The following is a 72,089-nucleotide window of genomic DNA, read 5'->3' on the forward strand; positions in this document are numbered from 1 at the left end:
TTGTGTGTTTTTTTCAATGTTTTAATTTTTGTGTTCTTTTATATTTTTCATTTTTATTTATTTATATATTTATTTATTATTTTGTTTTATTTTATTTTTTTCTACAGGGTCTATGTCAATCCTCGACTAGTAACCCAATCTCATTATATCTCAATTTCATTGTTGATTTTAAAGTTTTCGTTATAATGGATCGAGTCCACCCTCACAATATGTCAATTTCATGGTTGGTATTTAAGTTTTCATTACAATGGGTCGAGTTTGTTTACACTGTGTGTAAATTTGATGGTTGAATTTTAAATTTTTGTTGCAATATGTCAAGTTGTCTTAGGCTAAGATTTTAAAGTCGTCATATTTTTAGCATTTAAAAAAGAAATTACTCCTCGTATAATGATTCTTTCATTCAGGTGTTCATTTTTAAAGATTTTTTAGTCATAAATTTTTTCCATAATGTCATGGTTGAAAAAGTTGTCAAAAGTTTAAAATTTTCAGGCATTCCAGTATTCCAGCATCAACATTTTTCTTTTTTAGGTTGTTTTTCATGTTTTTTTGGGGTTTTTTTTCTAGAGTTCTTGTTTTTAGTCTACAATTCTTGTTTCAAAGTTTACATTGTTATAATGTTAATGTGATTAATTACCCAAGATGGGAGTGAGTGGGGAGGTTCCTTGTTGATGTCTTACCCTACAATCATGGGATGGCACGTAGTAGGGCACTCCCCAAGTGTATTAATTGCTCCACCCCTTGTCTTGATGGTATAATCTGACTGCTCGCCATCATTCGATGGCATTTTTCTAGTACATGGTACACAGGTATTGCATCAACGTTGTTAGAAATCTGTAAAATCCATGGTTTGTACTCATGTATAATTCTAGTCGTTGGCTGGCCATGTCCTAGCCACCCTCTCCATGCTTGATTATCATTCCACAAGGCTCTCAAATTCAATTTAGTATAATGGATTTAGTCAATGCGCAAGTTGCAAAGTTTTGCTCGCTCAAGGCACACTCAAAATTGAATTATGGAAATGCATGGAGATAGCTAACTTTGTTTGAGAAGCTTATGGACAAGTATTCTATTGGAACTACTATTTATTCCCACTCATATTGGATTGTTCTATCTTTGGTTATCCTAACCTCTTGACCTCTCCATGGAAGTTTTCTTTTCTTATTCGTTTCCTCCTCTTTGGGTTGTAATTTCTTCAACATTTTATTCCCTTCGTCTTGATTACCCTCTTTTCCCTCTTTTAGCTCCATAGTTCTTTCATTGTATACTTGGAGCTTCTCTTCCTCTTGTGCGAATCATAGCCTGTGGTTCTCATTTTTCCTTATCTTCTTAATCTCTCACTCTCAATTTGGTCCCTCATTGACCCTCTCCTTAAGTTTCTTTCAGTCATAGCTCCTTATTTGTGGTTTTACTTTCTCATTGAGCTAACCATGCCTTGCCAACAAACCTATGTTTTTCATGGCACCACTTATCCATGTGATCTTGATGGCTCCCAATATCAGGTGAGAGTAGTGAACTCTACCCAATGCTAGAAACACTATACAGCTCAACCCATCGAAGCATACACAGAACAAGTTCAGTGTGATATTATCAGGGAATGGTATTGTTTGTCTGATGCAATGATCTTAAATGATGTGGGTTATTAAGTACCTAACACGGGTCATAACCTTGGTAGATACAACTAATATGTGTAGATTATTGATATTTCTTTACATTTTAAGTTTCTAATGGGTGGAGTTTTATTGGACTACAATGAGGCAAAAGAAGAAATCGTATTGAAGCTAGACAAAATGAATCTGACCATGCAGTCACTAGATCGTAGACGTGGATGTGTTGAAGAACAACTAGGCATATTTCCATACGCGTTGCTCATGTGAGAGTAGTAAAGAGTCTATTGCAGTGGAGGCCTTGGAATCTCATCACTCTATTTTTTAATTTTCTAGTTTAGTATATTGTTTTTCAATTAGATTATGGTCTTTATGGCCCAGTTATACAAGCTAGTTTCTTTCACAAATTATTGGACATTAGTAATTTGCTTAAATGGTTTCTTATTAGTCTTCGTTTTTGCATATAGTATGGTTTCCTTATTGATAAGCGAGAATATACATTTTCATATTATATAAATTCTTTTTGAAATTGAAAATAGAAAAATTTACCCTAAAAAGCATATCATTAGTTAAAAATAAATAAATTTTATTAATATTTACTGGCCTAGATCTGTCTTAACTCTAGATCTACCAAGTGTTAAGAGGGATCAAATCTCTTTTCACTCTAAAAGAGGTTTGCATCTCAAGAGATTTGATCCCTCTTTGCACTTGGTAGATCCACAGTTAAGATGGATCTAGGTTGGTTTAATTTCACCCTTTAAAGAGGATATATTCCATATGAATATCATGGATCGATACCATGGGTGAATACCATGAAGTTATTTTTATTTTAACATTATTTTCTTATTATTTTTATTTTATTTTGATCGGGTAAAACAGTTTTCACGTAAGGTTAATTTTTATTTTTAGGGTAAACAAGACATTATAGGACATTACACTACAACATCTCTACAATACTGAGTTGGAGGGCACCTCTCGGCACAATAAATAGTAACCATAAAATAAAACATAAAACATAAAGATTAGTATATTTACTAATTAATGTGAGATTAGTTCGAAAAACAAAATTTCCAACTTATCAAAAATATCTCAACATTTTAGTAAATAATTAAAAATAATAATAGAAATAATATATTGATTTAAATAAATAGTAAATAATTAAAAAATAATAGAAATAATTTATTTCAAAAATCATGAAAACATAACTAATCATTTAAAAAGAAATATAATATTTTAAAAATAACATTAATTTTATAATATTTATCTAGAAAATTAAAATGTAAAAGAAGATTAAATGTTTTAATTAATAAAATTATATTTTATTAATATCCACTTTAAAAGGCCCATGTGATCTGAGAGGATCTTGGAAAGGCCAAAAATTCAAAGTTCTCAAAACTTAATAGAAACAGTTCCATGTTGAACAACTTGACAAGATGATTCCATCGCAACTTGAATCACGACAAACAAAGTCTGTATGAAGAAGTTAGGACGTTCTAAAGATTTTGGCCAATAGGAAAAAGTCAAACTTACCAAAACACGTGGCAGCCCCTCGATGTGACCCCTCAATTGGCCAAGTTGTTCTACCAAATATGTTTATGGTTGTAACGGCCAAGGGTCAAACCCCAACCTTGTAAAAAACAAGCCAATTGAATGTCATTGTGTTACAATGGATGGTCAACAAATAAAGTGGGCGAGTAATGTATAGTAATCAACTCCACATCAAACAACTAAAAGGGGAGGCCCACGAGTTTGACCCTGGGACCTCTCCCCAACAAAACGACCTAAACTTAACCCACTATTCAGTCCACCAACAGGACACTTTGTGATGTTTTCATAGAACTTTGTATTTAAACCAATGTTTACACATCCGTGGGGGGAGAGGGGCCCATACCCCTAGCCACGAGTATGAATTCCAAGGCAAAAAAAAGCATGCCAATTCTTGGGCATGAAGTTCGAGGCAACCTACATTAATTGTAGAGATGTACATCGGCATGGCATGAAGTCTGAGGCAAAGAAGCTTAGAGGGGTCCAGAAGTGACGATCACAAACACTTATGGTGTTTATAGCCACTCCTTCACGATTTTTCGAGATGAGTCCACTCTATGTAAAAATAATTTGGATTTGATCAGTAGTGTAGCTGAGATCTCATGGTTAAAAGCCCATATGTTTCATTCATGCTTGGCATGAGTTTCAAGACAAAGATGCAATTTTTAGAAGTTAGTCGTGCTTACAATTTAAAGTTGTAAAATGATGATATATGCATGTTTTTGTTGAGTTTATTGAGTTTTAAGCATCTGATTGAGATTTTTGGCACAAAAAGTAATGTAAGTCTCATTTATTATTGATTTTCCCGTTTTCGAGATTTGTAAGAGGGAGAATATGTACTTACATATTCTATGTGATCTTTATATGTTGCAGTAAGGCAACACAATATGAATTATTGCAGATAATTCTTTTCTTGATCCTATGCACACAAATTGAGATGGTGTGGTACTGAAAATGTGATTCCCACCTGAAGTGAGAGTTCAGTCCTTCTGTATTGTCAAAGAAGAATGTCTCTTTGAAGGAGAGACATTGCCACTTGAAGTGAGAGTCCAATAATTTTGTATTGTCAAAGGAAAATTCCTCTTTGAAGGAGAGACATTGCCACTTGAAGTGTGAGTTCAGTCATTTGTCTCGTAAAAGGAGAACGTCTCTTTGAAGGAGAGACATTGCCACTTGAAGTGAGAGTTTAACCCTTTTTTATTGTCAAAGGAGAACGTCTCTTTGAAGAAGATACATTACCACTTGAAGTGAGAGTTCATTCCTTTTGTATTGACAGAAGAGCATCTCTATTGAAGAGCAGTTAATGAAGCAGAGTCCAGAGACGTAGCCCACACTAGATGAACTATATTACCAACTTGGTGATCTCTTCTCTTATGTGATTGATCTCTTATCTCATGTTTTCTTATGCATGTTATTTCCATAATTATGATCATTAAATGCATTAAGCAATGAATTAGGAGACTATCAACACATTCACAAGTTTAATTGGATTCAATCTTGTTAATGCAATCAAGTTAGAAGATCATTATTAAGAATCGAGTATTGTTAAGGGGATTTCAACTAAACCAAGTTTGGGATTAGTTTCCCATCGAATCCAGATCAATATTGATATCAGATCAGGCCTGATAGGGATTGTAGATATTGAATCAGAGATGGGAAAATCATTAAAGAATACATGGCTCAAAAAACTCGAGGAAATCAACTAGAGAATTCAAGTAGAGAATGTTGAGTTGAGAAGATTGCTACAAGAAAAAGAAGAGGAGAAGAAGAGATTGCAACTTCATTTATAATCCATAGAACAAGCCTTGATAAATTTGTAGTGTAATAAATTCTTACCATAGCCATCTTCACACTATCCAGAATCAAAAACTGAGATAAACAGTGTTAGTACTTCTTCAATTTCATGTTCTTCCCATTATGATGAAGATTTTGGTGTTTTTGAAAAGCACACTGCAGGCATTGGCTTGAAGGTAATGAAAAAAATGGGATATGAAGGAAAATACCTTGAAGTTAATGGCTAAGGAATTTTGAATCCTATCCAAGTGGTAGAACTACCTCGATATGCCGGACTAGGATATGGAAAAAGACAAAGCATTCTCTAAGACCACTAATGAAAGAAAATCCAAAGCCACAAAAGAAAGAGATTCTTCAAGTAATGAGTCTGAATCAATGCAAGCTGAGATCACATAATACCATTCCAGTGATTGTGATTGCAAGGCATCTCCAAATGGAGGTGATCATTTCAGAGGATGAGCTAAGTAATGTTCTCCTCACTAGATATGCATCAAAGACAACCATTCAAGGTATAACTATTCCAACGTTCCCTTTGATTATAAGAAAATTAGTAATGTAAAGCAAAGTTTATGGCATAGAACACCATGTACATTTTGTGGTTTAAATAAAAATGTTGTTTCCAAGTGTTAGAAAAGAATGGCTTTGTATAAGAGGAAAGTTATGTTGACTAGGAAGGAGATACGACATAAATACCCCTCTCCACATCAAGAGAAAAAGAAGGGTGAGAAAGTTTGGATGTTGAAAAATAAATGCACCTATTGCAACAAGAGTGGGAGCTAGAGAGATACATGTTGGAAGCTCCATCTAAATATATGTCCAAAGAAGGACCAAAAGTATATGAAAACACCTGTGAAGAAAGCAACCCTTGTGCAAGAACCAACAGATGAGAAAGTAGAGAAAAATTGGAGTCACTCAGGAAGAAAGACAACTACGAGACGATAACCCATTAGCCTGGTTGTGTAAGAGATGGGTAGCCTTTTTAAGTAGTTGAGTGTGGCTACTATTATAAATCATATGTTTATTCTGAAGACCCCATAGATAGGTGAATTTTTTTGTGAAATTGTATGACATCGCTTAAGAATGAAACATAGTGATATTTTAGGCATTTTGTTGTGTAGAAAAGGGTATGTATTATGTTGTAAAATAGAGAAAACATGTATGATACTTCTATGTAAACTTTTCGGGTCACATTTTCCTTCAATCAGGTGGAATGATCTAGGAGGATCTTGGGAAAGAAAAATATTCAGAGTTCCCAAAATTTAATGGAAATAGTTCCATGTTGAAAATATTGATGAGATGATTCCAACAAAATTTGAATCACAACGAATGGAGTCCATATGAAGAAGTTGTGATGTTATGAATATTTTAACCATTAGGCAAAATTAAAACTTGTCAGGGCATGTGGCAACACCTAGATTTGACACACGACAATACAGACAGGGTGACTTGGTAGATGTAGGAAGTTGTCACACCATGTGGATATGACACATGGAACTGAGTTAGAAGTTACATGGTAGAAGTAATGATGTGGTAGAGGATTTAAGTGCTGATGTGGCTAGCTGAATAGGTGTCATGTGGCAAGGTCATTGGCTAACATGTGGAAAAGGAAATGATGTGGCGAATGACTTAGGTGTTGATGTGGAAAAATGGACAAGAGACACATGGTTGACTCTGAATGGATGAGGTGGACCATTCAAGGAGTGACACGTGGCACCCTACATACACATCCACATGGCATATCACTGATAGTGACATGGACCAATCATTGGGTGTCATGTGGCACCCTATAGTTGGCCAAGTTAGTCTAGAAAAAATTTGTATGGTTGTAACAGTCGTAGGTTGAACCCTGACCTTGGCAGAAATGGGCCAATGGAACGTCGTTGCATCACAACATAAGGTCAATGACTAAATCGGGAAAGTAATGTATATTAATCAACTCCATGTCAAATAACTAAAAGGGGAGGCATGCGGATTTGACCTCAGAACCTCTTCCCAGCGGAATGATCTAAACTTAACATGCCAACTAGTCCGCCAATGGGTTGCTTTGTGATGTCCACCTACAACTTTGTATTTAAACCAATGTTTCTTCATTCGTTGAGGGATAGGGACTCGTGCCCCTAGCCATGGGCACAAATACCAAGGAGGAGAAAAGCACTCCCATTCTTAGGCATGGAGTTCAAGGATGCTTGAATTAATTACAGAGAGGTACGTTTGTGTGGCATGAAGTCTGAGGCAAAGAAGCCTAGGACTAAAAGCGATGGTCACAGAAACCTATGGTGTTTATAGTCATCCTTAATAATTATTTGAGATGAGTCCATAGGTGTAGACATAATTTGGATTTTAGCATTGGAGTTGAGGGCTCATGGTTAAAATCCCATATGTGTCATTAATTCTCAACATGAGTTTCGAGACAAAGATTCACTTTTCAAATTTATTCATGTTTATGGTTAAAGGTTGGATATTGTTGAGATGGACCTGTTGGTGTTGTATTTTCTAAGTTTTGAGCATCTGATTGAGCATTTTGGCATGAAAACCAATATAAGTCTCATTTATTGTTGATTTTCCCCTTTTCAAGGTTTGTAAGAGGGAGAATATATACTTGTAGATTCTGTAATAGTAGAAGTGTCCTCAAACACACAAATTTTATTAATAAGAAAAATAAAATTACATAAAATCTGCAAGAGCTTACACATGATCACTCAACACTCTTGCAAGTGGAGAGAAACAAGATTTAAATAAGCTTGTGTCCTAAACTAATTTTGTTATGGATCACTTATTTCATTTACAAGTGTCCATTTACATTTAATGCACTTATAACAACACTCCTAACTATTTTCCTAAATTAGTTCCTAAGAAATGACACCTTTCTAGATGTCATATCTCTTATAACAAATAGATATTCTAAGAAGACTCTAAATAATTAAATAAATATTCTAACAAAACTCTAAATAATTAAATATTAATTTATGTACTTTGGATCATATATCTAACATTCCCCCCTTTTATCCAAAGGTACATTACAACATATACCAAGCTCATCCCTGAACTTAGTAAATTTGATCCTGCCAAGTGGTTTTGTGAAAATATCTTAGATATGATCTTCTGAAGGACAATATATCAGCTTGATGATGTCCTTTGCGATGAGTGTTTTGATGTAATGATACTTTGTTTCCACATGCTTTGTTTTGGAATGGAAAACTGGATTTTTGGAAAGCTTTATGGCTGACTGGTTGTCGATGAATAAAGATGTGGCTTCTTCTTGAGGAACGCCTAAATCCTACAAAACTCTTCGCAACCAAACAATTTCACATGTTGCTTCCCATGCTCATATATATTCTTCTTCTACCGAAGAAGTGGTCATTGTAGCTTGCTTCTTGCAACTCCAATAAATTGTAGATGACCCCATGTTCATCAAATAACCTGATGTTGATGCTTGATCATCAATACTTCCAACAAAATCTACATCTGAATATCCACCAAGTACAAAGTTCTTAGTCCTTTTGTAAAGAAGAAAAAAAAAATCGTCCCTTGGATATAACTAAGGACCCTTTTTGTTGCATTCCAGTGGATTTTCCTTGGTTCATGCATAAAGTGCGATAGAATACTAACTACATAATATATGTTTGGACGAGTGGTTGTCAGATAGATCAAGCTGCCAACCAGGTGTCTATAAGTAGTATCGTTCACCAATTCCCCCCCTTCAATTTTTGAAAGTTTTAATTTTTGTTCCATTGGGATGAGAACAAGCTTACAATCTTGCATTCCAAATCTTTGAAGAAGTTCATAAGCATACTTGCTTTGACAAATGAAAATATTTTTTGGATGTTGGAATACTTCCACTCCAAGATAGTAGTGAAGTAATCCCAAACCAGTCATCTTAAATCCATCCTACAACTCCTTCTTTACCTGCAAAATATGATCATTATTGTTCACAATAATGATCAAGTCATCCAGATACATAACTAGAATTACCATATTTTTACCATGTTGGTGCACATATAAATTATCATTAAATTCACTTCGCTTAAAGCCAACCTTGCGAAGGTACTCGTCTATTTTTACATACGAAGCTCGTGGAGCTTGTTTCAATCCATATAAAACCTTGATCAATTTGCATACTTCATTTTCTTGCCCTTCAATCTCAAAATCTAGAGGTTGATTCATATATACTTCTTCTTTCAAGTCTCCATTGAGGAAGGCACTTTTAACATCCATCTAATGTACTTTCCATCCTTTTTGAGCTACTAATGCAAGTGCTAATATGATGGTGTTCCATTTTTCTGTAGGTGCAAATGTTTCCTCATAGTCAATTCCTTCTTGTTGTTCAAAACCTTTGGCAATAAGTCTTTCCTTGTACTTTTCAATGTCTCCATCTAGCTCATACTTAATTCTGTAAACCCATTTGCATCTGATGGGTTTCACTTTTTTAGGACAGTCAACAAGTTTCCAAGTGTTGTTTTCCATCACTGCCTTGTATTCTTCAACCACTGCCTTTTGCCATTCTATATGTTTTACTGCCTCTTTGTATGTGGAGGGATTAGTAAAATCATTTGTTATTAAGGAAAAAAATTATTCATTTCTTTGTGAACTTCGAGTTCCTATTTTTTTTTTCATCTTGCCTGACATCTTTCAAAAGCTGAACGACCCATTTTGGAAGTTGGTGTTCACTTGTTTGTGGATCTGAATAATCACCATCATTATAAAGTGGATTGATATAAACAATTGTTCTTTGATCATCTGAAGGTTCAGGGAGTGGAGAGTCATTGTCAAATGAGCTACTGCTAGGAGATTTAGATGAACTTCCAGAATATCCAAATGGTCTAGATGAAATAGATGAGCTGGATGAACCATTTTTTGATGAAGGCAATTCAATCTCATACCAATATTGTGTACTTGGTTGATTTTGCATTTTTCTTTTCTTTTTGTCTCCCTTAGTTTCCAATTTTTGTATAAGACTTTCTATCTATGTGGAACTCTTTCTTTCTGTTTCATCAAATATAACATCCCTGCTGACAACAAAATTTCCATTGGATAAAAGACGATATCCCTTATTTTCATTGGAATACCCAATCAATATACACTTCAAACTTCGTGAATCAAGCTTAATTCTCTTTTCTTTTGAAACTAAGGCATAACACATTGAACCAAAAACTCTAAGATGTTTGACTCGAGGTTTGAAACCAAACCATGCTTCATATGGTGTAATTCCATCCAAAGAAGTATTAGGAGACTTGATTCTCTTTTCTTTTGAAACTAAGGCATAACACATTGAACCAAAAACTCTAAGATGTTTGACTCGAGGTTTGAAACCAAACCATGCTTCATATGGTGTAATACCATCTCTTCTGTTGATTTAAGTTGTCCTTCTGTTGATTTAAGTTGTACTTTCTCTTTTGTCCTTCGTCCTTCTGTTGATTTAAGTTGTACTTTCTCTTTTGTCCTTCGTCCTTCTGTTGATTTAAGTCAACCTTCTGTGGCTTTAGCATGAACCTTTTTTCACTACCCTAAAGGGTGTGGACATGTGGGGATAACTTTTTTAAAGAAGTATTAGGAGACTTGTTCCTTAACTAGAATGATGCATGTATTGCCTCTACCCAATATAAAGGATTTAAATTTTTGAAATTTAGCGTGGATCTTGCCATTCCTAACAAAGTGTGATTCATTCTCTCTGTTACTTGAATTTTTTGTGGAGTGTAGACATTTGTAAGTTGTCTTTTGGTACCATTTTCCCTTCAATAAGTTTGGAATTCATTGGAAGTGAATTCCTCTCCATTGTTTGTCCCGATAGTGCCAATTTTCTCTTTGACTTCGTTCTCAACGAGTTGGCGAAAAGTCTTAAACTTTTCGAATGTTTATGACTTTTGTTTCAAAAAACAAACCCAAGTCATTCTACTAAAATCATCAATGAAGAGTAAAAAGTATCTAAAACCTCCTAGAGAAGTCTCTAGACATCCACAACTGTCACTGTGAACCAATTGCAAGAACATGTTTGCACGCCATGAACTTTTGGAAAATTCTCTCAACTTTGTTTCCCATAAATGCAAGCTTCGCATCTTGTGTTTTCTTTCTTAAAAGTTGGAAGTCCTTTTAACCATTCCCTGTTTTTGAAGTTGAGAGATACTTTCAAAGTTTAAATGCCCATATCTAACATGCCACAACCTTATTGGTGAAATATATGCACCTGTTGCTCCTACAAAATTAGAGTTCTATGGAATGATTGTTCCTTTTATCCTTAAAAGTTTTCCATCTTCATATCTTTTCATGACTTTCTTCATATTTTGTTTGATGGAGTTGATTTTTATTAAGCCATTCTCCACAACAACCTGATGTCCTACTTGTCGAATCGTGACTAATGACAACAAATTCTTCTTGAAAGTGGGTACATACCAAACATTTGAAATTAGTTTTTTCCAATGCCACAAAGAGAAAAATTTTGTACACTTTTTCCACAAGAATTCTGTCTTGTATCATCTGCAAGAAATATTGAATTGAGATGGCTTTGTTGAAAGTCCAATACAAGTCACGTCCAAAGGTCATATGTTGTTTTACCCCTGTATCTAAAATCAAAACATCTTCATAATCACTTTTAAGATATGTGGAGACCTGTAGCATTGTTGATTCTAAACTTTGAAGTTTAGTAAAGACATATTCTGAGCCATCATCTTCTTGATCATTCTTCCATGTGTTGTTGAAACTTTGGAATTTTTTCAATAGAAGTTTAATAATCTTCAACATAATGACCAACTTTGCTACATCTTCTACAAACAACTTGATTGAAATCTTTGCCTTTACCTTGACTCTTTTGTCTGCCTTTTCTTTTTCCTCTACCTTGATTTTGTCCTCTCCCTTGACTTTGTCCTCTTCCTTGATTGTTTCCCCTACCATGATTGTTTCCTTTGCCTTGAATGTTGCCTCTTCCTTGAATATTGCCTCTCTTGAAGTTTTTCCCTCTACCTTGTCCTCTATATGCTCCTTGATTTTGATTTGTGTTCCCTCTTCCTCTACCTCCAGAACTTTCAATTGAAGATTTACTAGTGTTAGCTTCTGTAAAGAAGACATCTTCTCCAACCTGTTTCTTCTTTCCAAAAGTTTTGTCATGTTGAGCTATAATTTCACTTAATTCATCAAATTTTAACTTCTCTAGCTTTCTAGTTACCTGTAAAGTTTTCAAGAAATGTGTATATGAAGAAGGGAAACCATTAATCAAAATAGTAGTCATGAAACTATCATCCACTGGTTGAAATCCAACCTTTATTATTTCCTGCTTAATGTTCTTAATTATGGAAATGTACTCAAGTACATCTCCCCCTTCTATCATTTTTTGTTGAAGCAAATTCAATTGAAGATCGAGTATCTTTGATTCTAGTTGTGTATCAAATAAATATTTAAATTTTCTCTAGGAAGACCATGCATCAGAAGCATTTTCAATGTGAACATACATTTCATCATTAACTAAAGATTTAATTAATGCTAATGCTTTGGCATTTTTGATCTCCCATTTAGCTAGTGAGTCTGCATCTGTAGGTTTGTTTGGTTTAACATCACCATCACATACATCTTTCCAAAGTTCATTGTAAATCAAAGTGCTTTCTATGTGTCTTTTCCATGTCTTGTAATTCTTTGAGCCTTCAAGTTTGTCAGACTCAGGAAAATAAATTTACCATCTTGGACATTGTAAAAGTAAATTTATGCACCAAGATGGACCATTCACCACAAAAAGAAGATGGACAACACAACACCACAACAAAAAATGATCTATCGAGGCTTGGCCTTGGCCCTTGTATAGTCGTTTGAGGAGAAAAGTGACTGAGATTTGCACTTGGATCTAGTCAAATTCTCTAAAATTTTACAATAAAGCTTTCAAATTTTGACTTTAGCCCACCCTCAAAGTAAAAATTACTTTGAGTTACAATTTGTTTCCCTAAAAAAAATCAAAGATTACACCTTATTGCTCTTACAAATTACAAAATTATACCTTATCACTCCAAAATTAGAAATTTCAATCACACCTTATCACTCCAAAAAATTCAAAAATTACACCTTATTACACAAAAAAAAATTACAAATTTCAAAATGAAAATAACTCTAAAATATTTTAAGTACCATATAATTTTGCAACACACGAGGTTTTCCACACAAGTCTTCCAATGCATATATTTTCACACTGCACAGTCCTCCAACTAGGTCCACGACCTAGCTACTCGTTGGCTCAATGTTGGTCCTACAACACAGGTGACGTCTTCAAGCTTCACACAGGTGGTTTCATGCAGGCGGGTAGAAGCATGAATTTGGATTCGCGTTGGAAATTTGAATGGATTCTCTTGTTGACTAACAAATCCTCCTAAACGCTGGTCCTTCCATGCAACGGATGTTCAACGCATCTAGCTATGGTTTTCCATATCAGGTCCTTCTCCACCCTGGATATACATTGATGCTTTCATCTAGTGCTCATCTGACTTTTGTTGGCTTATACTCGCAGGTGGGTCACACTGTTGGTCACTCTTCAGGTCGCTCCAAGTCATGCAAATCACTCCTTCACAGGGATCTCCTCAATGTAGATCTCCTTCGTTGCAGGTGTTTACGCTGGCTTGGATTTTCACTCTTTTGTGCTTTAAAATAGAGATTTTTTTCTTAATATATGTCCAAGGAATGAGTTGACTCTACCACATAAATGATTTGCATTGTGAAACGTTGGAGGAAGAGGATAAGATATCGATTATATGTCGATTGTCACGTTCGGGAGCCAATAGGGATTTTGTGATACTCTTAGGGATTTATAATAGGAATAGGGTGTGGCCGCAAGATTGGAAACAATTCAAATGAGTAGGGTGTGTCTGCAGGATTGGAAACAATTCAAATGAGTAGGGTGTGGCCGCGGGATTGGAAACAATTCAAATGAGTAAGGTGTGGCTACAAGGTTGGCAATGATTCAAACTAGGAGGGCGTCGATTTATCTGCCAATGGAGGCATATTTAGGTGTATTGGTGCCATAAGATGAACGTCGTAAGCTCACACCGAGGATTGGAATGAAATCTATACTTTGATCTTCCAATAATTTGAATATGGTGGTTTACCACCATAATCAAATTACTTATTCTTAATGGGAGAATTGAAAAATAATAAAATTTTGGTAATGAAAATTTTAATTTCTAGACTCAAAATCTGAAATCAACAATAATAATCAAATTTATTTTCCTCAATAAAAGTCAAACAATTTGCATATCAAACAATAGCTGACCAATTCAATGGATTTTTCCAAAATCCTATAAAGTTGGAATCTCCTTCTTCACACCATCTGCATCATTGAAGCTTTGATACCAAAATAATAGCATAAGCGTCCTCAGACACACAAATTTTATTAATCAGGAAAAGACAATTATATAAAATCTGCAAGAGCTTACAAACGATCACTGAACACTCTTGCAAGTGGAGAGAAACAAGCTTTAAATAAGCTTGTGTCCTAAACTAATTTTGTTATGGATCACTTATTTCATTTACAAGTGTTCATTTACATTTAAGGCACTTAAAGCAAAGCGTAAGTAATATCAATCCACCAACAATAATTTTGCAAACTAAGAGAGAAAATGCAAACTTAAAAAGAAAGGCAAATGAATAAGCCAAGAATATATGAAAACCTAAACAGGGCAATTAGAAAAAATATCTCAACCTAAAGAAGAATAATATCTAGTCAATATGAGGATTATTTTATTAAGTTGAGTTATTAATTATGTCTCGTAAGGTTTGGAATAGATTATGTATTTTATTAAAAAGGAAAAACGTAAATCTAGGGAACAACTACGAATAAGAGATGAAGTCACATCAGATGTCCCTTTCCTTACAAATGTCTTGCTTCAAAGTTAAGCCTTAATTGAAAAACCTTAATTATTATTTATTAAAGATGAGGCTTAAAACAAGCTTTGAAACAAAAATAAACAAGATACTAAATGAAATAAGATAAGGTACAGAGACTCCATGAAAGATGTAACCTGTTTGCAAGTATATTTTATTAATATTGATTTAAACCATTTTTCACCAAGAAGAAGAAGATAAAGATTTGTGGCTAGCTTATTTTATATTTGCATTATTTAAATAAATAAATAAAACAAAAAGAAAAAACAATCTAAACTAAACTACTTCTACTCCTCTAATATGTAAGAACAAATAGGACTAAGTATAGTCATATTTGCAATGAAGTCATTCAAATTCCTTTATTCCTACATATATGTAAATACGAAAAATTAAAATCATAAATAAAATGAATATCAAACTATTAAAATAAAACTTTAAGCTATTATGTATATCTATCTCCAATATGTGCATGAAAAGAAGCTTATTATCTATGAGAAACCTTGCTCAAAATTATTTTTCCAACCACATTTCAATCCCATCATGGAAATCATTATGTAATTGTTGAAATGAAAACATGATTGCAACAAAATTTTGTCGAGCAATGTTATGAATTTCTCCTTGTAGATACGAGCTAGTAATACATACAATAGGAAGACTATTAAAAATATTTTGTGTGACTGAATTTTCCGAACACTTCTCAAATGGATCATTAAAATGAGAGTGGAAATCTAATGAATTTTTCAAAAGATTTGCAGACAAATAAGATTGATGGTGAAAATAAAATGTTGAGTTTTTCAAGTGTTGAGGCCCGTGGAAGATTTATTTTAGTAGATAAAATTAGTTGGTATGACATGAACATCAAATGGAATTGAAAGACTCGAAGTTCTTGATGCTTATGATCCAGACTTTGAAATTCATTTTCAGATTCTTCCACTAACACATTGGGAAAATGTTAATCACTCTCGACATGCTAGCGTAAAATATCCAAAAATTAAAATATAAAAAATAATAAAAATCTGAAACAAACTATAATAAATGAAGAATGAAAAATAAAATTACAACGCCATTAACATAATTGTTACAAATAATGTTACATGACAGCTAGGATTTATTTGAAAAAAAATTCTCCTCAAGAGTATTCAAACTGAGATAATGCAATTGGAATAAATACCGACATCTAGAGTGCAATAAGTTCTGGACTGTGATCAAGCATAATGTCAAAATCAAAAATTGGAATGGATTTCTCTTCTCGAAGAGTGTAGCCATTATGATGTTTTGGGATTTCAATATGAAAATATAGTTTATTGATATTAGTATGAGGATAGATTTCATTTTGAATTATAGATTGACCTTGAATATTAAGAATATGAGAATTCAATGATGGGTGAGATAACTCAATTTTTTCAAACTCAAAATCCTCATCATAAATGATTTGATAATTTTTAATAACATTCTCTTCCTTTTCAAAAAGTAAATTAGAAAAATGATCACAAGTATGGGAATTTTCGAAGTTACTGAAGATGTGATTAATTAAGAGTTCATTATCATGATCGAAACTAATCGATAATTTGTTGTTTACTAAATTTATTGCAACTCTCCTATTTTCTAAAATAGGATTTGTAAGAAGAGGAATTGCTAAAAGATTATCCAATGAAATTGAATCAACAAAAAGATTGGGATAAAGAGAAAAATAGTTGTTTGCACAAAAGAATCTAAAAATTTCTCTACTTACATAATGATAGCAAGAGTTATAAATTAATTCCTGAGCTTCCAGGTTTACTTTTTCATGAAGGTTTATTTCAACACAAAAACCAGATTTGTCATTATTTGAAAAGGAGTCATTTACCTAAGCGGAGGAATTGCCCGGACGGCCAAAAGTCGGAATCCGGGCCAAATTTTTTTCAAAAAATCTTGTAGAGGCAGTGTTTGAATCGTGTTTTTGATGGTGGAAATGGATTCAACACCATCAAAAATGTTTAAGACACCTAAAATTTTGAAGTTTAACAACTATAACCTTGATTTAGAAAAATCCTTACCGGATTTTCTCTAAATATGACCGGAATTTCCATAACTTTCTAGGAAATTCCCCCGACTTGTTAGACTACATCATTTGAAAATATTTCAGCGAAGATTTGTATTTGGTTGATCACACTTTCCTGAGAATTAATGTTTGGCAGCTCCAAACTTCGTGGATGAACATTATCTACAAGATGAGAAAACTCATAAATATTTGTTGTAGATTGCACATTGTTGAAATTTTCAGTTTTAACTAATGCTTGTTGATTTCCTTGTTGATTATTGTTTGTTGATTTTGTTGTTTGCTAATTTTCAATAGAATTATAAACAGCAGATTTATTAGCAATTGATTCCTCAATAATGGCATTATTTAAAGCACTCTTGGTATTAATATTAACTTGATAGGATGTGCTTATTTCTTGCTGAGATGGCTCATTAACAATTTTTGCATTTTCTTCTCGAAGATACTCAGCCATGCCATTAGAAACCATAGGCTCTTCAACAATGGAAAATGTGCTAAGAAAAATAATATCTTTGAGTTCATTGCTTTCGTGTGGAATACAAGGAAGAAAATGTATGTGTTGATACCATCCTATTAGCTAAATTTCTGAAGGTTTACTTTTAGATTTGAATTTGAGGCAGATTAATTTCAATCTAATTGTAAAATCTATCGTAGATTCATTTTTAAATTTTTGCAAGTTTTCAAGTTCGATGCATAAATGTTTGTAATCATAGTCATCGAATGCATGAAGGAACTTTGTTAAAAATTCGTCCCAATTATGAATAGAGGCTACTGGCAAAAATTGACACCATCTTTTGGATTTAATTAAGAAAGTTAAATTAAAGATCCTGCATAGAATACCTTCATCAATATCAGAAAACATACAATTTGTGAAATTTTGAATAAATTATAAAGCAAGATCACATGGAGAAATTTTTCTCTTACCTTCAAACTTCACCAAATATGCAACTCCAAATAAGAAGTTTAGACGGAGGCATTGAAAATAAATAAAACTTTAAAACACTCCAAAAGGAAAACTTGTCATTGACCCTCCTTCTAAAGCCAAAATCATTGATGGTAAAAAATGACCAAAATCAACAATTGGGAGATCACCTGGTCAGAACCCCAATTAGGCCCTTATCCATTTGGGATGATGATTCCGACTAGTTCAAATGGGTCCAATTACCCCTCACTCTCCCTGCTGAATTTTGATGTTTCTAAACACTTATCAACGAGAAGAGGCAATCAAACTTACCCTCTTGTAGCTAGCTTGCAAGAAAGAAGTCATTAAGTTGACATAAGGGCTCAGCCAAACCACCACTAGGGTTGCTCCTATGAAAGGAGATTTCTAAAAAATATAATGAATTGATCTAAATGCAATCTATTCTATGATGCAATCAAAATCAAATCATAATCTATCTTGATTAGGAAAGGAATAGTCCTTAACCTAATCAAGAGAAAGATATAAGAAGGGGAATGCATTGTAAATGAATTTAAGGTTAATATATGCTAGCAAATTATAGAAATAGTTCTTATAATTTGCAGCAGTTAAAACATGTATGCAATGAAATTATCTCAATAAATAATTACTAAAACATCACATGCATATACTTAAATTCAATTATTAACAAATGGATTTGATATTAGATCTACTATCGCATTAGGGAAATAGTTCACTTAATATAACAATAATTATAACAAAACGAGAATAAAAGTTGAATTGATAAATAGTTATCAACAACTCTATGCAAGTCCTTTCAAATCCAATAATTCAATTTCAATTTAAATCTGCATGAACCTGCAAAGATAGCTTTACACAGATTCAATTAGCATAAAAAAATGAAGTCGACGATAGTTCTAACATCAAACATTTATACACTAATTGTTAACAGAAATAAATCGAAATCGAAGTCAAATAAAATAGATAATAAGTAGCCTACAAATTTTTACAAGAGTGCAATGAAAATTCAGACTTTATTATTCACTCCAAAATGTGTTTGTACAACCCTTTTAAATTATGAATCTCTTCAAGAAACGGTTTTACAATATTGTGTAGCTTTTGTTGGAACATGTAGCTAGTATCGGTCTTCATAATGAAATAATATTTATTAATGAATTTGTTTTTATTGTTTTATGAAGTATTTTTTTCATGCTTTAGAAGTCAAAAGCAATCAAAATAAAATGTATTTGAGTCATGTCATTTGAAATTTCAAAAAAAAATAGAAAAAATAAACAAAAAACCAAAACAAAAACAAATTATTTTGATCAAATAAAGACAGTAAAAAAATTAGGCGGCCCTCTCTTAGTCAATTCAACTTGTGTGGCTATTGGATGTGATCCAGATTTAAACAAGAACACAACAAATTACATATATAATCATAAATAAAGAGATGCAGCAAAAATAACACTTCATTTCATTAATAGCAAATATTGAAATATGCTTACAAACATAATAGAAATAAGACTAGCTCGGGCAATGTTAGCTTATCTCTGAGAAGAGATGTGGCAGATACATGCCTTTGAACTATGTTACCATGAGGCTTGAAGGCCTATTTATTATTGAGAAATAATGGAAAACCCTAAACATCCAAAAACCTAACCCTAGGAGATGAAACGCCAAACCATGGGCCCCGTTGGGCTAAGTTGGTACATCAACTTCCCGAGGTCGTAACTTTGGCATGTGATCTTCGTTTGACGCATACAGTATCTCATTAGAAAGAACTATCTGAAGATTACAAATGTTGATAATAAATATTAAGCTGAAAAAAATCATCACTGATGATTTTCCCCAAAAAGTTGTTTAGGGCCTAAAAATGGCTCCAGAAGTTCAGGGCCCAAAAAACTGCCAAAAATAGTAAATTGTGCTACAATTAAGGAAACTGAAAAACTAAAAGAAACAATGGGGGGATTCCAAGTGGAATAGGCGAGTGGCTACCAATATCCACCTGGATCAGGATGCCTCTTGAAAAACTATTTATAAACCCTACTAAAGCTCATTTGGAGGATAGACAAGTGAAATGCAAGTGATTTGATCTCTACAACAGAAGGAGGACAATTAGGTTGAGTTTTTCAGGAATACGAAGAAGTCAAGAAATAAAGGAAGGTTGAATTATTGTACCTTTCCTCTCACACATGTGAATTCTTTGTAGTTCTGTGAAAGGCCAAAAATATTGAAGTACTATGCAATTTGTGATAGGGTCGAGATTTTGAAGTTGCCTAAAGTCTGCAATAGGATTGAAGTTTGAAGGTGTTTGAAGTCTATATTTGAGCTAAGATTCTTGGCATTTGCAACTAGACCGAAATTTTGAATTGTCTACAGTTGACTACCAATGACTTTCACTTGGACTAGAGGGTTGACCTGAAACTTTTAAAGGAGTCTTTGGTCTTGGGTTGGATATCTCATTTTTTACTTGATTCAATAAGAAAAGGATTGGTGGGTTTTCCCCTTTGAGGGGTTTTGCCCTGTCTTGAAAACCTAAATTTGTGTGTCTCTCTTTTCTTTGTGATCTTGGAAGAATAGTTGTGTAATTGCTTGATGAAGAAAGAACAATAAATAACAAAAGAAAGAAAATTAAGTCTCACAAACAATTACCAAGTAAGAAAATATACTTTACGTTTGATTTTTTAACATGGTATCAGAGCTAAGGTGAAGAAGAGACAATATTACTAGACTAAAGATAGAAGGTCATATTTGGAGCAGTTATATTTGAAGACATCTCTAATAGAAAAGTTCAGTAGTAGTTTTCTTCCAATCCTACATGTCTAATTCAATGGCTTTTGTATGCAAGGAGAGCAATAAGCTAGAAGGAGCATCCAACTTCAAGGCTTGTAAAAAGAGAATTGACTTAGTCCTTAGAGACAATGATGTCATGAAATTTGTTCAAGGAAAGGTTCCAACTCCAGATGAGAATAATGCCCAGGAAATGGAAAAATATGAAAAAGGGGAAATTAAGGCCCCAAGAATTCTCTTTGAGTCCATCAAAGACCACCTTATCACTTTTGTATTAGAATTATATACATCTAAAGAAGTTTATCATACCTTGTTGAAAGTATACTTCGTTAGTACTATAGGTGACATGATAGCCCTAAGAATTTAGCTATATCAATCAAAAATGTCAAAAGAAGACGTTATAGCTTCTTATTTCATGAAACTATCAAAAAATAAATAACAACTTCAAGAAGTTAGTGAGAAACTACTTGATTCGGAATTAATTACAGTGGCAATCAATGCCTTACCTAAAGAGTGGGATGGTTTTTCTAGTAGCATCTGTGCAAGAAAAGAAGCTCCATCATTTGAAGAATTATGGGCTCAATTATCAATAGAAGAATCCAGAATAAAGGCTAGAAGTAACTCTCAACCTGTCAATGAAGTCTCTCAAGCCTATGCGGCTAAATCAAAGAAGAATTTTGATAAGAATAAGAAAAACAAAAATAGAGGCATGTCCATATTAGTTATTATAGCATCAGATGTGTTCTAGCCACGAAATTTGGTGGAGAGGCTAGAATACATGTATTCTCCAAAACCAAGAAATCGTTTATGGAAATTCCACCTAGAGACGACTTAATTAAAATAGTTAATTTTTTTTAATTGTTCCTAAGTCTAAACTTAGAAAAACTAATCAATTAAAGGGTATTAATTAAGTCATGGTGAAAATCTTCTAGAAGAAGACATGGATCGAGTTCTAGTTAATCTTAGCCATCAATTATGTTTAATCTTGGTCATTGATGTCTCAATGAGAGATTATAAGAAGAAATTCGATAGGGCTTGGAGAACACACTTTGAGACACCATAAATTAGATTTTTCTAGGAAATTGATCTCTAGAGTAGCAGCATTCAGTTGTTGGAGGTGATTCAGTAAGATTGAATCAATGAGTGAGGGGCAGGGATAGTAAGGTCGGAGGAATATTTTCCAGTTCGGTGAGTGCATAGTAGAGAGACAGCACATTGCTTCAAAGGGGAATCTGCATTTTGTTGGGAAGAAGCAGTGATTCAGTGCCAGAAGTCGAAGTGGGAGGCCAGGGGCCAGGAGAATTGATCTTCCAGACAGCAATTGATCAGATAGCAAGAAAGATGTTGATCCAAGTTATGGGACACAACATTGCATAGGCTGACGCATGGGCTGCGCAGAGGCAGTAGAGAGCAACTCATCTTGAGCCAAGGTCAATGTCGAATCGCTAATGGGAGTGAGATTCTTCTCACTAGGCTTTCTGTCAGCCATTTCTCTACATGGATTGCTAGATTTGAGCATCCATAGTTTTGTACTCTGATTTACCACTGCATAATAATAAAACCCTCAGTTGTCGCGCCGGTTTTCCCAAGTTGGTTTTTCTGGGGACATTGGTCCAAAAATAACTGTGTATTTGTGTGTGTGTGTGTGCATCTATTCTTCCAGCATTATTTTTCTTTTGTTGTATTACATTTGTGAAGGTTGTAGTGTATTAGTTTCGATATTTACCATAGGATGCAGTAAATAATTTGTTTAGTTCATTTAACAAATAGAATAAACTTAATCAGTTGTTGTAGTAGGATTTCGAGGTTATCCAAATTTTCATATGGTATCAGAGCACAGACCGTATGCCGGAGAGCTCAGAAGCAGAAGGGAAGAGGAATTTCAAATCTTTCCTTAGACAGCAATTCGAAACCCTCAGAGGCAACGCAATTCTTGGCCAGGAGGGTCAATTTTTAAGGAAAAAAATATTTCTCTGAGAGAGTCAACATAGAATAAATTTTCCATATCAAGATTGCCAGAGGAAGAGGGAGCAGTAGTATTTTCCTTGCAGAGCATATCTTCAGCTGGGATGCAGTGATTTTGCAGTAGTTTGCTAGTGCAAAATAGCGTCAAGAGGAAGGAAGAGCACACACTGAGGGAATTTTTTCCTCATAGAACTTCTAGCCCAGAAGTTTGATTTTTCCTAGCAAAGTAGCAGCAGTTGTGAGCAGATTTTCCCACTCCAACAGGGAGTGCATAGAGCTAGTTAGCAGTTGCGCAGAGGAGAATAGGAAGAATTCAACTTTCTTTAGAGATGGCATCAGCAGGGTTGAGAGATCAGGATCGATTGGAGGGAAACTCCAACTATGTGATCTGGAAGGAAAGAATTTCATGTCTTCTAGATGAATATGATCTCAAAACTTACATCGATAGTGTGGTAGTTGTACCCGTAGATGCAGATCCGCTAAAGGCCTACAAGAAGGAGATGGTGAAAGCAAAGAGGTTGATTCTCGATGGGGTTCGAGATCACGTGGTGTCTCACATAGCTAGCAAAGATATTGCTCGACAGATGTGGGAGGCACTTGCTACGCTGTACAAGGGCTCTTCCGAGCAGTAGAAGATGTATCTTGAGGAGAAGTTGAGATGTACAATGATGCAGAAAGGGGATCGCATAGACACCTTCCTCATTAGGCTTCAGGATATCCGAGACCATCTGTCTGCAGTAGGATCAATGCCCCAGCCTACAGAATTGGTGCGATTAGCTCTCAACATCGTTTTCGAAGAATGGCAGGTCTTCGTCCAGAGTATTCTGGGTAGAGAAAATTTGTCAAATTGGATTGAATGTGGGTTGATCTATAGTAGGAGGAGATGAAGCAAGATTTGGTAAAGAGCACCATCAGTGGCAGCAGCAGTAGGAGTGGGACGAAGCAAGTGGAGGAAGAAGAGAATGTGGCCCTCGCATCAAAGGGGTAGGAAGAGCAGTGCAGGAGGAAGAAGGACATTTCCAAGGTCAAATGCTTTAGATGTGGTGAGCTAGGCCACTACAACACTCAATGTCCTCTCAGAAAGAAGGACAAGGAGGAGAAGCAGGATCAGCAGGTTGCATCTGCAGAGATTGAATGGTTGTCCTCCAGATTGGAGGAAGAGTTTGTCATGATCACTGAAATACCTCCGGGAGTGGGCTGGGTTGATTTGGTTTTGTAGCTCCAGAGAGCTATAGAATGGGCAGGATTCTTGAGGAGGTCCACCTCATGAATCAATACCTTGCTATGGGAGCCCATAACATGTAGTAGAAGGATGGATCAGTGGCAGATGGTGCAGTTAGATGCCAGAGTGACAGATGCAGTGGCTAGTAGTGGTCAAATACTAAGCAGCGTAGAGCAGAGTTGGCAGCATTTCAGTTGGCACAGTGTAGAGTCAGCAGCAGCGTAGAGGCTTTAGTGACAACGCAAAGTCTAGCAGCAGTCAGAACTCAAGTGACAGATGCATCATATTGACCACGGTTGGTTCAGTATTTTGGATGCTTTTTAGTTGCAGCAGCAGCAGATGGAGAGGGAGTTGCAGTGCATATGTAGTGTTGGCAGCAGTTCAGCAAGGCCAACAGCAGCACATATGCAGCGTATATTAGATTTGTGCAATAGTTGATGGGAAGCAACAACCAAACATCAGCAGCGTGACAGGGGATGATGCAGAGACAAGATGTTGCTTCAGTAGGTTGCAGCGCTAGAACACATTCCTCACTAAGAGGGAGTGTTAGTTTGTATAGCATCAGATGTGTTCTAGCCACGAAATTTGGTGGAGAGGCTAGAATACATGTATTCTCCAAAACTAAGAAATCGTTTTTTGAAATTCCACCTAGAGATCACTTAATTAAACTAATTAATCTTTTTTTAATGGCTCCTAAGTCTAAACTTAGGAAAACTGAATAATTAAAGGGTATTAATTAAGTCATGGTGAGAACCTTCTAGAAGAAGACATGGATCGAGTTCTAGTTAATCTTAGCCATCGATTATGTTTTAGTCTTGGTCGTTGATGTCTCAACAAGAGATTATAAGAAGAAATCTGATGGGGCTTGGAGAACACACTTTGAGACACCATAAATTTGGTTTTGCTGGGAAATCGATCTCTAGAGTAGCAGCATTCAGTTGTCGGAGATGATTCAGTAAGATCGACGCAATGAGAGAGGGGCAGGGATAGTAAGGACAGAGGGAGATTTTCCAATCCGATGAGTGCATAGCAGAGAGGTAGTGGGTTCCACAGAGAGGCAGCGCAGTGCTTCAAAGGGGAATCTGTATTTTGTTGGGGAGAAGCAGTGATTCAATGCTAGAAGTCGTAGTGGGAGCCCGGAGGCCAGGAGAATCGATCTTCCAAACAACAGTTGGTCAGTTAGTGAGAGAGACACTAGTCCAAGTTGTAAGATGCAGCACCGCGTATGCTAACGTAGGGACTACGCGAGGCTAGTTTGGTGAAGTCCTTAAGAGTTGGTTATCTTGAAGGAATAGGAGAAGCAGCTAGAGGGAAGAATTATTTGAGTATATGCAACTATGTTGAAAGGTTAATTGAATAACTGCAGTTTGGAAAGGACATCCAAATTGTGTTCAAGGTTGATTGGACAAATGTATTGGTTACCTTGGTACAGTGATGATCAATTAGTTGAAGGAATTGTGCGATGGACTATCTTCAAGGCAGGAAGCAGTGCAGGAAGTATTATTGGACACAGTATGTGGAGCGATAAAAAGGTGTCCTTTGAACCCCTAATTACCTTCACATTAATTATCAACCCAGGGACGACTTTTTATTTCAAGAGTGTACTCTGTCTGAGGCGGCTATTTACTCAAGAGTAATGTTTTGCAGTATAGTGTTTAAAATGAAAAAGTAAATGAAAGCTGGAAACAGAATCTAATTTGAACAACAAGAAACTAAATCATTCATTCAAATAACCACCAATCGAGGATGCAGTAGCAATAACTCATTCCTCTAGAAATTGATGAAGGAAAAGGAATTAGAGTATGGATCATGGATCTGGGAGCATAATAGCGTCTGCTGTGTCTCACGACAGCCTTGATCCTCCTCCCACACTAAAACAGTAAATGCAAGTAAATGGAATGGAAATTAGAGCATGGACCAAAGATCTGGGAGCTAAGCAGCGACTTGCTGACTCACTACAGCTTTAGACCTTCTCTCACACCAAAGCAATAAATACAAGTAAATGGACAGCAGAAAATAAATGGAACAACAAGTCTAAAATGGAACGGCCGTAAATGGAATCAGCAAACTAGAATTAAAGGAATCTGAACAGCAAACTCTGTTTTAATGGAAGCAAACAACAACCAAGCCAAATCAAATAAATCAGACAACAAAAGGAAATAGAATGGCAACTAATTGGAAATGAAATATGGAACAGCCTACGGTGCTAAAATAAATAATGCACACAACGTACAACGATATTAAGAAATGGTAATCTGAGTCTGATACGCAAGTATTAATCCTGGTTGGAAAGGGTAACGATTGCAATTCATAATGGAACCACAATGTCATTTGAACAGCAATCTTATGAAGTATAAACCATGGACAAATACAATAATACCAGCTTAAGAAGGTTGCAGCTTGATTACTCCGCAATTAAATCAGTCTGTAGAAAACATCAATGTTACATTAACGATTTTAAAGAGATAGCAATACGTTATAAGATCAGAATGCACATTACGACTTTCTTGTTGCAGAGAGCGATATATGAAATATAACAGAACTGCAATATAAGATAATAAATCACACCAGATTACCAATTCAAGCTGATAATACAAACCACGCATAAACCAAAAAGATAATATACAGCAGCAGCAGCGTACTCCACCAGAGGCTGGGCCCTTAGCCGCCAGCGGATGCTGCGGGGTCACTTCAGAATGAGAAAATCGAACAACACTCCCAAATCATTTATTAATCAGCCAATTGTGGAATCATTACAATAGCAAAGCTTAAGAATTACAGCATGAATAATCCACCATTGTTGTCCATCATTTCTCATTCCCCAAATCCATCATCACGTCTCACTCAAATCATTCCCATCTCTGATCTCTGTTTTCATTTAAATAGAGAGAGATCAGAGAGAAGTTACAATAAGGATAAGTACAACATAATTCCTATTACAAAATTGGTTTGCCTCTAACCATTTGATCAACAAGAACAAGGCGAATTTGGCTTTGCAGCTGAGATTTGGAGGACGGCCGCAACTGCAAATCTGAGAAAATCGTGCTCAAAGAACCCTGCGTTTCTCTTAGTACAAGCCGAATTTGGGCAAACTGTTCTTTATGAAGATAATTGGGCCTGTTCTGGACAAAACCCATGTTCCGGATTTTCCAAATTCGTCTTCATTTGCTCCGAATCTCAACCGCAAAACTGTCACTCCTTAAACCAGCGAATTTCTGAGTTGGCAGATTTAAAAATCAAATCTTCAATCTGGAAGTTACCTTGGAGGCTAAAAATGGTGAATAATGTTATAACCAACTTATTAGCACTATCATTGGTAAAATAATGCATAATCATCAATTTATTAGAAATAAAGGAGAATAAATAATATTTATTCATGAGAGCATAAATAATTAATAAAATGGATTTAAATGATAAATTATAATAAATGGCATGATGAAGAATGGTAGAAATGGGTGGAATAAGTGTTCAAAAGTGATAATAATAATGGCATATTAACGACTCTACACAGTACAGGATGTAGTAAATGAAAACCTCAAGTGCAAGATAATAGACTATAGGAGGCAGATTTGGAGCCCTAGTTCAAGAAGTTGTAAGATGAGCAAACTCAATGATAAGAGGGCTAGTTGAGGAAGCTACAAAAATAATAGGTAGTTGATGTAAGGGAAGTATGAGTACTTACGACACAAGTTGAGGCTTGTTGATGCACTCTCCCTGTTTGAGAGGGAGTAAGCATGGATTTCTCTTCTCAGTTTGAGAGGGAGTAAAGTTGGACACTGGTTCTCCTTGTGTCAGGTATCGTGACGGATTAGGATTGATATACTAAGTCAAGTACATGGACATGGATAAGGACAATAGTGGATTGGATAAGAATCTTGGACAAACATTCTTGAGTCATGCACTATGATGGATTATAATGGAAATCCTGGGCCAAGTACATGGACTTGGATAAAGAATGGTCCAGTGGATAGATATTTCCTTGAGGAAGTGGTATGGTGGAGGACATACTCTGAGTATACTAGGTGGAGTATGTACCTCAAAGATGTGGTGTGGTGTCCCATGGAATGCCTCCTATCATTGTGTTTTGAACTTGTGGAGAGATAAGAGTGTACCTGTCAAGGCCTTGGTAATGTGACAATGTTGGCTATGATGATAATATCATCATTGATACTTATCAATATGGATCCCTTCTTATGTGAATATTTCAACTTGATAGACCTATTGAGTTATTATGAATACCTCCCTAGTTAAGAGGGAGTGTTGGAAAATGTAACTAGTATCAGTCTTCATAATGAAATAATATTTATTAATGAATTTATTTTTATTGTTTTATCAAGCATGTTCTTCATGCTTTAGAAGTCAAAAAGAGTCAAAATAAAATGTATTTGAATCATGTCATTTGACATTTAAAAAAATGGAAAAATATTTTTTATTTTGATCAAATAAAGACAATAAAAATGTTTAGGTCGGTCGTCTCTCAATCAAGTCAAGTTTTGTGGCTATTGGATGCCTCTTGAACATCTATTTATAAACCCTAACCAAGCTCATTTGGAGGATAGACAAGTGAAATGCAAGTGATTCGATCTCTGCAACAAAAGGAAGACAATTAGGCCGAGTTTTCCAGGAATAAGAAGTCAAGAAATAAAGGAAGACCAAATCATTGTACCTTGCCTCTCACACGTGCAAATTCTCTGTAGTTCTATGGCAGGGCCGAAAAGATTGAAGTACTCTACAATTTGTGATAGGGCTGAGATTTTGAAGCTGCTTGAAGCTTGCAACAGGACCAAAGTTTGAGGGTGTTTGAAATCTATAAATGAGATAAGTTTCTTGTCATTTGCAGCGAGACCGAAATTATGAATTTTCTACAGTTGACTAACATTGACTTTGACTTGGAGAAGAGGGTTAACCTCAAACTTTTGAAGGAGTCTTTGGTTTGGGGTTGGATATCTCATATTTTACTTCATTCAATAAGAAGAGGATTGGTGGCTTTTCTCCTTTGAGGGGTTTTTCCCTGGCTTGAAAGCCTAAATTTTTGTGTCTCTTGCTTTTTTGTCATTACTTGATGAAGAAAGAACAACAAATAACCTAAGAAAGAAAATTAAGTCTCAAAAGTAATTACCAAATAAGAAAATATACTTTACCTTTGATTTTCTACCAGCCTCGTCTCTCATAAATTCAAATCTCTTTCCATTCTACAAAGAAATGCCATCGTTTACAATAGTGCAATTGATAATCCTCTATGGCAGAATTTCCCCCTCCAGTTTCTACATCTGGAACCCCTTTTTCAAGACAAAAACCAAGTTTTTATTGTTTGTAGAGGATTTGAGGATTGTATTTCCTCCTCGGATCTTGTAACAAAAGCGTCATTTTTAGCGAGAATCATCTCTTATCCATTTAATTCCAACTCCAAGAACGCGCTATTGACTGATGACTTTCGATTTGGTCTTCTAGAAAAGCTAGCAACTGATCAATCCCAAGATTCACACTTTGTTTTCACAATTGGCTTCTATTAACCGATTATGTTAAGGAGAGGCCCTATGTTCGAATCATGGAATGCCAAATTATATCAAATTGGACCTTCTAGATCAGTTGGAGAAATATCGCCAATTATCCCCTTCCGCACAACAAATGTTTATTGATGTGGTGCCATGATGATCGGGATTTGAATTGCCATGGCAGGGTTTCAATTACCTGAAAACAGAGGAAAAAACAGAGTTAAGTCATAACTCTACAGCCATGTAAGAAAATGTAAAACGAAAAACTTAAATTGGTGAAACTTGAATGAAACCTAAATTTGTCCCAAATTTGTGTTTAATACAAATTCAAAGAGTGGGAACATCGTAATTCAGTAGTGTAAATGTACAAGTGATCAATTATGGAAAAGGAAGGGGTGCTTGGTCAACGTGTTGTGGCATGTGTGATTGGTTGCGATAGCGGTCACGTGTGTCATGTATTCGATGTGGCTTCCATGTCATCCGAGAGATAACAATCCTCGGTGCATACACATAACGCTTCTTTATAGATCTTTGGGTTTCATTTCTCCCCAGGTGGCGTGGAACATACAGAGGAAATAGGCTTTGCGTGAATGGTGGGAGAAATGCGTGAAGGGAGGACCCATTGGATGCTTGTGTGGATGCCCACAATCACCGTGATCTTTTATATCCTCCACCTCGTTAGACTAGGCGGAAGTGGAGTTGTTTAATGAGGTGGAGGAATTGTCGGGATGGTCAGGAATTTAGGTAAAAAAAAAAAAAAAAACCTTGTAGAGGCAGTGTTTGAATCGTGTTTTTGATGATGGAAATGGATTCAGCACTATCAAAAACTTTTAAGACACCTAAAATTTTGATATTTAACCACTATAACTTGGATTTACAAAAATCCTTACCAAATTTTCTCTAAATATGATTAGAATTTCCATAACTTTTAGAACGACTCCTCCGCCTCAGTAGACTACGCAGAAGCAAAGCCTTACATAAACCGGGAGAAGATGAGACATGTGGAGGGAGAGGGCCTGCATGTCCTCGTGGACCTCTTACATCACCCTAGCCCTTGTTTCCCTGACACTTTGGAATGGACAGGCTTGTGAAACCTCTGGCATAATTGCTCCAGAGTGAACTAGAAAGGAGGAAGGGCCCATAAGGTTGTCGTGATGGGAGGAGAATGGACCTGAAGTGAGTGGGGAACTCGTGTGTTTTCTAAGTCAATTCGGGAGTTTAACCCCGGTACTTTTGAGTGGGACTACGTGGGAAATCTCTGGGGAATTTCTCCTGGGATGATGTGGAAGGCACAAACAGGAAATACTAATGAAATGTTGTGAGAGAACCATATAGCCTATGGTGTGAGGGAATGAATGCCTTCATGTATTAATGAGTTGTCCCGAGGAGAAAGGTGTGGGATTACGTGGAAGGCGAGAGAATCAATGCCCAATGGAATATTGGAAACGTAAGCGGAAGAGGGACCCATATGCATGTATGTTAGATCAGTTGTTCCGGGAGTTTATTCTTTTTCAGAGAGAAAATCATCATGGATTATATTAAGAGAATATAAAGTTTTGAATACATACAAGACCGTCCCATCCTGGAACAAATTCAGAAAAGGTCGAAACAGCAGATTATACAGATACTTCCACAAAAAATATGACTGTCCAGATAGCTTACAGATATTCCATCTTTAGAAGCATTATATAACACCATCCAAAAAGCATAGAGATAGTTTCAAAAGTGAAAACATCCACAAAAAACCGAGAAAACCGATGATGGCCATATAAACAGATCAAAAGAAACCATAGGCCGGAGATTTATCCGGCAAGGTCAAGATATGCCGATATGTGAAACAGGATAGAGGCAAGGGGCACCCTGGAATCTTGAAAGATATGAGCATTCCTCCATTTCCACAAAAACCAGCATGTAAGGATAAATAAAGATCGCCAAGATGGACGTTGTTCGCTCCACCATTTGAAGCCTTCCTGTACAGATGAGAAAAACCGGTGAGGAAAACCATAAGACAAAGACAGTTCATACCAGATTTGAGTAGTTGAAGCACATTGAAAGAACATGTGAGCATTTGTTTCAGCCGCAAACTGACACATTGGACATCTGCCCGGACCCTGCCATCCCTTCCTTTGGAGGACCTCCCATGTGAGATTCCTGTTTGAAAAGACCAACCATGAAAATAATATCATTTTGAGCGGACAAGTCGCTTTCCAAAATCTGGGAGGAAAGATCGAAACGGAGAGCGACGGAAGGCCTGATGACATTGCTGCATATAAGTCCTTGACACGAATAGGCTGAGAAGAATTCTGCAGAGACCACGCCAGCACATCCATTGAGCCCGATCGCTTGATTCCTTTGCCTGTAAGATTTTGAACAGCCGACAACCAAATGGGACGCAAAGAAAGAGGCAATGGTAAGTCGTCCCCGTCCATCCATACTGGAGAAGATGAGGACCAAGATTTTATCAACTTGTTCCACGTAAAAATGCCCTTTGAGTGGAAAAAGGAGATCAGTCCGGGAGGGAGCAATGATTCCAAACCATTCACTGTTGAGTCAATACTGATATAGATGCTTGAGCCTGAAAAAATCTCCACCTTAAGTTTCCCATGAAGAAGACCTGAATCTTCCTGAAACTTTGCCAGATGGCTGATCCTCTTTTAATGCCCAGAGATTTTCTTCTGTACCAGAAAACCATGCTCCTGCCTTTTAGATATTTTTGATTGATGACTTTGCTCCACTTACCCTCACCATAGATGCCTCTATGAAGAGATTTGCATAGAAGGGCTTTGCCAAAAGTTCTCATGTGCATAAGGCCCCATCCGCCCGCCTTCTTCGATCTTGAGATAGAATCCATCTTTACTAAATGGAACTTGGACTGATAAGATCTTCCACCCCATAAAAAATTGGCAGCTAAAGAAACCATTTTGCTTATAACAGAAGCAGGAAGAAGATATAGGTGGGCCCAATAAACCGCCAGTTGAGATAGAACTGCCTGAACTAGGATGAATCTGCCCGCCAGAGATAGGAATCTCATCTCGCAGCTTGATATTTTTTTATAGAAACGGTCTATCAGCCATTGCCAATCCTGTTTGCAATTTCCTTTTGCTTTCAGGATGAAACCCAAATATTTAAAGCCCTCCTTAATCGTTGCCTGGTTGATGCCGAACAGCGCTGCAATCCATTGAACTATCTCCAGATTGGACTCATTGTGATACAGCATAGATTTGTCCCTGTTTATGACCATGCCAGATGCAGACTGGAACTTTTGAAAGATCTCGTTTAGGCAGTGCCATGTTGACTTGCATAGCATGGCGAAAATAAGAATATCATCAACAAAAAGATTATGAGATAGGAATATATCCTTGCATATCTTTATCGGCCTGCATCTTCGATCAGTCACAGCATTATTGATCTGAGTGCTGAGAGAGTTCATCACTAGAATAAAGAGAAGAGGGGAGAGAGGGCAACCCTGGCGAAGTCCCCTCTCCGCTTGGAAAAAGGATGATGGGATACCATTTATAATAACTGAATATTTAACGTTTTCGACACACGCCATTATCCAGTTAATACCCTGAGACCTCAACCCGATTTTGGCCAGCAGAATTCTAAGGAATCCCCAATCCACACAATCATACGCTTTTTTCAAATCTATCTTTAGAATGGCAACATCAAAATTATTTGATAATATTGAAAATAAGCATTCATGAGTCATAGCAACCGCGTCCAGTAGGTTCCTATCTTTTAAAAACGCATCCGGGAGTTTATCCTTGACACTTTCGAATGGAATAACGAATGAAATCTATAGGGAAGGTCGTTCCGGGATGACGTGGAGGGTAGTGGAATCAGAGCTTGAATTGAAAAGGCTAGGGACGTTGGGTGGAAGAGGAGACCCATGTGTTATGCTGCCATGATTGATTGATAGGGACGTTGGGTGGAAGAGGAGACCCATGTGTTATGCTGCCATGATTGATTGTGTCACCCCAGAAGGTAAACCCTCGGGAGAAATGAAAAGAGCTGCTCGCAAAAACTCCGGGGAAATAAATCGAGTTGTTTGGAAATCTTGAATAAATCGAGTTGTCAAGCAAGAAAACAAGCGTCTGGGTGGCACTTTTGAATATATCGAGTTGTTTGGGAAATCTTCAAGGTGTTTCTCCGGGATGATGTGATAACAACTTACGTGAAGGAGAAGGCGAATAAGGAAGTGACGTATGGTGGGAGGACCCACTGAAAGCCTGCGTCACCACAGCTTTTAAAGTCCCCAACGTTTTCTTAAAATAATTGCACCTGTGAACGCCCTGAGATTAATGTCTCACGTTGATTGGTTAACTCTTGGTGTGTTTCATAATACAACCAATATGGACTGAGCTGCGATGGTTATATAGTGGGAGGACCCACTGAAAGCCTGCGTCACCCCAGCTTTTAAAGTCCTTAACGTTTTCTTAAAATAATTACACCTGTGAATGCCCTGAGATTAATGTCTCACATTGATTGGTCATCTCTGGGTGTGTTTTATAATACAACACATGGATGGAGTGAGGTGTGATGGTTATATATAGGACTTTTCAATATAATTCTTCTAATTATAAGACTATCATGATAAACCTTCTATTTGTAAAGTTATTTGGAAGCATGCTAGAAAACAAAATTAGCAAGTGAGCAGAAGAAAGAGATAAACGTGCTAAAGGGCAAGCAGGTTTTAGACCTAAACATTCAACAGTTGATCATTGTATAACTTTAACGCACATCATTGAAAAAGTTTGGGAGAAAAAGGAAGAAGTCTTTTGTTGCTTAGTTGATTCAGAAAAGCGTTTGACTCGGTTCCTAGGGATAAACTTTGGCACAAAATGGAGGAACTTAGAGTTCCTAAACATTTGAGAGTAGTTGTGCATAGGTTGTATGAAGAGGTGAAAATCAAAATTAGAACTTCAGCAAGCATTTCTAAAAGTTTTAGAAGCGATATCGGCGTCAAGCAAGGTTGTCCACTGTCTCCTACCCTTTTTGGTTTATATATCGACAAGCTTGAGAAGTGGTTAAATTCGCATGGGGGTGATGGTATCTATTTGAGCAAGTTTGTTATAAGACTTCTTTTGTATGCAGATGACCTTATTTCGATTGCTAAATCAACTCTTGGTTTGCAAGAGCACTTACTATCCCTTGAGCATTTTTGTAGAAGTGTGGAGATGCAAGTCAATATTAGTGAAACGAAAATAGTGGTCTTCTCTAAGAAAAGAAAACATAACCAGCATAAGTTCTACTTTGAACGCAACATTCTGGAAAAAGTTGCGGATTACAAATACCTCGGAATTGACTTCAACAAAAATCTAAGCTAGAATGGTTGTAGAAAGAAAAGAACTTTGGAGGGTTGGAAAGCTTTTTATGCTTTTCAAAATAGGTGTAGAGACGCAGAGTTATGGGATTGGAAAACCACTCAAACTTTTTTTGGGCTTCTAGTGATTCTGGTGATTCTCTATTGTTGTGAACTATGGGCCAACGATACCTCCGACATGCAGTGGAGACAAATTCAAAAAATTCAGAAGCATTTGATTACAAACAAATTTAAGATTAAAAGTGCAGTTCCTTATGATATCTTGTTAAGTGAAACAAGGACTGCTCCTATTGAAGCAATTGCTATGGTGCGGGTCATAAGATATTTAAAAAAAATTGAGCAAATGGAAGAGGGTAGATGGCCTAAGGTTGTCTTTAATGATAGATTGTGCAAAAGCAAAAAAAACTTGGATGCAGCGAAATAACAAATGGTTTAGTAAATGGGGTATTTGCTTGAACGCGTGTCCCATAAACAACGAAGAGATAAAAGCTTTTGTTATGGAAAAGTTCCACAAGCGTACTTGGGATAAGGAGCTAGGAAGAAAGAAAAATTACTATATTGAAGTGTTTAATCTCACTCATAGTCATCAACCAAAAGCATACATAGAAGCCAATATCTCTTGGAGAGCCAAAATTCTTATTGCTCAGTTAAGGACTAATTCTCATCAATTCTGTTGTGAAACAGGGTGCTCGAAAGGCCAAAGGAAGTGTGGGAAGAAAGAATAAGCATTTTTTGTTCTTCCAGAGAAGTGGAAATAGAAAAACATTTCATTTTAGAATGTGAGGCTTTCAAAGACAACAGGGAAAGTTATGCAGATATGTTGGCAGCTAGCTCTTGGGATAATCTATTTAGCGAGGGGTTTGTCGAGACGCTGGGAGCATTTATTTTGAAGCTTCACAGAAAAAGAGCTGAATACATCAAACAAATGAAGAAACAATATGTCCCATAGGCTATCGTTAGCCTCATGGACGTTAAAATAATTTCTTTCTTTCTTTCTATATGTATGTTTTATTTGGGATATATATATATATATATATATATATATATATATATATATATATATATGAGGGCTTGGCCATGATGATGATATATATATATATATATATATGAGGGCTTGGCCACGATGATTATATATATATATATATATATATGCGCTTGAACTCGATGATTTTATTAATATATTTACATATTAATAACATTAATATATTTACAAATTAAAATAAATATTTACAAAATTAATTAATATACAATTAAATTAATATAGTTAAATAAATTAATTAACTAACTATTTGATTATATTTATATATTAATTTGACTATAAAATAAATTATAGAATACGAATAAGATTTACATTTTTATATGTCTAGGCCGTGAAAATGAGTCAAACTCTGATAGATCATATCTTTCAAACTGTACAGTGAAATTAGGCGAAATCTTTGTTGTTGGAACACTGGCGGGGAGACGAAAGCAAGGGGGCTATAAAAAACGAAAATCAAATAAGTCGAAAACAATCAAAGTAAATGAAAGCAAACTAAAAATGACATTAACAAATAACAAAATTTATATGCAGGTCATAGTTGTGGCCATAACAAGTCGGTAATTCATAGAAAATTACAAGTAATTGAGTCATTTATTTTTTAACTTTTCTACTATTGTTACTTCTTTATCTTGGTGGTCATAGTCTGAGGGTTTATTTTTTGATATTATTACTTGTTCACCAATATTTGATGAAAACGTTGGCTCAAAATTCAATCCTCAAGACTATTTGTGTGTCACCTTGAATATTTATGGCTTTCACATTTGTTGTTGCATGCCCCATGTCATGTGCTCAAAATAGTTTAGCATCTATTTGGTTGCTTGCTCCAACATGGTTTATCGGTTAATTGTTTACTTGCAAAGATTCCACATTGAGATATTTTGCTTGCCATTTGGATCATAGAATGTTTGGAGTTGGCTTCTCTCTATTTATGGACTCAATTTTTCAGTTATAACAAATTTCCTAAGGATACTAATATGCCATGGTGTGCAAGTCTTCCTTTGACTAGCAATCCTATGATATTAGTCTTTGAGCAACATATATCTCAGGTTTTTGAGGTTTATTATTTTGGCTCGGCTCATGCTCTTGAATATTGATTATGGTGTCCTCATGGAATTTTGTAAGGATTTAGAATTACGTGAAGCTTGTACCATTTTTCAATTCCTTCTACATTTACCAATAATTGTTATTTTGCTTCTTTATAGTTGTTAATTGTTACATTTGTGTTATTTGATGTGATTAATTTCAAGCATCCAATGATAAGTACTACCCCAAAGGGATTAATGAAGTTGTTTATGTTCGATTTCACAATGTTTATAGAGTTTGTGTTACTTTATGATAGTATTCATACATATGTTTTGAACTTGATTATTTTTATTTATAAAAATGTATAATATTATACATTTTAAATTTTTTTCTGGTTTGTTGTTATTGGAATTCAACTTTACATGTTTTTGTTAAAATTGCACTTTTGGATGGATTAAAGTATTGTTTTAATGCATAACTAGTTTCAGCACCCTTGGATACCCTTAGTGTAACCAGATTGTGCAACATTAACATATAATATATACAAATTCCAAGAATCCAAAAAAAATTGTCAGATTTTAGCCAAAAATATTGATTTCTCTTCCAATTAATTTACACTGTTGAAAAATGGTCAATTCATAGAACATTTAAACTATAACAATAATAATAACAGCAACTCCTACTACCACTGTCAATGAGAACTAGTTATGTGGAGCAGCTTAATAACAAAGATAAGATTACTACCACTGTCAATGAGAACTAGTTATGTGAAGCAGCTTAATAACAAAGATAAGATTCAAACAATAAACTCTATGTATTTGGTCAAAAAAATATATACTGTACGTACTAACTAACTGCTACAACCAATTTGAAAAGAACATTGAAAAAATGTGATCTATCATATAAATGCACCTCCTCCCCCGAGCACTTCTTGCACATGTACACAAATGTAAACACGCCACCCCAACCCACACAAATGAACACCCTCACCACTTAGAGGCATGTACACAAATATATACCTTAACCTCTAAGAGGGTGGGAAATGTATGTGCATTTGTGCATTTCTCATGCACATGCAGAAATGTAAACACAGAACCACCACCTGCACAAGTACACACCCTCACTCCTCAAGGACACTTGTACAAATATATATCCACTCCTTTAGGAGGGTAGGTGGTGAGGGTAAGGATGTTAATTTGGACACATGTACATAAATGCACACCCTCTATGTGCACACATGTACACTGTCAACTTCCAGGGGAGCAGGTGCGAAAATGTAAGCCCTCACCTTTTATAATAAAGTGAATAAATTATAAAAGTGAATAAATTAGAGTATGCATTTGGATATGTGAAACAACACCTTGTGGATTTTTTTGTTACCGTATATCTTGAATATATCACAGTATTATTCGAAGCACTTTCCAAATGGCCTCCACTGCAAGCAAGAAGCTAAATCCAAACGGGATGCCCAAAATCCCTGAATATTTACCAACTATAATCCTCATGACAGTGATTATGCATAAGATATTTAAATTGTCGACAAACTAATGCATGTTTTCTTTATCCACTTTCAGTATTGCTTTACAGTCATTAACAAATTTAACATCATTAAAGTTAGCAAACCGACCATATAAAACTTGGGTAGAGATCGCTCACAAGATAATTACTTCATAAATCCGATGTTTTCTATTGCAACATCTCGAACCATATCCTTCAATGCCATAGATCAAATGGGCGAGAGGGTATGCTGACTAACGGTTCTGTCTAATGAAAAAGTCTCTAAATTATCATGACATTTCTTAAGCCACTGGACTTTTTAGCCCTGATGCCTACAAGTATATCCAGTTCGCTGTTAATATAAAATATTGCCAGAATTGTGAACTGCTCAAGGTGGTGTTTTTGCTTCTCTCAACCGTGCTGTTATGCTCAGATCCTTGCTGCCAAATATTTGGATTCCACTTAACCAATGAGTTCTTTATCTCGGTTTCCCTATCCTCTATAGGACTCTTCTCAACAACTGCCTTCATGTAATCCATAATTGTACTTACGCTAACTAAGATCGATCACGAGAAAACTGGAAACGTGCTCAAAACTGCTTTTAATCGACATGGTTCTCACTGTCAAAGATGAGTAAAACGAATAATAAAGTTTCAACATTTTCCCCGAAATTTTTAACAAGTGGCTTCCAATCTTTCAACCTCAAACCTTGAATTCATTGGAACATACAGATTTTAAATTTGTCCTTTGGATTTCCTTCCCAGCACGGTAGGGCAGAGAATTTTATCAGTCGGACAACTCACAATTGGTTGTCATGAGAATTTTTGGATTTTGCTGAATTGATACATCATCCTGAATGGGTTAAGGTGAAAATATATGTTCTTTACTTTCCTACACTAGGAAGCAGAGTGTCACTTACACATTGTCCATGATTAATGTCCTGCCATTCATGGTAGTTTTTATTCCTTGTGTTGTTCCCTCCAGCCTAGCTGTCTATACTGATCTATAAAAAGGCTCCAAAAACAGGATATATAATCTGGGAGGATGAGGACATCGTTGTGTGATCCTTGTAAAGGTTTTAAAGAAGTACATTTGGTTGCCATTTTTCAGAACCAAGGCTGCTGGATTTGATATACATCCTTTAACCCATTAAATCTATGCATCACAGAATCTTATTTTTGTATGGAAACTGAATTTTTCTTTTACCAAAAAAGGTTCAATTCGTTATAGGGAGTTGCCATGCAAATCAACGATATGCTTTCTTGCACATTAATTAGCTTGATGTTTGACCATCGAGTATATGACCCTCACCATGGTTATTATCTACTTCACTATCATAGTCCATCGAATCTGGGGAGCACAGAGCTCTTATGAAGTCAATAACAGATGATCATAGAAAAATGCATTGTTTAGGACTACAACTCACAAGAGAATTGATTAATTGAAGAGCATGCAACCAGGCCAGCATTACAGAGAATGTACATGAAATTCATGCAAATTAAAGATATGGTGTCATGTGCTTATACCATTTGTGATTCAATATTAGAGAAGTCAAACCCCATTAAAAATATGCAGACCTTGATGTATACACAAAGCTGACACATTTTATACTATATAACAATATTAACTCAAAAGTTGTAGTTTGGCAAACCAGATTCCCAAATGCATAAATCCCTCTTCTTTTGTTCACCCTCTGGTTCTATTCACCTTTCGAGCTTAGATGTCTAAAAATTCATCTTTGTTGTAAAATGGAGGAATAGAAAGAGATACAACTCATCTCTTTTAAGCATGTACCTTTTGTTTCTCGGCATTCCAATTTCACTTTAACGGTGTCACTTCCTTCTGCAGTTATAAGAAAAATATAGATCCAAGCTAATCAGAAACTACGTCAAAATAAGAGATGCACTCTATATATAATACAAGTGAGACCATTAAACTAAGTACATTGTACACGAGGCCTATTTACAGTGGATTAATTGTGTACACACTAGAAAGGCCAAAATGGACCCCCAACTGGACAGAATATGAGAATCAAAGAGTAAAAGAAGTTAACAAGGCATAGGATAGGCATGAATGTGTAGTGAGCAAGGAATTGAGAGACTGATCTGCCAAAGCCTTCTAGTACGGGGGTATTTCAATAGGAAACTACAATTACAAAGACAGTTCATTGAAGAAGTTAACTTTTGCCATTGGTGATATCTAAGTTGATGACAAGATGATACTTCAGAAAGTATTGATGCTAACCCGTGGAGCCAACAATGATACAAATATAAATTGAGATGGTCAAAATAGAACTACTGAAATGAATCCAACATAATCCACTCCATGCATTTTGCAACAGACAGAATTTTCATATAATGCATTCCTGCAAATCGAGAAGCAACACCACTAACAGGGGTAATAATCACACTTGACTGCACATCTACGAAGTCTGAACCATCTTCTGCAGGCTTCATGATAACATCACTATCTATCCAATCTTGTCCTGATGACTTCACCACAAGATCTTCGATGAATCTTAGCTTTTTTCCACATTCATTGAATTTCCTTCGACACACCTCTGGTGTTAAGGATAGTGCGCGCTGGAATGTATCAGCATTTAAATCAGCAGCAGACACATTTTTTGACTGGCTTTCGGATTTTCCAAATATGCTCTGGATGGCATCATAACTTTTCATCTTGATCCATATGTTCTTGACAATGCCAAATTTATCAGCGGAAGATAAGTAAACTTGCACAAATATGCGTTTCATTTTTATGTCAATCCATGGTTTAGAGTACACAAAATTATCCAAGTAGTCATGTTTAATCACGACTACATCCTCTTCTGTAAGCTCTTGTAATCCTGCAATTTGAAGTTGCCAGAATTTTGCCTGCATTTCCTGATTATGTATTGCTTCCCAAAATGTATTATACAGGCCATGGGTTTTTTTGACACCTTTCCTCAGATTTTCAAATGCCAGCTGCCTTGTTTCAGCCCGTCCTTCAATGTGCACAGTGAGAAATGATGCAATAAATTCTGCAGTCTGAGATCTAGCCTGTTCAATTGAAATATTTGCATCAAGGTCACCTCTTGATTTGTTGGGGATGCCGTGGCTAAATTGTGCATGGTTCATTTCGGGAATGATAATAACAGGTTTGACAGCATGTGTATTGAAATTCCCCATTTCAGGTTCTATTCTATATATTTCACCTGCAAGCTTTGCCATGGCAGCCACTTTGAGTTGGCCATCAAACCCACCAGCAAGGCTCAAAACTGGTTTTGGATACTGAGCCAAATTGTCAGAGTTAGTGTCAAAGAAAGAACCCATCTCAATGAAGCCCTCTGCTCGCTTCTTTGCAATACTTCTTGCACACCACGCACCAATACTACCAAAGACAGGAAAGACCAGATATATATTTATATGAGTTGGAAATCACAAAAAGCTTAGATACAACAGAAACGTACGTTGTCAATCAACATAAGCAAATATAAATTTTATTTTGCTGCCTCTATCTTCAATAATAGCTTCAAGTGATTTTAGACCTACAAAAGGAACACATTAAATATAAAGGAAATGACACACTGAAATTGCTACCATAATACAATTTGTCATAAAGAACTAGGGTGAAACAATCCAAGAGTTTCTCAGAGGAAAGCTTTGTGGGCCCTTTGGAATGTTTTGAAATACAGTGCCCATCGTCTGATCTCCTAATTATATTACTCTCCCTACTAATTTTCACTGTTAAGAAACTCCACCTTGCATAGTTTTTACTGTTGCAGGAAAGGTAATTCTCTCCGAAAGACTAATAATAAATGCCCAGGTGATGAAAACTCATAGGATGATAAATTGGAAAATAGTTGTATATAGTGTAAGATAAGCCTTTTGCATTTTGCTTTTATTTTAATCCACAATCATTTTGGATGAGTCAGATAGTTGTCTATTGTGAAACAATCCAAGAGTTGCTCAGAGGAAAGCTTTGTGGGCCTTTTAGAATGTTTTGAAATACAGGGCCCATAGTCTGGTCTCCTAATTATATTACTCTCCCTACTAATTTTCACTGTTAAGAAACTCCATCTTGCATAGTTTTTACTGTTGCAGGAAAGGTAATTCTCCATGAAAGACTAATAATAAATGCCCAGGTGATGAAAACTCGTAGGCTGATAAATTGGAAAATAGTTGTATATAGTGTAAGATAAGCCTTCTGCATTTTTCTTTCCTTTTCATCCACAATCTTTTTGGATGAGTTAGATAGCTGTATACAGTGTAAGATAAGCCTTTTACATTTTGCTTTTCTTTTCATCCACGGTCTTTTTGGATGAGATAGTTTTTCTTATTTCAGAGTCCAACTGTGCAAGCTATGCATGGGACTTGTGCGCTAATCTTGTATGTACTAACATTATGTCTACGCACTCTTATATATGCCAATATCTAATAATAGAGTGTACAGTTGCAATGGCGGCAAACATTTATGTCTCGAGCACAAGTCCTTGTTTTCTTGTTTCCATATTCACTGCTTTCCACATTTCAGCGATGAACACACATCAATTAGTATCAGAACTGGCCATTAGGATTTTTGGAGTCCTAGAATTCTTGTTTCTTTGGACTCTTTTCCCATCCAGAAATCTCCTTAAACTCCTATTTTTTGGGGATTGCTTTAAATCTTCATCCAGAGTTTCTTCAGAGAAAAGGAAAACCAAATGACTGATTTGCAATATGCTGACTCCTTCCTGAAGTTCTTTGATGAGTTGTTGGAAACGTTCTCTGCTATCACTCAATGTTGTCCATCCAAGTTTTATGAGTCTTACGTAGTAACATATTTTTATCATGAAGACACAGATTCCTCATATTTTCTGCCCCAATTCCATGCGATTATACAATTATTCTACAAGTGTTAATTCTTGGGTTGTTTCACCCTAGAAAGACAATTACATACTGAAATTGCTACAATAATGCAATTTTCCAAGAAGAACTAGGGTGAAACAACCCAAGAGTAGCTCAGAGGAAAGCTTTGGCTTTGTGGACCCTTTCTTTTGTAATGTTTTGAAATACAGTGCCCATTGTCTAATCTCCCAGTTATATTTATTATTACTCTCCCTACTAATTTCCACTGTTGAGAAACTCCACCGTTCATAGTTTTAACTGTTGCAGAAAAGGTAATTCTCCACAAAAGACTGATGATAAATGCCTAGATAATGAAAACTCATAGGCTGATATTTTGAAAAATAGTTGTCTATGGAGTAAAATAAGCCTTTTGCATTTTTCTTTTAACTCATACAGTTTTTTTGGATGAGTTAGTTTTTCAACTGTGAAAGCTATACATGGGACTTGTGATAACCTTGCATAATTTTATCTCTATGCACTCTTATATATGTGTATATCTAATAATAGAGTGTACAATTGTACTGGCGCCAAACATTTATGTCTCTTGTAAATGTCTCTTTGTTTTCTTGTTTGCATGTTCACTGTTTTCCACATTATCAGAGCCTCCGACGAGGGCTTTTGGAGTCCTAGAATTGTTGATTCTTTGGACTCTTTGCCCAACCAGAATTCAACTTAAACTCCCAATTTTTGGGGATTGCTTTAAATCCTCATCTGGAGTTTCTTCAGAGAACTGGAAAATCAATTGAGATATTTGTAATATGCTGACTCCTTCCTGAAGTTCCTTGGTGGGTTATTGAACACTTCCCTGCATGTCACTCAATGTTGTCCATCCACCTTTTGTGAATCTTAGGTAGTCACAGATTTTTATCATGAAGCCAGATTCCTCATATTTTCTGCCTCAATTCCATGCATTTCTACAATTGTACAAACCTTTTGATTTGGCCTAGCATTTTTTCATTCTCAATGACAATCATAGAAGAAGGCTTCCATTCCAAAGTCAACTTCTCCTCCTCAGCTTTTCCATAATGGGAAAGGCAATACTGGACATAAAAAGTCATATTCCCAAGGCAATGGGCAAAAGAAGTAGTGCATATATCATAAGAGGTATGATCACTGGACTAATTAGAGTTAAAAGTTGCAGGGTAAGAAGGCCAAAACTCTTTCAGAACAACAAGAAGTTGGTGAGGTTGACATATCCAACCCATTACTTGTAACATACCTAGTTCCCTCAATGACTTACAGAGGTTACAGGGTACGCAAAATTTTTCTTTTCCTTTTACTAGCTTGACAATAAGCTCTGATATCACTTTGTCACATACCCCTACTAAATTTATCCTAACCACACTTGCAAACACCTGATTTTCATCTCTCATACATTTTGTCAAACACTTTACATGTAAACCTTTCTTCAAATACTTTGTATACAATGAATTAAGTAGTTTTTTAAATAAGAAACACTGCTCTAATTCCACTTGCAACATACTAACTGAAACATACCACTCAATCATGCAACTTTTGAATTTTTTCTTTGAGGTATTTTATCAAACAGTTTATATGCAAATTGTAATAAAATATCTTTAACACATTTCTTCAAAAATTTTGGATGCTAATAGGCATATATCAGTGACAACAATACTACCATACAATAATACTATCCCCATCCACAAGAAAACATTTTCATCGGGGCATTTCATCAAACAGTTTGTATGCAATGAATCATTAAACCATTTAAGCATTTCTTCAAACACTTTGCATGCAAACTATTATAGCAATTTTTTTGCATGCAGATAGGCATCTATTGTTGAATTTCCATGACCTTGGGTCTAGGTTAGAGTCTTAAAATCACTGACGCTACCAAACCAAGAATCTCAACCATAAACTACTTTGCACAACGGAAATATAAAGCAATAAACCACACATGCACAGAACATCGACAACTTTTTAATTTTTCAACCCAACTTTATTATATTAACATGTAATACAACAGTCTAGGGCTCCCGTACCAAGGATAATGGCCCTTAATACAAGATACAAACTGGGGCTTGGTGTCAGTCCATCGACAATCAATCTGCGCTCAACAAGATACTCTGACCATCTGATTGTTGTATGCTCTCTCAGCTCCTCTTGATCGTACCCTGTACCTACCCGGTCCTTTGGCTCCCGGTCTGCAGCTCCTGCCTCTATCAATGCTCCAAGTCGATCTGGCCACTAAATCTCGGCAGTCAATCTACTCTCTAGTTGTGCCTTAGTCCGTCAAGGGCTCAATACATCAAGAGTCCTGTCGAGTTGTTCACAGCTCCACTTGTGAACAACTCTCGATCTTCCCACTGCTGCTCCTCAACTACTCAGGGAATTCAACCCACTATGGTCTTTCTGTGCTGCACAGATGAAGACCAACATAGGACACGGAGCGCTACCATCTATCACTACAAGATGTCCATCTCCTACGATTAACATGGGCTAGGAGGACTGCCCATCATCTGTTGTAGAAGTCCTTCTCCACACACAAGTCTCGGGCTCCACAACTGCTCCTCTGGTTCATCAACCCTTGAGCTCAACAACTGCCTCTCTCGCAACTACCTTTGTCCATCAAGGTGTTGCTTACTAGGCTCCAACTTGGACATTATCACGTTGTCCTCTAGTAGCCCATAAGTGCCCAATCTCATCCACACTTGGTCTTCTCTCACGCTGCCCTCCAACAATCCACGAGAGACCAAGTCCTCATTGTGTCCTCACCTAGGACACCATCAATCCATCATACATGGGTCCATCTGCAATATACCTTGTTGTTGTCCTCTTGCCTCTCGATTTAATGTGTCTGCTATCACCTTGGTTGCTTGGTAGGCCTCCCAACAGTTCACGTGGGCTCCTCCAAACAACTCCTAAGGCCTCCTACAAGCAGCCCACAAACTGACCCAAGCAATGGTCAACACTTTGATCCAATGCACAACAATCTTATGTTGCAAGTTTGATGCTCAATCACTGTGGAATTTGTCACTAGTTTAGGGCCTCTAACCACAAGGTTTGCCCCTCCTCTTTGACTTCCACAGGCTCCCTATCAAACTGATCCAAAACTGATCCTAAACTAGGATCCAACACTCATCTGCATTATTGTTCAAGTCTGCGTTAATTACTGTTACCCTGGTGACTGGTTAGGGCACATTCATCTGCTGTAATAGCCCCCAATCAACCACCAAAACATCTCTCCTTGGTTACGGCCTGCTCTTGGAGGAATGCTAGCAACCCTAGCTGTTGTTTTGGGCATAGACAACCCTTAAACTACTACACATTGCCCTCCAAATACAAGGTAGGGCCTACGGCCCACCTATAGCAACATACGTTGCCCCTCCTCCAAGAGTTTTGCACCCAATCTACCTCCACGCAGCCTAAACCAGCCTCTCTGCTCCTTGGCTTCCCCAGCAAGGTCCACGGCTTCCTCTCAGCCGTTCGGATCCCAGATCTAGGGAAAAATTAGCCCTTCTCCTACCTCATTGGTTTGCGCTTCTTCCTTGCTAACTGCCCAGCAATCTCGGCCTAGGAAACAGCCCTTAGCAGCCACAAGACAACCTCCTTAACTAGGTACGCTGCCCCTATAGCACTCGGCCTACCACAAACCCTCATGTTGTCTCTAGGGCTCCTTCATGCTGCTCCTCAGCCTCCTTGTCTAGTTGCGGCTAGCCTCCAAAATCAGAGATTCCTTTTTGACAGTATTGCCCACACAATGGATGATCAAATAACATCAAAATGTCCTTTATTTATAGCCTTTAAGGCCTCCAACGAATGACATGAAGAGACCCATCTTTTGGCACCTTTTTACACCAAGCCAGCCTAACTTGGCAACCAAAAATTACATAGTCAACTTCAAAAATTCATTTCTCTATCGACAACTCAGATTCGGACGATTCTCGGTGTGTTGGAATCGTATCGTCGAGCACTATCTGTGAAAATTTATGAATCTAACACATCAGAAACCCCTACTGCAAAATCTGGTTTACTATCTCGTACTTGTTCTTTACATTAACAAGTTATTTAATAACATAAACATCGAAGTAAACACAATTGCAACCTTCACAAATATACAGATCAACAACTGAAATAAACAGAAACAACACAAGGGACATCGTTATTTTTGGACAATCGTCCCCAAAAAAACCCAATGCGGGAAAACCGGTGCAGCATATTTGAGGGTTTTATTATTAAGCAGATTTCTGAATACAACTAGGGTACCAGAAACGGCTCACCCTTCAAAGAATATCCTTGGCAGTAGTACCTCTCTCCGGAGACAGTGATTCCGGCAAATCAGCAATGGAATGATCAACCCCACAGTGACTCTGATTGTTCCTTGTGCTGGACAGCGAAAGTTGCTCCACATACTCCTCTGGAACTGCATCACCCTCTCTCGGCTGATCTGCTCTCAGTTTGCCCCAAAAAATCTCCTCAGTGCCACCTCTTCAACCTAGTGTCATCCTCTACAGCCCTATGCATTGTCTGCGCCAGCCTCTGCGACTTTTTGCGTCAGCCTCTGTGTCCTCTGCGTTTGCCTCTGCGGCTTTTGCATCCTCTGCGCTGGCCTCCTTAGCCTCTGCATCAGCCCTCCTTGGCTCTGCGCTACCTCTTCAGACTCTTTGTTGCCTCTCTGATATGTATTCTTCAGCCTTGGATCGAAATCCCTTGCTGAACTACCCCTCATTGCAACTGATCTCTAACTCGATTTCCTAAGCAAACCCAGCCCCAAAAAATCAAATTCTTGATCTCTCTTAGTGTGTCTCCAATTGACCCTCAAGCCTCCTCTTATACTTTTCCTGTTGACGTTTCAACGGCCAAGATTAAGTCCCTAATCAATGGATAAGATTAGATCTGGCTTGATCCTCATTATTTAGAACTTTCTCACCCATATTATATTAATACACATTAATATTTTAATTTTCCTAAGTTTAGACTTAGGAACCCCATTAAAAATATTAATTATTTTAATATCTCTTCATCCGAGTGGAATTTCTCCAAACGATTTCTAGGTCTTGGAGATCTCATGTGCCTTAGCCTCTCCACCAATTTTCATGGCTAGAGCACATCCGATGCTACCAAAAATCAACACTCCCTCTTAGCGAGGAATGTGATCTAGTAATGCTTCAACATGGAAACATGACACTGATCTTCCACATCGATACCTGTGCTGATGATTGACCTGCTGCCTCACATCCCCTGCACTGTTTCTTTCTGTACTGCTGCCCATGACACTACCACTGCCATTGCCACATCTGTACTGCAGCTCCCTCTCAACATGTTGCATCATGATACCCATAGCACTGCCACTGCTAACTGCTACACTACAACTCAGCTACTGAGAATTAAGTAATTGACTTCACCCAAACACTGACATCTCAATCAGTCCAGAAGCCTCGTGATGCTGAAGCTACCTCTGTTGCTATCTTGTGCTCCCTCTACTGCCACTGCGCTGCTGCAAACACCTTTGTGCCTCTCGCAATGTTGCAACCTCCATTCCGCTGCTACAGACTTCTACACTCTAGCACTGCCTTGTCGCTCCATCACACCTTGCTCCACCCGACACCTATCATCATGCTACTGTCGTTAAGGGCTCCTGTAGTCATATGTGATCCAATAGTTTGGGCACCTCAAGGATCCTACCCCACTTCTGCAGTCCTCTCAACTACAGCTCTATGTCTCCCCACCTCTTCTCTAGAGGCGCATGAGCACTCATGGCACAATCATCATTAGTCTCGACATCCTTCTCCGCCTTTGTTGGAGTTGCCTTTGAGTCAGAAGCTTCTCCCTTGCCTTTCTTCCTGGGGCACTGAGATGCATAATGTCCCAGCTCCCCACAATTGAAGCACTTGACTTTGGAGATGTCCTTCTTCTTCCTCTTCTAAACCCCTTGTTGTCCTACAGATGCTAAATCCGCATCCTCCTCCTCTTTCTTGACTCAAACTCCCTTACCACTACTCCCCGCCTTGGTTAACCTCCTGATATCTTCCTGTCGAAGAGATGCCCACATCTCCTCCCAACTGGGGAGATTTGATCTGCCCAAAATGCTTTGGACAAACGTCTCCCAGTCCTCGGACACTGCATTCAGAGCAATCCTGACCATAAACTCTGGATCTGGTGTAGATCCCACGGAAGTAAGCTGGTCGCGAATTCCTTGCAACCTGATAAGGAAGCGATCTATCTCCTCTCATTTCTGCATCTAATATGACCTTAGTACAAGGTGGTCAGGGTCTTCCATATCTCCCTTATTGTTGACTTCTCAGCAATATGTGGTATTACATGATCCTTGACCCCGTCTAGGATCATGCATTTCGCCTTCGCCATGGCCTCCTCATACTTCTCATTTGCATCAGGGTCAACTGGGACAACTATTGTTTTCAAGGCATAGTCCTTGATGTGATGTTTATCCAGGATTGCCAGGATCCTGGCCTTCCAGATGACAAAATTGGAAGCCCCATCCAATCTGTCCTAATCCCTCAATCCGTTCACTGCCATCTCTGCTCTTCTCTGCTAGACTCCCTCTGAGTCCTGATTTCCCTCCTGGAAATCCTCCTGCCAACTATCGAATCACTCCTCTCCAATCCCCCTTTGCAGCTACAACTCGAATCTGGATTTCTTGGCTAGAAATTCGTCGAGGTAGTGCTTCCCTCTACCTTGGTTCCGTCTCCTTAGACATTGTTTTGTACTGACAAAACCAGCGTCCCACCATCACCTCAAATCAAAATCTGCACAGCTCCCTTAGCCCCAGCAACTGAAGAATATGAGCTCTTCAGGCTCTGCGCAATCACAATATAGGCTGAATCTGCTCCTCCAGGCCAACTGCATCAATCCTTCCTGGCTGAGAAGGATGACGTGGCTCTGTGTGAGCCTGTTCTACCCCTCTTTGCCTCTGCGTTGGCCCTTCTCCTGGCTCAGAATGTTGATGCAGGCTCTACGTGAGCCTCTGCGTTGGCCCTTCTCCTGGCTCAGAATGTTGATGCAGGCTCTACGTGAGCCTCTGCGTCACCCTCTTTGCACTGTGTCACTCCTCTTGCCTCTTCAGCTCTAGAACAACGCTGTCTCTCGGGATAGCTGCTTCTCTGTTGCAAATTCTTAGATTTCTTCGGTTGGTGTCTTCAGTCCTCTTTGATCTGCAATCGCTCTGATACCATGTGAAAATTTCTGAATCTAACACATCAGAAACCCCTACTGCAATATCTGGTTTACTATCTCCTACTTGTTCTTTACATTAACAAGTTATTTAATAACATAAACATCAAAGTAAACACAATTGCAACCTTCACAAATATACAGATCAACAACTGAAATAAACTGAGACAACACAAGGGACACTGTTATTTTTGGACAATCGTCCCCGGAAAAACCCAATGCGGGAAAACCAGTGCAGCATATATGAGGGTTTTATTATTAAGCAGATTTATGAATACAACTAGGGTGCCAGAAATGGCTCACCCTTCAGAGAATATCCTTGGCAGTAGTACCTCTCTCCAGAGATAGATATTTCGACAAATCAACAACCAGATGATCAACCCCATAGTGACTCTAACTGTTCCTTGTGCTGGACAGTGAAAGTTGCTCCACACACTCCTCTGGAACTGCGTCACCCTCTCTGGAACTACATCACCCTCTCCCGACTGATCTGCTCTCAGTCTGCCCCACAAAATCTCCTCAGCAGCCTCTTCAGCCCAGCGTCAGCCTACGTTGTCTTTGTCAGCCTCTACGGCTTTCTGCGTCATTTGCATCAACCTCTATGGCTTCTGCATCCTTTGTGCTTGCCTCCTTAGCCTCTGCGTCAACCCTCCTTGGCTCTACACTGCCTCTTTCGGCTCTTTGTTGCCTCTCTGATATGTATTCTTCAGCCTTGGATCGAAATCCCTTGCTAAACTGCCCCTCACTGCAACTGATCTCTAACTCGATTTCCTCAGCAAGCCCAGTCCTAGAAAATCGAATTCGTGTGTCTCCAACTAACCCTCAAGCCTCCTCTTATACTTTTCCTGCTGACGTTTCAACAGCCAAGATTAAGTCCCTAATCAACAGCTAAGATTAGATCTATCTTGATCCTCGTTTTTTAGAACTTTCTCACACATATTATATTAATACACATTAATATTTTAATTTTCCTAAGTTTAGTCTTAGGAACCCCATTAAAAATATTAATTATTTTAATATCTCTTCATCCAGGTGGAATTTCTCCAAACGATTTCTGGGTCTTGGAGATCTCATGTGCCTTAGCCTCTCCACCAATTTTCATGGCTAGAGCACATCTGATGCTACCAAAAATCAACATTGTCATCCTCATCCATCACATGTCATGTCTTCATCTTGGATTTGGCCCAAATTACGATGGGTGCAAAACCCCCAAGCTTGGATCTCAAGTCCACAAGTCCATTTGTAGCGCTTTGACCTCCAACCCTTGAACACTAGGGCGTGGAGTACCTCCCAAGCTACACAAATCAACATCTATCAGCTACATCAATACTATCACACAACAATATTGTCCCCATCCACAAAACAACATTTTAATTGGGATATTTCATCAAACAGTTTGTATGCAATGAATCATTAAAACATTTAAGCATTTTTCCAAATACTTTGCGTGCAAACTAATATAGCAAATTCTTCAGGGCATATCTCCTAAATTATAGCAATCCAAGTTCTAAAAACTAAACCAAATGATCAATGGGAGTTCTCCTCACTACGATTCACATTTCAACCTCTGGAACCTCACAGATGAAAAGTTATAGTAGAAATGCCACCATGGCCTATTTGATGCACGATTTTAGGAGCATTCAGGATGCTCGACTTCCTATGATCATACCTCTTATAATATTGTGATCCAAGATCTGAAAGTTAGACCAAATAATTAGCGGGTTTCCCCTCACTATGGTCCAAATTTCAGCTTCTGGAACCTCCCAGAAGAAAAGTTATAGCAGAAATGCCAACATGGCTTGTTTGATGCACAATTTTAGGAGCATTCAGGAAGTTTGACTTCCTTTGATCATATTTCCTAAAATATTGTGGCTCGAGATATGAAAGTTGGACTAGATGAACAACTGGATCTCCCTCACTATGGTCCAAGTTTTAGCTTCTGGAACCTCCCAAAAGAAAAGTTATAGCAGAAATGCCAGCATGACCCATTTGAAGATGCATTTAGGAAGCCCAACTTCCTCTGATCATATTTCCTAAAATTTCGCGACCCAAGATCTAAAAATTGGACCAGAGGATTAGCAAGATTCCCCTCACCATGGTCCAAGTTTCAGCTTTTGGAACCTCCCAGAAGAAAATTTATAGCAGAAAAGTGAGCAATTGTAATCATAGAGCCCTACATGTCCACATGCAACATATTAACTTGCACATAAAAATCAAGACATCTTTCTTACAGCCTCAAGGTAGATTTCCAATTTAATCCACAGAGCAATCAAGGCATTTTGCTTATTGATTCCATACAACCATGCAAAATTATCACACATCTATACATTAATTTCAATAAAAAACTAATCATCATATTTGTAGGTCACAATTAATAACACTTATTGAGATCTAACAATCGCTGAAACTGAAAGTGGGACTTCAATTTTCCACCCAACCATAGACTAGCCGCAGCCTATATTTCTTGCAGCAATCACCCCTGAGCTAGAGCCATGATCCAAGGGGATTCTTCAAGCAAACTCAACTGGAAATCATGCTCAGCACTAGCAGTATGGAAATTTTTCGTTACAGGTGATTTATCAGCCCAAAAATCCAGTTTTGTTCTTCATCCAATTTCTTTTCATCAAAAGAGAACCCTTTTTTGTTGTTTGAATGTCTTTTTATCCTTTTTCTTGTGCATCTCTTCATGTTCCTCATGGAACATTCTTCAAGATCTTTCTTGCTAGCTGCACATTTGATTAAGCAGTGGTGCCAGCTAACACCACTCAGGATCTTCTTCCTTTTTCCCCTCAAATCGTGGATATGTGGTCCCACTCTTCAGGGCATTCAAATAAATTTATAATCATTTATAATCAGAGTACAATAACATTACAAAAATTAAGGAGGGTATACCAAGGGTGTTACATTACTTCCAATCCTGGTATGGCTTATCTGAACAACAAATACTTCCAGCAACCATTGATAGGCTCTCTTTACTCACAATTGTCATATCAACAAGAAGTTCGCTAAGTTGATCATAGACAACATGAATCATAATAATCTTATTTCTCAACAACTACCTGAAAAGTTTCAACTTTTGAATATGGGAAAATCCTAATCCTTATCATCTCAGATGGATTAAGGAAGCGGGACAACCTACTTTTGTTCCTTGGAGATTTCCAATAGCTTTTGTGATAGTTCCTTTGGTTAATACAATGAGTTGTGATATCATGCCAATTTTTTGCACGAATATCATCCTAAGTACACCTTACCATTTTGAAAGGAAGGCACTTTATTATCGTTTTTAGAACATGTATTGAATATACAAAAACTGCAAGATAGACTTCTTATGTTCATTAGCTTCTTCTTAATCTATTGAATCGGCACTTTTAAGAGAAAAAAAAAATTGTCGGTTAATTGGCACAAGTTTTTGGCACTGTGTTATTCAAAATATCAAAGAAGGTAATCTCAAGATTTTTTGGTGTGGATGGTTGGTGCATGTGTCAAGCCTTTTGATTCATGATATTATTAAGATGGAGGACCCTCATTAGATGTGGAAAGTGTTGATGTTTTATATAGCAACGGAAGGTATTCCCTTCAGGACAACAATGTATAATATATATTATATTATGTACAACAATATATATTTATATAATCAATAGTTAATTAACACTGAAAAGACATTTCTATTAATGAAAAGACACCCTTGACTATGTATATATATCAGGGCCCTCAATTGTAGTCAAACATCAATCAATATCTCATATATCTTATATCAATCTAATAATGTTTCCTCTGTCATAAAAATGAAATTGAGGTTGAGAAGTTTTCAAGTGTGTAATTATTGATCATAAGGTAATAATTACAAAGACCTGAAAATAAGAAAGAATTCAACACATCTTTGTAATAAACTTCAACATGGTATCAAAGCAATAAGATCTTGCAATGAAAAATTTGTGTTAAATTTTTGGGTTGTTACAATCTTTAGGTAACAACTTTTTACTCCTACCTAAATTTATGCAAGGAATTCCATAAATTATAGTGGGCAATAACTCCTGGTAAATATGTCTAATTACCGAAATATAAAGAATGTACTACATATTTACTTTTTACTTCTACCTAAATTTATGCAAAGAATCGCATAAATTGAGGAACAATTCAACAAAGTAAAACACTATGTGGGTGGATTATACCCTAATTCCAATGGAGTAAAATACAAATTTTAATATGAGGATAGATTTGTTGAAGAATCTAGGGCAAATGTAGTTTATGTGATTCTTCTTAGCATGATAACTATTTGTGAGGTATTTTATCTTTAGCTTATTAGCACAACCTTTTCTTGAAATCATTAGTGTGTGTATTTCTTACTTCATCAAATAGCTACCAAAACAAAGAGACAAGAACACACGATGTTGGCTTTCTGCCAGGGCCAAAACCTCTCCTCTTGAGAGGAAAACCCTTTAATCTCTTCTTATAAATTCTTTTATTGACAAATACTAAGACCCTTGACAAAATACTTGATTCAATTCTTCTTCAAGACACTTGTCACTATCTCTTGCACTCTTTGGCCTTCACAGTCTTCCTCCTTTGCACTATGTCACTTCAGTCCCCCTTCGCACTGTTATTACACTGTCACTAGGAGAGTCTCGGTCTCCTTTTTCCTTTGCAACCCTAGACATAGTCCTCAACCTTCACTAATCTCTTCTTTCGGTCCAAGATAGCCTCTCTGTCTTTGGTCTTCTTCTATCACCATTCAACTCTTGATATAGCCCTTAACTGTAGTTGCCACTGTCTTAGAACAGACTTTGATCCTTCGCTTAGATGACAGACTTAGCCCGAGAACCCTTAAGACATTTACACACCTGTAGTCACCTTCCTTCTTCACTGTAATACCCTTATATTCTTCGCTCTGAGATTCATATTGTTTCAGATCAGAGATGTCTGAATTGCTTGACGATTATGAGGTGAGGTTACTCTATATATATAGTGACTTATGCTTGTCATTTAGGCCGACATGAGATCCTGGAGATAGGCCGACATTACCTTAAGGAGAATACTGTCCTTCTTTTAGCCGACTGCAAGAGAGATAGTGACAATGTCTTGGAGTGTAACTTTGACATGTGTAACATGATTTCATGACTTCTTAATTATATTCATAACAAGATAACAAAACCTAAAGACATCAAGAAGAAGTCTTTGACCTATGAAAAACACTTCTTGCTCATGAAACCCATGATGCAAGGAATACAATAAATACATTTGTTTCTTCTTTTCATGAAATCATAATTATAAGTCATTATGAAAACTGAACCTAGTTACACCTTTCTTCAAAACTCCCTCTTAACTTGGGAGGTATTCATAACTGGTACATGGATATTCTCAATACTGAAGAGATCTTATAAGAAGAGTCAGACTAGTAACCCATCTGTATAGCATCATTATAACCAACATTGTCACATAGCAAGGCCTTGACTAACAGCTCTATCTCTCAATAGATCAGAGCACACAATGTTGGCAAGACCAATGACTTATAGACACCTTAGTCATTGCCTCTCAAGTTACATACCTACCCGGGTGTTCACTGAGTATGACCTTCTAGGACTATTTTTGTCTTGGGTTCCCAGCCCTTAAAGAATATCGGTCCTCTTGCCTACTCTTGTCTTAGATGCCCTACACATCCTCAAAGAGTATCAGATGCCAGATGATTACCCAATCCTCCCATTCTTTCTTCCCAATTGAAGACAAGAATGTTGTGTCTATCATGTGTCTACATTTCCATTCATGGCCTTCATCTAGACTTACGGTTGTTAGTCCTAGTCTAGTGCATGACACATGAAATGGAAAAACCAATTGTCACTCCTTTGTAATCAAGGGTGATCTAATTCAAACTCCCTCTTGATCAGGGACCTGTTAGAGCTCCCTCTTAGCTAGGGACTCTTTTATACATCAGTAGCTTCTTCTTCGTCGGTTCTTTAGCCGCTTGATCAACTTCTCTCCTTGATGTCATGAAATTTAGTTGAGCTTCTTCCTTATAGAGCAACAACCATCGATCACTTTCCTTCTTATTTCGTCGTGTCATTACTTTCTTCATGAAAAGTGGCCTTCTTGGCATACATCTGGAACTTTCTTCATATGGCTACTTCTTTTCTCTCCATGCTTCTTTCAGGAGTTTCCATCCATCGCATGAATGTCGATTGTACTTGTACTTACAAGTATTGTTCTAGTAGCCCTACATGAACTCATCCAGATATTATTCAAGAAATCAAAACATCATATTAAATTAAATCATACCTTACGAGATGGATTTTCATCATGACATCTTCTTGTAGGTATCAGCATCCTGCACACATATTGTCACATCTCCCAAAGATATCCATTATGAAGGGTCTTCATTCTTTTCAGACTTTCATCAGAGTCTTCATATCTTTCTGGGAGATTTCCTAGTCAAATCTTCTTAGTCTTTTGGATGTTGATTGCCTTCATCATGGTTGCATATCTCACGATCTCTTCCTTCCTCACACATTCCATAGCTTTCAATCAAAGTTTCTTTATTGTAGTCAACCACCTCATACTTCATATGAGGACATATTATGTTGATTTCATCTAGTGTGACTTATGCCTTCCTGCATCTTTTCAGAGGAAGAGATCCTTTTTCTCTTGATCATGCTTCTTAAGATAGAAGCAAAGATCCATATTACCTGCAACCATACGACATGACATTATAATATTAAACACAACCATACATACCTTATTTTACCTTCAGGTCATCGAGGCTTCTTCCAGTAGCTTCCTTGATTGAAAATATCTTCAATCCCTTGATCTGCTTCATGTCATATCATCATCTCATGGATTCCATACGTTGGAGTTCTTGTTGAAACACTTGCTTCCTCTCTAGATTAGTGAACCCTACGATGAGGATTCCATCAGAGAATTTTGAGGATCTTGTATATCCTCAACTGGTAGATGTTTCCTTTTTGACTTGATGTATGATGAGCCTTAGATGACTCCTTTCTTTCCTTCAATGTCTACTGAGGTTCCCAAGAGCTATATATCCTACATGTTGTCTGACATGGATTTTTGTCCTTCATGATCCTTATGGAGATGTTACGAGCTCTTGTTTCTAATGCTTCCATGATGCCATGATGCATCTTATTATCATTGTCATATCTTATAACACAAGATTTAGGAGCTTATGATAGGACCCTTTTGTGAGGGATACTATCTTACTCATAGGAGAGATTTGTTACTCCCTCTTTCCTTGGCCCTTTTCTTCAGCTTCCAAAATCTTTCTATAGCATTGAATCTTAACTATACTTATTTTTGTCTTTGCTTGAGGTCCAACCTTGCCTTTCATTTCTTGCTCATCAATGATGAATACCTTCTTATCATCTTTCCTAGATCTTCATGAAGTTATTCCTTCATTCTTTGCTACCTTTACTATTGTGTAGGTCTAAGTGACCTTCTTTACTTTAATTTCTGAGAGCATATCTAGCATTTCATATATCTCTATTTATGTCTCCTCTTCTACTATTTAGGTATGAGAGGACTTTTGAGTGATATCATATGAATCCTATGAATCTCTTGATGGATTCAAACAATGCTTAACCTTCGTAGACCTTTTCATAGATATCAACGATTTCTCTTTTCTACGAGGATTATGACAATCCTCCTTATTCTATGCAACGACTTTCGATTATCTAATTGATTTATAAATCCCTTTGCAATCATGAAATCATTTAACCAAATCTGATTATAAAATTGAAAGATACTTACTTGGTGAGTGAAGAGGAGATCTTCACCTTGATGCTTCTTTTGCTTGCGCTGCCCCTCATCAGTATCCTTTCATCACGACTTCCTTGGAGACCTTTTAGCACCATGACATTAGTAGTCTTGACATCACTGAAACTACTTCATGACCTTCTCAATTCATCTTCTTTGTCACTGCTGAGATCATCATCATTGCTCCACCATCGAGGCCATCACTACTGCACCACAGAGATCTTCATTACTGCTGCACCATGACTGCACCTTCATTGAGATCTTTGTTACAACAATGAGATCTCCATTCTGAGGTATATATATGATAGTTGTACTGAGGTCTTCATCATGATTGCAACTATGTCGAGGTCATGACTATGTTTAGGATGTATACCACATCGAGATCCTCCACATCACACATGACTGTGTTAGGTATGTTGAGACAGAGATCATGATGTCCATCCGAGAAACATAGGACTGTTGTCCTCATCTGAGATTCTGAGCCACTTCATTTATCTGAAATACTGTCCCACTGCACTTTATCCGAGATGTCTGCTCCCTTGTACCTTGTCTGAGATTTCAAAGGTTCGAGATACTGTTCTCCTGTAATGCGGATTACAGTCCTTGTTCTTCACCGAATCATCTCAGAAAGAATGTGAGTTCTGTACTTGTGATCAAAACTTTATTCTTTGACCGAGGTTGCTTAATCCTATTGTGGCACCAAGATCTCAATAGTACTGAGACTGTGAGTAGTATACACTGTTTGAAGGTTGTATAGGCAAAAAGTCTTTGTTGTTGTAGACTGCTTATTGTAGAATTGATCCTTCAACCCTTAAACCTTGCTTTGATGTCTCTTTTTACTGCCCTTTCTTTGACTTCAGCACCTTAGCTCCAATACCATGTTGAAGAATCTAGGGCAAATATAGTTTATGTGATTCTTCTTAGCATGGTAACTATTTGTGAGGTATTTTATCTTTATCTTATTAGCACAATCTTTTCTTGATATCATTAGTGTGTGTATTTCTTACTTCATCAAATAGCTACCAAAACAAAGAGACAAGGACACACGATGTTGGCTTTCTGCCAGGGCCAAAACCTCTCATCTTGAGAGGAAAACCCTTTAATCTCTTCTTATAGATTCTTTTATTGGTGAATACCAAGACCCTTGATGAAATACTTGACTCAATTCTTCTTCAAGACACTTGTCACTATCTCTTGCACTCTTCGGCCTTCACAGTCTTCCTCCTTCACACTGTATCACTTCAGTCCTTCTTCACACTATTATTACACTGTCACTAGGAGAGTCTCGGTCTCCGTTTTCCTTTGCAACCCTAGACACAGTCCTCGGCCTTCATTGATCTCTTCTTTCATTCCAAGATAGCCTCTCGGTCTTCGGTCTTCTTCTATCACCATTCAACACTTGATATAGCCCTTAACTGTAGTTTCCACTGTCTTAGAACAGACTTTGATCCTTCGCTTAGATGATAGACTTAGCATGAGAACCCTTAAGACATTTACGCACCTGTAGTCACCTACCTTCTTCACTGTAATACCCTTATCTTCTTCGCTCTGAGATTCGTATTGTCTCAGATCATAGATGTCTGAATTGTTTGACGATTATGAGGTGAGGTTACTCTATATATATAGTGAATTATGCTTGTCATTTAGGCCGACATGAGATCTTGGAGATAGGCCGACATTACCTTAAGGAGAATATTGTCCTTCTTTTAGCCGACTGCAAGAGAGATAGTGACAATGTCTTAGAGTGTAACTTTGACATATGTAACATGACTTCATGACTTCTTAATTATATTCATAACAAGACAACAAAACCTAAAGACATCAAGAAGAAGTCTTTGACCTATGAAAAACACTTCTTACTCATGAAACCCATGATGCAAGGAATACAATAAATACATTTGTTTCTTCTTTTCATGAAACCATAAGTCATTATGAAAACCGAACCTAGTTACACATTTCTTCAACAAGATTTAACCTCGTAGTACCAATGAGTAAATGGTTAAAGAATATGTTTGGGGTGAATAACGACATAGATCCACTAGTGTTCATAAGAAATTAACCTAGGAGATTTAAAGGGCATCTCAGAGGATTCTCCCAGGATCGAGCAATCATCTAAGATCTACCAAGAAGTCTGGGCTATGCTCATGCCACTTGAAGTTGGATCAATTGGTAGCTTGGCTAAGATGAAGTATTCCCGATTAATTGATATCATAGAATAGGGTTGAATTAAGCTCTAGAAAGCAGAGTAGCAAGACCAAGATAAGGGCTCACGTTCAGGACTTGTTGGCCAATTTCAAGAACAAAGTTGAAAGATACTCCAAAGCTAGAGGATTTGAGGAGAAAGGTTTCCAGTCACGTGATTCACAAGGTGTCAATGAAAGTGGAAGTTTTAGGGTTTGTAAAACCTAGAATACTAGAAGTCTTGGATAAGATCCCTAGGGTTTGTGTATAAAACCCTAGAGCTAGACCTAGATCGATATTTCCGCTAAAAGAAGAAACCTTAGCTCATGCCTGAAAGGAAAGGAAAACAACATGTTGATGATGAGGACAAGGATGAGCATTTCTAGCTTAATGAGATTGCAATGCTTCCTATAAGAAGGCAAGGATCAAGAGGGAGTTGACAATTCCCTACACTCCTCAGATTAAAAGAACCTCCTAATGAGAGTTGCAGGTACATTGTGAAGGTTGTGAAGGCCCCGGGAGCAAGTGGAAGCATCAAGAAGAATGAAGCAAAGTCTATGACAAGAGGATTCCCCCAAGATGGAGCATAAACTCAGCGAGAGATTTGTGTTCAAGAGTGAGAAATGGAACAAGACATCTAGAATCATGTCAGACGACTGTAAGAGATTCTAGTTCAGAGGGAGCTGACAGTTAAGTAGAGTGGAATGATGTAGCCTACTGAAGATCCAAAGGGTCTCTCATGATGGAGGAGAAGAAGGAACCTGAGGATGTGGATTCAAGTCCTTCTGTACCTATGGAACATCCTTTAGATCATCAGGAAGAGCCAGAAGGGCCTATTGAGCCAGTGGACCCACTTAGGGTCGTTGTTCCAGAATCTAAGAAGAGGTTAACATGGCTTCGAAGCACATTGAAGGATGTAGAGGGACATGCAGCTCCCCATGGCAACTTCATGGAAAAGAAAGCATCCTAAGAAGTACTCAAGATATGCAACAATGATGAGTCACATCATTGATTCTGAGCCATCCAACTATAAGGAGGCAGCAGGCCAGTAAGTTTGAAAGGATACCATGAGAAAGGAATATCAATCCATCATGAAGAATGGTGTGTGGGAAATTGAGCCGAGACCTGAGAGGAAGTCAGTGGTGACTTCCAAGTTGATCTACAAGATCGAGCACAACAAATGGCAGCATAGAGAAGTACAAAGAAAGATTCATGACAAGTAGGTTCTCCCAGAAAGAGGGAGAAGATTGTGACAAGACGTTTGCTCCAGTTGTCAGGTACCTTGGTTTTTAATGAACATGTAATCTTATTGATGACTTATTCTGACACAGAGGAAGTAACAATGTCATGAAGCTTTGCTTTTGTGATAAAGGGAGCAGTCAGGGTTACCACAGGAAGCCTTTCTTCAGTGTCAGAAGTAGATGAACTTAGAATTCGAGATAGAGAATTTAGATTTCATGGATTATGAGTGGACCATGCCTAATAGCAGATATGCTTTAGTGACTAGAAAGTGGCAGTAGCAAAGGGAGCAGCCAAGACTACAATAGCAAGATCTATTTTAGTGTCAAAGGGAGCACCCAATCAGGGTGATCAGAAAGCAACTATGGTAATGGATCCAATAAAGAAAGTTCGCAGTTTAATGTTGAGCTGAGGCTTGCGGTACACCATGTGTTGAGGTACCGGCATGGTATAGTTGGATATGGACTCAGATATGTCTCAGACGGTGAAGTAAAGCTGCAAGGTTATACAGACTCTAACTGGGCAGGGAGTGCAATAGATAGGAAAAGCACATCAAGATGTTGCTTCAGTTTGGGATCAGGTATGATCTCATGGTTTAGCAAAAAACAATTGTCAATGGAACTTAGTATAACAGAGGTAGAATATATAGTAGCCAGTGATGCAAGTCGTGAAGTAGTGTGGCTTCAGAAATTGCTTGCAGGGTTATTTGATCTAGAGTTAGAGCCAACTTTGATATATTGTGGTAATCAAGTTGTATGAAGCTTTCAGAGAATCCAGTCTTTCACAACAAGTCAAAGTATATAGAGATCAAATACCATTTCATCCGAGACATGGTACAAAGAGGAGCAATGGAACTCCAATACATGTCCACAGATGAGCAGAAAACAAACATTATCACCAAGCCTCTATCTAAAGTGAAGTTTTCATACTTCAAAGATAAGTTGGCGTGATGTAGATGTCCACCCTCATTGAGAGGAAGTTGTGATGTTTCTCCTACAGTGAATAGATACTCTCCCTCTGGCTAAGGGTTTCCTAGATCATTTATGTGAAGAGACCGAGGGAGTAATGAGTAGCCTGGTACAAGTCTTGCCTATGCCATTTGAAGTGTCTAGGTGTGATTGGGACTACTAGAGGAGAACATCATGGAAGAATACCTTCCTCGCTAAGAGAGAGTGTTGATGTTTTATATAGCAGCGGAAGGTATTCCCTTCCGGACAACAATGTACAATATATATTATATTACGTACAATAATATATATTTATATATAATATAATATATAAATATAAATAGTCAATAGTTAATTAATATTGAAAATACATGTCTATTAATGAAAAGACACCCCCCGACTATGTATATATATCGGGGCCCTCAATTGTAATCCGACATAAATCAATATCTCATATATCTTATATTAATCTAATAATGTCTACTTAATCGTAAATATGAAATTAAGGTTGAGAAATTTTCGAGTGTGTAATTATTGATCATGAGACAATAATTACCAAGATATGAAAATAAGAAAGAATTCAACACATCTTTGTAGTAAAATTCAACAGAATGATGCCTCATGCAAGATAGGGAAGATCATAAAATTCATTACCAAAGATAGTGTCATCCACTACATTTTATGCACCCACTTTAAGCAGAATGTACTTAAGTGTGCAAAGCCCAAATTTTCTAGCTATATTACCTCACCATGAGGTGCCTTTTGTGTGTGAATTTCAAGCCCTAGGTGAATAATTGTTAAAATTGGCAACTAGGGCCAAATTCCACTTTAGCCAGTTCAATTGATGGAGATAATCATTCCATTGAATTCCTCCTTTCAAGAGGACCAAATTCGGTATAAAAATCGTCTCATTTGGATAAGCGGAAGTGTATTTTTGAATTTTTGTTTTCTCACAAGAAATTATCAAGGTCAGCCTCTCCTATATGTCGGCACATTAAACCCAACAGACACATCTCTTGTCCTCCATCAAATTATATAAATAGAGGTGCCTTCTCCCTCATTTGGACACATCATTTCTGTTGATTTGGGGTAGCATCGAATGTTCTTTAGGCCTCAAATTTTGCAGGGAGGCTTGGGCACATGTATTCCAAAGAACCCAGAAAGCGTTTTGGGAAATTCCACCTAGAGACAATTTTATTAAAATAATTAATATTTTTAATGGAGTTCCCAAGTCTAAACTTAGGAAAATTAAAATATTAATGGCTATTAATCTAATTGTGGGTGTAACTTCTAGAAGAAGACGGAGATCAAGCCAAAACGATTTGAGTTTTTGATTAGGATTTAATCTAGGTTGTTGGTTGTCCAACCCAAAGATATAAGAAGCAGCTTGAGGGTCATTTGGAAAACACACTGAGAGATCAAGAGATAGAATTTCTGAAGTGAGAAGTTCTAAGGAGGAAATTTGATTAAGGAGATTTCTTGCAGTTGAGGAGCAGGGATAGCATCCGGAGAGAGAGACAGATTTTCTCAGTCGGAGAATCATCAGCGGAGAGAGGTAGAGAGTGATCCAGTAGCCCAAACGCAGAGGTTAACGCAGGGCCACAAACGGCCACGTAGAGGCAACCCAAAGGGTGAGAGAGAGTCTGAGATTTTGCTGGGGAGAGTCAGTTTCAGAAGCCAGGAGCCGGGGTGTGAGACCGGAAGGCTGAGAGAAGAGACTCTGGGCAACAAATCGATCAGCAACTGGGTGATGCAAAGCCTAGATAGGTTGATGCAGAGACTGCATGAGGATTGCACAGAGCAGCGTAGGGCCTGCCAGAGGCACTTCATTCAATATCCGAATCAGCCGGGATTTTCTTAGTGATTGTGTAGGGTAATCTCACAAATCTTTCTGCCAGTAATTCTCTCTATAACTGAATAACTTGAGAGGTATTCAGAATGTTCTACTGCTTAATAATAATAAACCCTCATAATTGTTGCACCGGTTTTCCTGCATTGGGTTTTTTTCGGGGACATTTGTCCAAAAATAACGATGTCTATTGTGTTGTATTTTCTTTCTTGCTCAATGTCTTGTTTCCGCGTAATATTTAATTAGGTGTTAGCTTCAATATTTGTTGTAGGAAGCAGTAAATAATTTGTTTCAGAAATTAACAAATAGGAGAATTTTAATCAATTGTTGCCATAGGGATTCCGGTTTACAAAATTTTCACATGGTATCAGAGTTGCAGGTGGAACAAGAAGAGCAGTACGAGAGATCCCAATGTTGAGTAGAAGAGAGAGATCGAAAAGCTACAGGAGGCAGCAGTTCGAAACCCCAGAGGGTTTGCGCAGTTCTAGCCAGAGGGATAAAATTTCGAGGCAGTCTCTCTCCGAGAGAGTCGACAGAGAGAAGGGCTTCCATAATTGAATTTTTGCCAGGGCAGAGGGAGCAACACTGAAGCCTCAGCGTGAGGAGAGCTGATGGGACGCAGATTTTCTGTAGGCAGTTTGTTGGGCAGAAAATCATGAGAAGAAAGAAGGGAAGCACGACTGAGGGAATTTCTTCCTCGAAGAATTCCTAGCCAAGGAATTTGAATTCTCTAAAGTTGAGCAAAAGCAAGGGGCAACATTTTTACTAGCTCCAGCAGGGAGTGCATAAGCTAGCCCAGCAGCAACACAGAGGAGAGAGGAGGTCATTCGACTTTCTATTTTTGGCAGAAATGGCAACCAATGGCTTGAGGGATCAGGATAGGTTGGACGGAGCATCCAACTATGTCATCTGGAAGGCTAGAATGTCATTCCTTCTAGATGAGCATGCCCTCAAGACATACGTCGACAGCGTGGTGGTTGTCCCTGCAGATGCAGATCCATTGAAGAAGTACAAATCAGAGATGGCGAAGGCCAAGAGGATGATCCTTGATGGAGTAAAGGATCACATGGTGTGTCATGTCGCTAGCAGAGGGACTGCTAAGGAGATGTGGGATGCCTTGGCTACGTTATATCAGGGATCTTCCGAGCAGCAGAAGATGTACTTGGAGCAGAAGCTGAGATCTAGTCAGATGTAGAAGGGGGAGCGTGTGGATCCATTCCTCACAAAGTTGAAGGAAACCCGTGATGAGCTGTTTGTTGCGGGGCATACACCTCAGGATTCAGAGTTGGTGAGACTGGCCCTCAATTCTGTCTTAGATGAGTGGCAAGTCTTTGTCCAGAGTATCCTGAGCAGAGCAGCATTGCCGAATTGGAATGAGATGTGGGCAGCTCTAAAACAAGAGGAGTTAAGGAGAGACTTAGTCAAGGTCAAAATTGACAGAAGCAACAACAGCGGTAGGTTGAAGCCCAAGGAGGAGGAGCATAATGCAGCCCTTGCATCGAAGGGATAGCAGGAGCAGAGGAGGTGTAAGAAGGACGTCTCGAAGATCAAGTGTTTCAGGTGTGGTGAGATGGGTCACTAAGGGTCCATTGTTTACCACCACCTTGCAATCAAATATGAATAGTTATCCTGATACTATTTTTGTTGTGGCTTCACCATAATCGGATAGGGATAGTAATGTCGCTATTGTTTCAACTGCTGACGTGAGGTATTTCCCTTGTTCATGTTGCTTTGGCTGGTCCCAAATTTTTGCAATGGGTCGTAGCGTTCAATCCAGGTAGCGGAATGCCCATAGATACCCCCACCCGACGAAGGAAGCTTGGCACGAGGGCTGGTAGAAACCGTTATGCGCAATGAGAGCAAACTAGCTTAACCGGCATCTCCTTGTGCCATCCTGAAATCCCTTCGCAGAAGACAGGTTGTATCGATTAATCAATGGGCTTGGCTGGGGACCTTTGTCTGATTGATCAACAGACTCCAATCCAGGGTAAACATCCTTTCTAGCTCGAAGTGTGAGGATATGATCGATGGTTTTGTGCTCCTACCGCTAGTTCGAATATGTTTCTTATCAGCCAAACCAGTCGTACCATCCCCCATCCACCCCAGCTAGTCCATCCATCCCATTCAGGCCCCCGCACGGTCAAGGTGTAATCCACCAACCCACATCTCAGGCTAGCTCAGCCAAGCAGCCCCCAGAGGATGGCATTTGGATCATGGATCAGACCCCTTCTTTCTTTTACAATTTGATATGCTCATTTATAATGACAACACAGGAGAGAGAAAGACCCCAGCCTGCAAGTGCACAAGAGAGAGAAAGGCCCCAGCCAGCCCCAATAAATCATCGATGTCTAGATATAGATATAGATATAGCACCACCATCAAGTCTATGCCTACCAAGTCGCCTGAAAAACTTAAGAGTAACGGCAGTAGGGTAACTTGTTCTTTGGTTCCTCATAGAAAATTATTGACTAGCACCAGGCTACGGCAACGAATACAGCAACTGAGGCAGCTACTACAGATGAACGTTGGTGAATGCTATGTTGTATCTGAAGCCCGTGACAATTGAACTGAATTGTTGAACCGCCTCCTGTAGTTTTGCCTCTTTATGAATTTCCCATCCTTGCAACACACTTTACTGAGTGCACCTACTCTCGGTGATTTGCTTACCTATAGGATGTGGTTCATCCTTTCCCTACGTGGTTGTGAGCAAGGTGTGATATATTATTTCCGTGCTATTGATTTTTTATCATCCTACCCATGTAGTCTGGGACACATGGGAAGTACCTCTCATATGGCCAATGAGTTGGGAAAAGTGGATAGTGACCATAGCACTACCGATGGATGCATCATGTACTGTCATACTCCCTATGTCTAGGATGTACGTTGTTCCACAACTTGATGTAGGATTAAGTATGATTGAGGTACTACCTCTAGACTGACTTTTGTCAGTAGTAGAGTGGTAAAGTCTTGTGACTCACTCTCGATTGATTTTCTTCATTATTCATATCAGTGTTCAGCAGAGCAGAGATGAGATGTGGTTCAGAGATGGTACATAACGACAGGATGGCATGATGATCGATGATGATAAATGGATTGGCAAGTGGAATTCTCCCTAGTTGAGAGGGAGTGTTAAAATTGGCAACTAGGGCCAAATTCCACTTTGGACAGCTTAGTTGATGGAGATAATCATTCCATTGAATTCCTCTTTTCGAGAGGACCAAATTCGATATAAAGATCATCTCATTTGGATAAGCGGAAGTGTAATTTTGAATTATTTTTTTCTCACAAGCAATTATCAAGGTCGGCCTCTCCTATATGTCGATTCATTAAACCCAACAGACGTGTCTATTGTCCTCCATCGAATTATATAAATAGAGGTGCCTTCTCCCTCATTTGGGCACATTATTTCCTCATTATTCTCTCTGAATTGGGCCACAAAAGAGGAAGATATCCAACGAAGGTATCAAGGGCAAGTTTGTGATCTCTTTGGTCTTCATCGTGAGCCAAGTTCCTCAGGTAGGAGGCTGAGCCTCTTAGGAGGAAGTCTAGGTTTTCTTGTGATCTGTTCTGGGCCTATTTCTCTTTCTGTTGCAGGTCCAAGTTCCTTTTGAAGTTGATCGCAGGTTTGGGTGTGAGACTATGGTATGGAATCTCTCTTCTAGGTGAGCCGCATTTCTAGGATACCTTTCTCAAGCAGGCCATAGGCATTGACTTGATAAACAAAGGACCGTGAGGGTTATCATCTGCTCAGGTAGGATGAAGACCTGTTTTGATGAAGGCAAATTGGTATGAAGGCATGTTTGAGGGCTAGAATAAGCCATGTCTTGTAAATAGATAGAGGGTTGACTACTTGGAGAAGGGTCGCAGTTGTAGAAGGCAGTTTGACCGAATTTGTAAGTGTTGAAGCAGTGTGCCACATGCCCTAACCAGAGCTCCTAACAACAACAGCATTCTTCAACCTTCATGATCATAAGATATGAGGTATTTTTGTAATTGTGAATATCAGTTGGATGGTTGACCTGATTATAGCAACTCTTAGATAAATTGAAAGCAGCTCTAACCTGTCCAAGCTTCTTCTATGTATGTCATCAATTTAAGAGGATACATCTCGTTAGCTCTAGAATTGCATTTATGATTAAGGGTTGTGATTGTGGATCTCCTCATTGGCAAGACAATCTTGACTTTGTATTATTGTACTCTCTCTGTTGAACATTTGATATTAATAATAAGAAGATTTGATCAAGGGTTTTTCCCATCTTTGGGTTTTTCCCTGGCTTGAGCCAATTCCTGAGTTCTCTTATCTTGGCTTGTCTTCTACAAATGTCATTTATGTTCTTTCTTCAGTTACTGTCAATGTGATAATGGTTTTTGTGATTGCTAATAAAAATAATGGAAATTAAAGATTGGGCCTCTATGGAACATTGAAGTAATTGATCTAGCAAAGAACATGTTAAACTAAAATTAACAATAATGTCCTTATGATCTCAATCAAACAAGTGGATTGCTCAATTCAATTTATGTTAAAATTAAATTTTTAGACCATAGCATCAATTACAAAGTAGCATAAAAAGTAAATATTGGAAACATAAAAAACAATTTCACATGCAAGTAATTACTCCTTCAAATGAACTTTTCATTCCTTCAAATAATTTACAAGGAAACCTCCACATGTTGGTCAAAAAATGGCAACGAATGGATACCAAAAAAATCCTAAACTAAACTTGTACAACATGCTTGGGAAGTATAGCCTGTTGCACACATTTTGTCAAAAGGAAGCAATGGTGCCAAATTTTTTCAAAAGATTTGGATCATCAACCAGCAATTTTTTTGAGTCATTGTAAACCCATTCTACAAATTTGTAATGTAAATGATACTAGTAAGACTGCGTATGTATGTAACAACCTAAGTAAGCCTATTATTTTGGCAACAAATTTACACTAGGAGGTTTTTTGTCTCATTGACCATTTGTGTTTCTAAACACAGATGATCAGCAGAGTTTTTCCCTCCAGCCTTACCCCAAAGCTAAGGTGGAATTTATCGTCAAAGTCTTAGGTGAGTACAATAATCGGCAGAGTTTTTCCCTCCAACCTCACCTCATAGCTAAGGTAGAATTTATCGTCAAAGTCTTAGGTGATTTCTAGTGTTTTAGTCGAGTCTTTTGTAAAAGTGATATGGGAATAATTTAAGCTAATTGACTAAATTATTTTATTACAAATCACTTGGTCTACTAGATCATGTTGTATCGCAGAATTGAATAAGTATTATGAGGGTCTATAATGAATGGGTATTCCCCCTTTAAGGGTTGTATTTGTAAAATCTTATGTAAAAATTATTTTAGTGCATGGTCCCTCATATTTATAGACACAATGGCTAAAATATTAGAGGGTGGAAAAATAATTAATTCTCTCATAACTCAATTACTTAATTTTTTTCTAGCAAAAATAAAATTAAATCCTAAACCATAAAATTAATTAATTTAGAGTCAAAATTAAAATGTTAGAGAAATTAATTTTTCCAAGTGGAAAAATTCGTGGATCTAAAAGAAGTTAAATTTTGGAGGTCCCCCACCAAGGAAACATTGGAAATTTGAAGAAAAATTGGACCCTTGGACCTTAGTGGTTAAGTCAAAGTCAATTTTTTTAGGGAATTAGTTCAAAATAAGTATTTTTGCACTAATAAAAAATGGGTTTTAAGATAAATTCGAAAATTCCTCAAAAATAATTATTTTCAATGGTGGATATTAAAAGATGATCAAATATTATCAACTCTCGATATTATTTTGACAGGGATCAAGCCAACTAACAGTTATTTTCCACTTTGAGAATTTATTTATAAATTAGAAGCCATTTTGCTTCTCAAGTCATGATGAAAGATCTGACTCTAATCTATGTAATTTTGTAACGTTGGTTTTGTTCTAGTGTCCACTAATCCCCTGAGAACGTTTGAAATATCATAATAAAAGACTTTGGGGTTTAGTTCATGGTGTTCTTTGTCCGATGATCTGTGGTATGTGTTGGGTATGTGCTTTCCTATATTGTGCTTAAAATTTTAAAGTTTGTTTATTCATTAGATGGTGATAAGAACATTCTATTGGTAGATTTTGGGTCTATCTTAGGTGATCTGATTCGCCATGTGTCTAACAAGCTTTCTTGAAGAAAATATATAGAGTTTGCAGGTTCCCCGACCCTTGGGCTCCAAGTTCACAGACTTTGGAGGAGAGCCGACCTTGTTTGGGCTCCAAGAATTTTGTTTGGTTTTCTTACTTCACTAAGGTTGTGGGCAATACCATAACTTTCAAAACACATCTGATCTATGGTCATTATTCATCATTTAAAAAATTATTTACTCAAAAATATTTATTTCCAAGCATTGTATATTTGTATATAACTTGTAAATTATTTTTGTAGAATAATTTTTGTAAATAAATTTTTCTAACCCTTGTTTTGCAGCTATTTGGGTTTGGAGTTTTTTTAAATTTTATGTTTTGTGGTTTTTAACATACTTGTAAATATTCTTTATATTTATCTTATTTTGTAAATAATTTTTAGATTTCAAAATTGTAAACATTTATTTGATTTAATTTTTAATTTTGTAGTTTAAATTTTTTTAATTAGATTTAACTTTTAATTTGAAATTCAAATTTTACTTGTAAAGATTTTATCCCACATTCAAAAGTTGAAAATAGTTTCTCTAATTTGTGTCTATATATACAAATATTTCACCTTGTATTTTCGATTATGCAAATAATTTCACTAAGCCTCTGCATTTTATTTTTTCTTGCATAAATTTCTTAGGGTTTTTATTTTATTTTTGTATATATTGGGTGATCAGAAAATGATCGTAGATGACTTTTCACTCAAAAATGAAAGTCAAAGGATGCTTCTAAAAATAGTCCCATTGCATAGATCTTTTTATTCTGAATCTACTGCAATTTGAATGGGCTAAAATATACTTCGAGTGAAGAAGTTATCGCAGAAAAAAGTTTGCCATGGTCCTTTGAAAAGGAGGCAAATTCTTATAAAAATGGCCTAAAAGGCTCATTGAAGAAATCGCATCGGAAAAAGCCAAGGGGAGGACTTAAAGCAAAGGCGGAAGGACCCCCGATTGTGACCTCCAACTTATCGCATCAGAGGTAGGCCTTCGCCCGATATCGGGACCCCAGGCATAACGACATGCGATTGCAATGAGAGCTTACAGCCGTTGGATCCGAGCAAGAATGGACGGTTGCGATGGAGTCGGCGATCAGAACGATCGAGGCAATCGGCGATCAGAGGAGCAGAGGCATAGACCCCGCCGATGCAATACTCAAGGTGCGATATCGGCGATCGGCGGATCGGCGGCCGGCATAACCAAAGGGAAGACCCCCGGGACTGTTGCGACAGCGATATTGCGATATGCGATAAAGCAATGGGTCAATGTGCGATTGCACGCCAACTGTCAGATCAATGAGCAGGATCAATGGTCAGGCTCTGATCGGGTGATCGGCGAATCCCCGATACAAAGGGTCGTTACATGCGATTGCGATATGCCGATAAGGGGCGGACCCGATGGAATTATAGACCCGATTTCATAAGTTTTGAAATCCTGGAACTCAGGATTTTCAATGTATTCCCATGTATTTGGGTTTTGACCATGCGACGAGCAATTGCGATATTGCAACCGAAGGCAGACCTGATAGGGATTATGAGCGTGATTTCATAGATTTTGAAGTCTGGTTTTTGCGCCCGATAGTGTTTTTCCAGTGTATTTCTGTTTCCAGTGTATTTCTGTTACGAACCAGAAATGCGTTATTTCGTGGATTTTGTTCAGAAAGAGGCCACCGGTTCATTTTCCATTGGAAACAACCATCATTCCTTGTGCCACACTGTAGGCGGGCGTTTCTGTAACAGGGATGCGTTTTGAAGCGCGAAGAGGCAGAGCCAGGAAAAAGAATGATTCCTCATGATCGAAGGGACAGAGGAACGGCTGTGGAAGCCACAGAGTCAAAGGATGCCT

General features: G+C 37.5%; 1 protein-coding gene across 1 annotated transcript; it reads right to left on the reverse strand.

Annotated features, from left to right (window-relative positions):
• Window positions 1–39,608: 39,608 nt before the first annotated feature.
• LOC149226743 (uncharacterized) lies at window positions 39,609–41,497 on the reverse strand. Its single transcript, XM_089377585.1, has 2 exons — window positions 40,514–41,497; window positions 39,609–39,945 (listed from the first exon to the last, which is right to left on the reverse strand). Exons 1-2 carry the CDS (start codon window positions 41,412–41,414, stop codon window positions 39,836–39,838), a joined length of 1,011 nt encoding a protein of 336 aa, XP_089233711.1. The 5' UTR covers window positions 41,415–41,497; the 3' UTR covers window positions 39,609–39,835.
• Between the last annotated feature and the right edge of the window lie 30,592 nt (window positions 41,498–72,089).

The sequence above is a fragment of the Pinus tabuliformis genome, chromosome J (assembly GCF_031772625.1).
Source record: "Pinus tabuliformis cultivar Carrire ecotype Pingquan chromosome J, CPIR1, whole genome shotgun sequence".
In the NCBI taxonomy this organism is placed as follows: Eukaryota; Viridiplantae; Streptophyta; class Pinopsida; order Pinales; family Pinaceae; genus Pinus; species Pinus tabuliformis.

Bases quoted from the DNA above. Each gene is read 5' to 3' on its own strand.
- LOC149226743 (XM_089377585.1), bottom strand. From the start codon at position 41,414: ATGGGTTCTTTCTTTGACACTAACTCTGACAATTTGGCTCAGTATCCA. The intron at 39,946-40,513 runs GTGTGATTATTA...TTATAACTGCAG, and splicing joins CTTCGTAGATGTGCAGTCAA to AAGGAAGTGACACCGTTAAA.